The sequence below is a fragment of the Cetorhinus maximus genome, chromosome 22 (genome assembly GCF_964194155.1).
Source record: "Cetorhinus maximus chromosome 22, sCetMax3.hap1.1, whole genome shotgun sequence".
Classification (NCBI taxonomy): Eukaryota; Metazoa; Chordata; class Chondrichthyes; order Lamniformes; family Cetorhinidae; genus Cetorhinus; species Cetorhinus maximus.
This window is the reverse complement of record NC_135900.1, coordinates 9,530,030-9,602,118: the sequence shown is the minus strand read 5'-3', so window position 1 is coordinate 9,602,118 and position 72,089 is coordinate 9,530,030. Positions and strand designations below refer to the sequence as shown.

At 42.7% G+C, this 72,089-nt stretch overlaps 1 protein-coding gene across 1 annotated transcript; it reads right to left on the bottom strand.

The window, feature by feature from the left end:
- Nucleotides 1-26,198: 26,198 nt before the first annotated feature.
- Nucleotides 26,199-64,560, bottom strand: LOC144696344 (epiphycan-like). The gene is made up of 6 exons (XM_078567564.1): nt 64,354-64,560; nt 43,090-43,237; nt 38,871-39,029; nt 35,123-35,325; nt 30,471-30,566; nt 26,199-26,367 (listed from the first exon to the last, which is right to left on the bottom strand). Exons 1-6 carry the CDS (start codon nt 64,558-64,560, stop codon nt 26,200-26,202), a joined length of 981 nt encoding a protein of 326 aa, XP_078423690.1. The 3' UTR covers nt 26,199.
- Between the last annotated feature and the right edge of the window lie 7,529 nt (nt 64,561-72,089).

Genomic DNA, 72,089 nt, shown 5'->3' with positions numbered 1-72,089 from the left:
CACAGTCATGAGGTCTTGAAGGAAAATTGGAGGACAGTTTAGCCAAAAGCTAATGGATGGATCCCCATGAAATTTCATACTTTAGAAAATGGCTGGACGACGAAGGAGAAATCAAAGTGAATTCTGGAAGGCTCTGGCATACCTTTGGATTGGTCCCAGGAAAAGTGACTGAACCTTCAAGATTTCATAAGGTAAGGGAACACTGTGGGGTGATGGGGAGTGAAAGTAAAACCGGATTCATAGCATACATAGTAATAAACTATAGTATTAAGTCAGTTGATTTAATTTTTTATATATACAATAAAGTTTATTTTTGTTTAAAAATGTAAAGTCTTGTGGTACAATTTATTTCAGTTAATCATTGGGCCTTTGAATTTCTCTTTAAACATTAAAGGTCTCTCCAGGGATTGTAACACCATCCTAAAACTGAGATTAGCAGGCACCAGATATCAGATTAAATCTTGCTGCTACCTCTGATTGAACTATTCATTCCCTACCTAACATACCTCAGCTTTGTATTTTCCACATCTTAATTGAGAGATCATTAAGCTGTGATTTACAGGCATAAGAGCATCTCTGAAAAATTAAGGTAAAGCACAATTCAACTTTAGCACTTTAGCTACCAATTTATTTAACGATTCCTGTGATTTAAAATGCGTATGTGATTAGTAATTATTAGTTGCTCTAATTAACATGCACTGTCTCAACTTACTGGTGATAGTGCACTGCAATATCAAGACCCACTGCTCCCTGACCCGCGACAAATGTGAAAAAGTCTGATCAACCCACCTAATTGTTTAATTTAGGTTAACAGAATGCGAGCACCAATTTTGTAAATTTAATAAGTAAATAACTGTTTATTGAGCAAATTGTCTTTAACCAGTGGCAAAAGAAAGAAATATGAACTGCTAATTTCTAACTCTATAACCTAAACTCTACCCCTTTTTACATCCCTCTACATACACATACAAGACACATGAGACACACAAAAACATGGATTTTAAGGGTGGGATTAAATAGTTCAATAGCACCAATTCCAGAGTACAGGATTCGATGGGTTGATTTTGATTGATGTCTTCCAAATTCCTTTCAGTTAATTACACGAGGTGGTCTTCCAACTCTTTCAGTCTTTAGTTCACTGGTTGAGCACTTGCCTTTCAGTGTCTAATTTTTCCCTTTGCCTCTTGACAGGAGTTTTCAGAGAGAGAACAGGTTATAGAGATATGAGGAGAAAGAACCAGCTAGCTATTATTGTAGAATTACCGGATTCTTACACAAACAGGAGAGAGAGGTTTTAGGTCTTTTTCCTTTCAGGTTCAGAGCTATTCTGCTGCACTGCTCTCACACACACCCCGGTCACCTGGACAGGAGCTAATTAAAACTTTGTTGCTAGGCAGTCTGTCATTAGACCAGACTCCTCCTTGGCACCATCCTGTCTTTCATGGCACACTCTGTTCCAGGACAGCAACATTGTATATATCCCTTGCACTGTTCCAGTAGACATGTCCTTCAAACTGCAGTCATTGTAATTTTAATCCACCGTCCAACAGAAATAAAAAGGTATGTTCTTTACAGAGCTAATAATTTTTATAACTTGATAAGTACATTTTTCCAATACTGGCTATACATTAGCCATACTGATAAAGATTTTTTGACTTCACTCTACAGAATGGGACAATCAAAGTTCTCAGTTAACTCTGAAGAATCATTTGTAGGCAATTGTTGAACAGCAGACATGCTGTGCCACAATAATAGACCCAGGTCTGTGCTAAAACCCCTTCACATCACCACGTCTTCACCATGGTGCTGTGGAGGTCAGGCAAACCCCTCAGCAGCTGGGGAAAAGGAAAAATAGGTGAACTCTCAAAGATGCTTTTCGGGTAATTTTCCGGCTCTGGAGGGAAGCTTTTGTGCTGAAAGTACACACTGGAACTCTGGGGGCACCCCATTTTTCCATCATCATTTTAAATGATCAGAAAATTATGATTACTGCATGCTGGAATTTCTGACATGTAGGGTGAGATTTTGACTCATTCATAATCCACCCATCTACACAGAATTAAAATTGGGTTCACGATCTCTGTTAGCAAGTCACCCCCTTAAGGTGCAAAGTTTGATTACCCCTTATTTATACAGGGCAATGGACAGGAAAATCAAGCAGGGAGTACAGTATAATAGCTGGCTGATCTGTTTACTGTTATTTTCCCACCATCGTCCAAAGTGAAAATCTACCCTATAATTGTCATGTCGCATATGATTACCTTCCTCCAAAGGGTTCTTTTATAGATTAGTGTCATAATTTTTCATCCCAGGCATCCTCTTGGACATTGTTAGATACTAGAATCAGTATGCACTTCTGCCAGGAAATAAAATGACAAAATATACATAATACAAAGTTAGATATCATCCTTCCATTGTCCAAATTGCCGGCAGTAATATTTCTTCACAAACCTGATTGCTTCTGTTGACCGGATACCCAAGTTACTTAGGAAAATGCCTCTCTACTCTCATGTTTCTATGCTTTGAAGTGTACATTCCTATTGAAGCTCACACCTCAGAATGATATCTCTCCTAATAACCACCTACCTGTATTATGAGACCATAAGAACAGCATTGATGTTCTCGATAGCTTTTTACTCCAACCTCTTATTAGCCAAGTGACACACCATCTGGAATTTACAGCTTTGATTCTGGTTTCAAAAATTTCAGCAATTAGATATATTTTTTAAATTGCATACCCACGTCTTGTACATCAGCAAGACACAAAACAAAAGCCCTTGAATGTGATCACATAATAATCCACCACAATAACAATTATGCATTTATTTTCAATGTGCGTTAAAATTACTTTTATTTTCAGTTTGAACGCTTGAATAACATATTAAGATTTGATGATTTAATTCCTGCGATTTCTGGAACTTGTTTACAGTCACTTACAAGAATCACTGCAGTTTAGATAAGTTACCTGCAGGTGGGGCTGTTGAAATAAATCAAATCACTGAAAGGGTTGGGGGACAATTTTCCATCTTTTTGCTGTCATTGGTGAGCTCCTGACCTGAGAGCACTTATCCAAAGTTTAGACACACTTTCCTCAACTTTTACTGCACTTTAAAAGGTTGCAAAATCCGGTGCAGCATGGTGGCTGAGACTTGCTACTTGTTATATTGTCATATTATTCCTAATGATTTAGGAACTATATTGCCATGCATATATATATATTCTAGAGTGCCACATCACTCATTTATGCAGCCATTGTATCAAAGCAACAGTGTCTCGTTTCGCAGCACATAGTAAGATCCAGAGAAATACACTCCAGATCTTACTATGTGCTGGCTGGAATTTTCCCTTGGGGGTGGGCACGTAAAATAGGTTGGGCACCACCCCAGCACATTCCCACCCACCCGTGAGCTCACCCCCATAATATGAAGGGTGGGGGGGTGGGGTGGAGAGCAAAATCGGCAGCCCACTCGCCGTATTTAAATAAATACTTAAAGGTTAATTCGGCTTGTTATCAAGCCAATTGATCCTGATAATATGCTGCCCATGTCATAAAATGGTTGGCATGGGAAGCTAGGTGGGAGTGGACAGCCTGATTTTTTTTTCATGAGATGGTTAAAGGGTGGGAAGGAAGTGGGTGGCAGATGCCGCACTTTGGGGATTGCCCTTTGCCGATGGTGGGGTGACCCCTGTCTAAGGTTGAACCCCCCTTTCCTTCTTACCCACTCCTTTAAACCCACCCCCTCCCCTCCCACCCCTCTTCCTTCCCCCTCCCTAACCTACCTAAAGCCTCCTGGCCCAAGTCCCTGGACTTACTGGCTTCGGGTATCCGTCTTCTCCTTCTGTTGCAGTCCCCGCAGTGGCCGCTGATGCCTTTGTGGCGCTGATGGGACTGATGCAGCTGCCAATTGATCAAATTGGCCTGAGATCCTATTCCCTGGGGAGGCTGCTCACCTTTCCCCAGCAGTGTGGATCCAAGTTCCACTGGTCATGGAGAAGGTGCAGCCATCTACTGACAGCAAGGACAGCGGCAGCATTGAGGAGCCAAGTCCGGGCAATGTGGAGAAATCCAGGAGGGGTGGAGTTGGGAAAAGGAGGAGGGGGTTGAGGGAGCGCGGATGGGTCGGGAGGGAGGGAAGGGCTGAGTGAGTGGCTTTGAGTGGGGAGGGAGAGGAGGGCTATCTGGATTTCTCCACCTTGCCCGGACTTGGCTCCTCTTCGCAGCCACTGCCCCTGCTGTCATCCTTAATGGCCCTTGAGAAAGTGGTGGTGTGTTAAAATGGGGTCACATTGGAAAATAGTTTGCAAAGCACTGCCACAGTCTTTTGCTGCGCTTCACGTACATAATCCAGCAAGTTCATGTTCTGTTGTTAGCATGTACGTTATCCTGTATTACATGCACTAACTCCATTGAATGCTGAGATGCTGAGGTCACTGGTGATTTGACACAAATGCCTTGGTCCACAGTCTTGATGGTTATCAAAGGTAAACAAAGGGAAAACTAATGTTTCTACCCACTTGATGTCTAATAATTCCATTAATATTTGAAGTGGCCGAGAAGCATTTGAATTTCACCAACAGATCATAAAAGGTGTTATAATTACATGATTACAGTCACAAAAAAAATTCAGACTTTTTGAATTCAACCACTCTGACCCCAGAATTAAAGTGCTGGTCATAATTTAAAGGAACGCATTGATGAAATAATTTAAAACAAAACTTCATAAATTGTATTGAAAAATGTAAATTTGGTAATTGCTGAGGAAAGAAAAAAAAAGAAAAAAGAATAAATTCGGTTCACAATTTGTATTTCTATTTAAAATAATTGAAGATTTTTTCAGTGAGGAAGAAATGCTCCATGCTTATAATGTGATCATTCCAGTAATCATTCAAGTTAGATTAATGTAATATCTTGCAGTATTATCTAAATACCTTCAGCATCTACTGTTGAAACAAGAATAAATTTTGTATGGAATAAAACTGATCTTTTTGATTTATTCCACAGTTGTTTTGTAATGTTTGTGTTTAACGTTTATGCTTTTTTGTAAAAGGACATTTTAGTTTAAAAGAAGTGCTATATAAAAAGCATGACAATAGTGTGTGCTAAGTCCCAGATGTATTGCCCTCTGGTATAGAATAAGGAAGAAAGGAACATCCTGTTTATCACACAGGAAGCTGGGCGTTCAGAAGAAGATAGCTCTGTGTGTGTGTGTGTGTGTGTGTGTGTTTTAATCCTCACAACTCTTAATTGTTACGAAGTGACAAAACACTTCAAATGGCGACAAGGATGTGATCATCATTATTAGGGGCTTTAAAGGCTTTTGATCCAACTACTATGGACTTTGTCATTTATGTCGAGCAAATAGAACGGTTTTTCATTGGGAATGAGATTGAAGAGAAAAAGCAGGCCTCAGTGTTTCTTACAATCATCGGAATGAAAAATTTCACTTTACTGAGAGATCTCATTGTTCCTGACAAGCCAGCAGATAAAAGCTTTAAAGAGCTTGTGGACATTTTGAAAAAGCACTTCGATCCCAGACCAGCAATTATTGCCAAGAGATTCAAGTTTCACCGAAGAGAACAGCAGGAGAGTGAATCAGTTTCCCAGTTTTTGGCTGAGTTGAGAAAATTAGTGGAACATTGTGACTTTAAAGGTTACCTGGAAGAAGCATTGCGTGATCACTTGATATGTGGACTAAGAAATGAAAGAATTCAGCGTAGATTGTTAGCGGAGCAAGAGTTGACACTGAAGAAAGTGTTTGATATTGCACAAAACGTAGAAATGGCAGAGAAACAAGCTGGAGATTTGAAAGCGCATTCTAACAATGCCGAAGCTAAAATAGTAAAGTCAGGGTATGCTTGCTTTCAAACATGTTACCGCTGTAATGGAATAGGGCATAATGCAGAAGCCTGTAAGTGGAAAACCGTTGGTTGTTGCTACTGTGGAAAAAAAGGACACATACAGCATGCATGTAGATCAAAGGCTGATCACAGTAAAACAGTACCGCCAAGAAAAGGGGATCATGAGGAGCACACAGACAAGTCGCACTTGAAAATAAACAGACAGTTTAAAAAGACACATTACTTGGAAACAAAATACAAAAGTAATGTGAGTCCAGATGAGACAGAAAATGAAACTAACAGCGACAATGCAGAAAAATGCAAAATGGGATTGGTCACATGTCTGTCAGGAAAGTTTTAAGGAACTCAAACAAGAGCTCACTTCTGCTAAAGTCCTGGCACATTTCAATGAAAAATTACCTGTCCACCTGGCTTGTGATGCATCTGGATATGGTGTTGGAGCTGTCATCTCCCACACATTTCCTGATGGCAGTGAAAGGCCCATTGCATACATCTCACGCACATTGTCCATAGTAGAACAAAATTATTCTCAAATTGAGAAGGAAGCTCTTGGACTAATCTATGAAGTCAAGAAGTTCCACCAATATTTGCATGGGGGTAAATTCACGTTAATTACAGACCACAAGCCTTTGACCTGGTTGCTTAGCCTAAAGTCACAAACCCTGACACTTGCCGCTGCATGCCTACAAAGGTGGGCACAGATCTTATCTGCTTACCAGTACGAAATTACAATTGAGAATCATTGAAATGTGGACACACTTTCCAGACTTCCGTTACGCCAGTGCTCCACAACCCAAAGTGAAGTCACTGCTTTCAATGTGAACCAGATAGACATGTTACCTGTTAAAGCGGATCAAATTCGACAGGAAATGCAGAGGGATGCTGTGCTCTCCAAAGTTTACCTGTATACACAGAAGTGTTAGTACCTCAGGAAGTGACTACTGAGCTTAAACCTTACTACATGCATAGATTTAAGCTGACTCTGCAAGGCGATTGTTTGTTATGGGGAATCAGAGTTGCTATTCCTCCAAAATTCCAAACACGAGCGTTAGTCATATGGGAATCATCAAAATGAAATCATTAGCTCATCTACATGTATGGTGGCCACACCTGGATAAAGACATCGAAGGCATGGTCAGTGATTGCCTTCCATGCCAAGAAATGAAGTCTTCTCCTGCATCTGCCCCATTACATCCATGGCTTGGCCTGACCACCAATGGCAGAGACTTCATGTGGACTTTGCCGGACCACTTCTCGGACATACGTTTCGGATTGAGGTGGATGCCCACATAAAATGCCCTCATGTTATTCCCATGAAGTCGACTACTTCAACAAAGACTATTGATGCTCTTCGGAATATGTTCACTACTTTTGGATTGCCGGAGCAGATTGTGTCTGACAATGGCACAGAGTTCACATCATGTGAATTTGAAACATTCCTGAAAAACAATGGCATCAGGCAGATTCTCATTTCGCCTTACCATCCATCCTCAAATGGTGAAGCAGAGCACTTTGTCCAGACATTCAAAAGAGCAATATTGAAGGGGAGGGTGCAAACAGATTGAAAGTTGAAGCTGAAAAACGTTTTGATGATGTATCATAACACTCCACATTCAACAACAGGCGTATCTCCTGCTGAGTTGATGTTTGGAAGACAACCGCGTACCAGAATGGATTTGATGTGTCCGGATTTGAAAGGAAAGATTGGTTCAAGGCAACATGATCAGAAAAGGTCACATGACACAAATAAACTAGCTTGTGAGTTTATTCTGAATCAGTCAGTTTGGGTCCGAAATTACTGTGGAACACCAAAGTGGCTCCTGGGAAGAATCATCAAGAATCGAGGACTACTGACCTATGACGTTGAATCTTCCTGTGGTATCTGGAAGAGACACACTGACCAAATTAGAGAAGCAAAATCCAAGGAACCAAATTTCTAGGGATCTCCAGTCACAGTGGAAAATTTAGGAAACGTCTGCTCCAGTTGGTGAAACCTGATTTGATGCACCTGACAAACCTGTAGCACCTGCAGCTGCAAACTGTTGAACCTGAACAGAAACAAGTGGAACAGCAGAACCTTCCACTTCGAAGCAAACAAACTGAGATACCGAAACCAACACTCCCCTCTAGACCAAAGTGAATCTGCAAACCACCTGACTGATTTGTCCCTGGCTAAAGGAGGAGGAGATGTGATGTTTGTGTTTAACGTTTATGCTTTTTTGTAAAAGGATGTGGTATGTGTGTGCGCATGTGAGTGTGTGTGTGTGTGGCGCCACACACACAATCTTTTCCACTTTGTATGTTTTCTCTTTCAATTTAATACTTCCTCAACTTCCTCAGTTAACCATAGTTGGTTTAGCCCCTTCCTTGAATCCTTCTTCCTCACTGGGATATATCTTTGTTGAGAGTCATGAACTATTTTCTTAAACGTCTGCCGTTGTTCATCAACCGTCTTTCCTGCTAAACCCCTTTCCCAGTCTACTCCAGCCAACTCTGCCCTCACTCCATTGTAATTACCCATATTTAAGTTTAGCACAGTTGTTTCCAACCCAAGTTTCTCACTATCAAACTGAATGCTAAATTCTACCATATTATGGTCACTGTTTCGTAGGGGATTCTTTACTCTGAGGTCATTTATGAAACCTGCCTCATTACACATTACCAGATCCAAAAAAGCCTGATCCCTGGCTGAATTCACAACATATTGTTCTAAGAAACTGTCCTGAATACACTCTATGAATTCTTGCTCGTACCTACCTCTGCCAATTTGATTTTCCTAATCTACATAAGATTAAGGTCACCCCTGGTAAATGTACGGCCTTTTTACATGCCCCCATTATCTCCTGATTTATTCTCTGTCAGGGGGCCTATAGACTACTCCCACCAGTGTCTTCTTCCCCTTGTTATTTTTCTACATCTTCCGATCCAAAATCCTTTCTTGCTATCAAAGCTACCCTACCATCCTTTCCTTCCTGCCTGTCCTTTTCAAAAGTCACATACCCCTGAATATTTAGTTCCCAGCTTTGATCTCCTTGTAACCACATCTCTGTAATGGCTATAAGATCATACCCATTAACCTCTATTTGTGCCGATAATTCATTTATTTTGTTCCAAATACTACGTGCATTTAAGTAAAGGGCCATTAATTTTGCCTTTTACCATTTTTGATCCTATTGCATATGCTGCTTTTTATGTTTGTACACTCTGTCCTTTCCTGTCACACCCTGGATACCATTACCTAAATAACTGCCCTGCAAGGCTGCCATGTCCTTTTGCTTTGTAAGCCTACATATCCTCTTTCCAGAACCCTCCCCCACTATATTTAGTTTAAAGCCCTCTGAAAGAAGCTTTCTGAAAATCCAAATACACCACATTCACTGGTCCTCCCTTATCTACGCTGCTAGTTGCATCTTCAAAAAAACTCCAGTAGGTTTATCAAACATGATTTCCCTTTTATAAATCTATGCTGACTTTGTCTAATGCCGTTGGTTTTTTTTTTAAGTGTCTGTTTATCACATCCTTTATAATAGACACGAGCATTTTCCCTACCACTGATGTTAGGCTAACCGGTCTGTAATTACCTGTTTTTCCCTCCCTTTTTTTAAATAGTGGGGTTACATTTGCCACCTCCCAATCTCAAAAGGAACAGGAACACCCACTCCAACAGCACAAGCAACAGCAGGAGCAAAACCAGAAGTAGCAGCACTAGCTGCCTTCTCCTCAGCCACATGGCGCTCCACAAGGCAGAGGTGATGGACACAAAAATCGTGCTGGGAGTAGGCCAGATGCCCCAAAACAGGGTCGACAGGCAGAGTCAGCTCTTTCAACATGTGTGAGCACCAGATCCAGGCAATTAAGCTTAATCAGCAGGCTCAGGCTTTCATGGCAGGTCATTGCCGACATCTACAGCCTCTGGGAACAAGACCTCCTTCCCAGTGGACTCGGTAGTAACGTATTGCCAGTGGACCTCAAAGTGCATGTCATTGAAGGGACAGCAGCCCACAGTTTGCTGCCTTCTACTGGAGTTCTGAACTATCTTCTGCAAGGAGAAAAAAATAGAGAATTGAGAGTGAGAGAAATGGATTGTGTGGAGAGGAGGGAAGGACAACATTTAGGGAGGGATTGTGGATTTAAGCACCTGAATGAGTTATGCCAATCACCTTTCCTGCCCTCCTGAAAGTCCTAGAAACCCTTGGGACACTGTTTCCATTCCAGATTCAAGGGACTCCACTCATGCTGATCATTTCCTTGGCCACTTCCATCCACGCCTGCTTGCTGTTATAGGCTGTCCACCTTCACTCGTGCTTGGCAAACATCACCCCATCAAATCCCATTGTCCGAGACCAGGGTCACAGCCTTCACAGTTCTCCTCTCCATTCCTGTTCCTGCTGAAGCGTCAAGATTTGATGTAAAGTTCAGCCATTCTAACCACTGCACGGGTCAGATGTTGTGCAAAAGCTGCCGATGTCAGCAACCACCTACCATGAAAGCTTGAGCCTCCTGCGATATCCTTTATTTCACTAATTTAGCAGGTCATCCCGCCAGCCCAAATGATTGGCTGGCAAAAGTAGAAGCAGGATGCCAATGCCATGGCTGAGTTAAAGAACCATGGCAAAATCTGCTCCTGAATCAAATGGATTACCAACATGCTACTGACCTCCCCGCTGTGTGCTGGTCCCTTAGGATAAGATTCCACCCATTGCTACCCATTGATTCTTGAACCATGAAGTGAGATTCCTGGGGTTACATGCAATTGTGTGGAAATACAGCAGTCAGGATAATCAGCTGCTCTGTAATCTCCCCTGACCACTGAGGTTGTCCAGATGTTACAGAATATCACCTCAGGAGCTGGTTCTAGTTAATCAGTTACTGGCCTCACAAACAGTGCTTCTCAGACACCTGTGCCGTTGGATGCTGCCAGCCTGATCTCTGACTTGGGAATGCCAAGTAATTTGAAGAGTAAAGCTGACAATCCTTTTATTTAGGAAACCTTAATTTTCTCTAACAGTGTACAGCTGTTACTCAGGATGACAGGGGCTTGTCCTGCTGGAAACTCTTTCGAGTTATCAACAGTCACAGATTGCCTTGTCCTGCTGGAAAGTCAAGCCTATCATTAGTGTGTTATTCACAGGTGCTAAATCCAAACAGTTAAACTGAATTGCTGCGATCTGGATCTTGCCAGTATCTGATTGATAGACAGGCTGTTTAAGGGGAGTGTGAATCAGATTATTGTATACCAACAATGCAATAATGGCCATGATGTACTAGTTTCTTGTTCAATTTTTTTTTCTTTTTAAGCCTCTGTGACATGTACCTCGAGGCCCACGGGCATTGCATCACAACCAAGTCCCACTGGGAAGGAGGTCTCGATCCAGGAGGCTGCAGATGTCAGCAAAAATCTGCCATGAAAGCCTGAGCCTCCTGGTTCAGCTTAATTACTTGGATCTGGTGCTCACACACTCATGTTGAAAGACCTGACTCTGCCTGTAAACTCAGTTTTAACGGGGTCTCACCTCCTCCCAGCAAGATTCTGTGTGCATCACCTCTACCCTGTGAAGCACCATGTGGCTGAGGAGAAGGCAGCTGGTGCTTTTGCTGCTGCCCATGCTGTTGCCTCCTCCTCTTGTTCCTCAACAGAGGCTCAAGGTGGAGTTGCATAAGCAGCTCCTGTGTTGCAGTGAAGGCTGACAGCAGGGAAATGTAGGTGAAGGTGACTGAAGACCCAGGGAGGGAAACGGACTTCCAAAAATTTGGAAGTCACTTCTGAGCAGGGAAAGCACATTTTCTGAAGAAGTGCCATGAGCATCCACCACTCTCATGGACAGCATTGCAGCTCTTCAGTCTTCAGACTGGCTGCTAGGAGTTGACTGTAGATCTCATCATCAAAATGCATCTGGACAACTTGATGGGCTGAATAGCCTCTTTCTGCGCCATAACTTTTCTATGGTTATATGGACATTACGTGTCCCAAACACACCTACAACATAGAGATTGCATTATTCAGACTGTTAGTTTGATTTTTAAAAATTTTAATAAAGAAAAAAAAATTTTTTAAGACAGGTCCCCTCATGTGACAGTGTCACATGAGCTGGGCCATGTTGATGGACTTTAATAAAAACTTTCATTCAATTTATAAGCACTTCATGAAACCTCATCCCGCCTTAAGGTTGGACAGTTAATTCCTTTAAATGATATTTAAATGGCCTTAATAGGCGTTTGACAGTTGGGCGGGCGTGCAGCCGACTCCTGTGCGTGCCCACCAAACTGAAGATCTAAATGACGCGTGGTGACATTGGGACGCACGCCTGACATCACCATACGTCATTTTATGCGTCGGTGAGTGGGCCCCGCCCCCACTCACCGACCCAAAAATTCTGGCCCAAGAAAAGATTTTCACGCAAGTCTTTCCTGACAGCTTAGCTTGTTTGGTAGTACTCTCACCTTTCATCATTTCATTGCTGTTAGTGGGAGCTTGCTGTGTGTCAATTGGTTACCTTGGTCACCTTTCATTATATTGCAGCAATGACTCAATTTCAGAAGAACTTTATTGATTGTAAAGCACTTTGCAACATTCTGATGTTGTGAAAAGTGCACAGTGTCAGAAATTGCTGTCTAACAGCCTTATAAAATCTTAAGAAATTTATTGAACATTGCAGAAATTTTGGCCAGAATTTTCTGGTCCCTCCCTCTGGCAGGAGCTTCTGGTCCCGCTGAAGGGAATGGACATTTGAATGGTTGGCCGCATCCGCTACAGGGGAAGCTGCCGTGGCAGGGCCAGAAAATTCTGGCCTTTATGAAGAAAGTGTCCAGTTGGAACAACACAGGACAGGCTTGCTATCTCTGCCAAGGACATGCCTCCAGCACACAAATTCCTGATAAAGTTGGATCTCATGACCCATAAGAAAACCAGTTGTCTGAGTAAAAGACCAAAACAGGGGGTTCTTAAGAGAAAAAACACTTTGGACAGTAAACAGTTTTTTCAAAGTGATCCATGCTGGTTCTGTTGTAATAAAGGTTCTTTTGATGTCTCAATTATGAGATCTTGAGACTTGTATATTTAAACATGAACCATTTATTGTTAACCTTTAACTATTTACAGATCCCAGGTTACTGTCATGCATGGCGCTGTTACCTCCATGCAGGCTGGTTCCAGAGTTTTCTCTCTAGACTGTTCTCTCAGTTTATTACCAGGTGACTCTATACATTATACCATGGGCAGTGCTATTTTCCAGTCACATATTGACCCTTGCTCTGCCGAGTACCTTTATATTACAATGCCATGCAAGCACATACAAAACCCCCCTTTCTTCACCAAAGAAAACATTCCTTTCTTCCAATGGAATATTACAATACAATCTTTACTTGCTATCCCTTCTCCCCCCACCTGAAGTCTCTGACTTTACAAATTCGGATGGTCTTGAGGCTTGACCGTTCTTCTACATCTTGGTCTGTCATGTTTGGAGGAATGGTAGTAGCATTCTGTGTTTCCAGTACTTGGCTATCTCTATTTGATTCACTTTTCATGTTCCTTCAAGTTGCATTTCTCTTTATTAACAACCTGTCTGCTTTTTTTGGACACTGTGGGTTTGTTCTGTTCCTTCCGTAGGAAATGTACACTCCGTTCATTCCTAGAGTGGACTCGGATTTTCGTTTTCCGTGGTTGTCCACCTTGTTCTTGCTGGACATATACATTTTGAAAATGGAACCTTCATTTCCACTTGTTTCACAATTCAGCCAAGTTTATTTGCTCCTTTATTTTCAAACCGTTTTGCAAGCTTATGAATCTTTCCATTCAGCTCAATGGCTCTCAGTACTTCTGAGACATCCAGTGCTCTTTCTTCTTCTAGTTTCTTGCATTTCAGTGTCAGATTTACATTTTCTGACTTTATTTCTTTATGTCTTTTCATTCTCTGTCTGCAACAGAACTTTGTCCTTGTCCCTCATTTTGGTTTCACTGTTGGCCAGGTCTGTCTCCGGCGAAGTCTTAACTTGTTTTAGTTCTGTAATTGTGCAATTCATGGCTTTATTATCTGCTCACAGTTTGAAAAATTCTATGGCTTTTCCTTTCAACGCCTTCTCATTTCCATTCAGCTGCCTCTTCAGCTCTTCAGTCTTGTAGCTTTCAGCTTCCTCCTGAGTCTTCTCTGTCAACTGCTTCTTCAGTTTGTTCAGAGTGACGTTAAATTGATTTTCCTTCTCTTCCTAATTTTCCAAAGGAATGAACTTTGTCCTGGGGGATTCTTATAGTGTGTGAAGATTCTACAGTAGGTTTTCCTCTTTTTTGCTAAGCTCATTTGTTTCATCTTGAACTTTCCTGTAATTCAGTAGAGTCTCTTTGAGTTTATTCTGTCGTGCTTCATTTTGCTGCTTAAGACAGTCTTCATTTCTTTATGTTGCTGAAGGGTTACGCATTGCTTTTGCATTTGATCTTGAAGGACAATCAACTGTTTGTTTATTTTATTGTTGACCTCTTGCTGACTCACTCTTGGCTTCAGCGCATTGTTTTGTTGCTACAGATAGTTCCAATGCAGCTTTTTCTGAGGTAACATTCAATGTTCTTTTTAGCTCATGTTTTTCCATGGCTATGTATTGATTCTTAAAGGAGTCTTTCAGGGTTGCAACTTCTTTGTGTGCCTTTTCTGCCTGCTGTTTTGATTGGCTGCAAATCTGGTTGAGTTTTCCCAACTCCTGCTTTGATTTGCCAACTGTGCAATTGAGGGTTGTTATTTCCCTCGGATGCCTTTGTGTCGCCTCTGAAATGTTTTTGTTCAGATCTTGAACAGCTTGGTTCATTGAAGACTTCAGTTCATTGTGCATTTTCAAAAGTATATACTCAGCTTGAATCTTGCACTTCAAATCTTCCGAATGTCCAAATTCAGAAATTGGTTTCACAGATAACCTGCACCTCTACAGGGTGCACAGTCGCAGTCTTTGCAGATGGAATCCAAACAGAAATCATTGATTTGCCATGAACTTCAACTAATGACCCACTGTTCTTGCTGTAAAGATTGATGAAGCTAAGCCTTGTCCGATCAGAAGTAACTGAGTTTTTAATTGGCGTATCAAGTCATAATTATTGTTGAACAACCTCTCTGGTCTCGAAAACAAATGCGGAGTTTATCTTGCACATAAACATCATACAACAGACTCCATTCCTCGTTGACGGAATCAGCCCCGGAAGGAATTTTTTACCACGAGCCCCTCCCCCCCACCCTGTCCATCGGCTTGAAAGCCAGAGAACAAAAGAAAGGAAGGCTGCAAACAAAACAGACGAGACTGCCACTGATAAAGCTGTAGGCCTTTCCTGCTTTATATATCATACTTAAAGTGTTGCTTCTTAATTCCTAAACTACTTCAAAATCACTTATAATCTCGACCCCCTTCTTTAAGCAATCTGTGACTCCTGAATCTGAAAACTTACGACACTGATTCAAGCTGGTTTTTCTTAATACTAAAAACCTGCAGTGAATCATTTGTAAGTGTACCTTTTAGATAGTAGCATCTCCGAATATAAAAATTGGGGGGGGGGGGGCGGGGTGGGGGGGCGTGGTTGGTGGTGGTGGTGGGGACAGTCATTTTGGTTTGCTCCAATATAAGCAATGTGAATCTGATCTTCCATTTCCCTGTTCATGCTGTTAATGACCTGAGCTATGCAATTGTATTATCGGTAAGGCTGGCAGTGCTCCCTGTTATTACTGGATAAAACTCTCAGCATCTTCTGCTGGTGCACATGCGCCATAAAATGTGGAAATTCGGAAGTTGGTTTCAGAGATAACCTGCTCCACTACAGGGTGTACAGTTGCAGTCTTTGCAGATGGAATCCAAACCAAAATCATTAATTTGTCATGAACTTCAACTAATGACCCACTGTTCTTGCTGTAAAGATTGATGGAGCTAAACCTTATCTGATCAGAAGTAACTGAGTTTTTAATTGGCATATCAAGTCATAATTATTGTTGAACAACCTCTCTGGCCTTGAAAACAAATGCGGAGTTTCGCTCCCTCAGAAGAAAATATAAAAAATGTAGGTTTAATAAAAATATACTTTAAGGTTTGTTTTTTATTTATTGCATTTAATTTAGTATATTTAAGTTTTTCCCTTAATCACATGTATATCGAAGTGAATAGTATAGATACGTTTAAGGGAGGCTAGACAAGCAAATGAAGGAGAAGGGAATAGAGGGTTATAATGATAGATTTAGATGAGGAAAGATGGGAGGACGTTCAAATGGAGTATAAAGTTGGGCCAAGTGGCTTGTTTCTGTGCTGTATATCATTTGTGTAATATATTTCGATTTCTTACTTCCTGCTTTTCCATCCGTGAGAATTCTTCAAGGTAATTGGCTAGTTAGCTACCTGCTGCTTGCCATGTTGCTAGACACCACAGATTCCCTGCAGAAGGTAGAATAGTATTCTGTAGCCTGCTAAATCCTTGTAGGCTGTGTTTTGAGGTCAAAGGTGAGCATTGTTCCTTTGTTGCTGAGTGCAAAATCCGAGCCATTGTCTCATAAGAACATAAGAAATAGGAGCAGGAGTAGGCCATTCAGCCCCGCAAGAATGCCCCGCCATTCAGTAAGATCATGGCTGATCTGCCTCAGGCCTCAATTCCTCTTTTGTGCCAGCTCCTCATAACCCTCAACTCCCCAATATTTCAAAAATCTATCTACCTCCTTTTTAAACACCTTCAGTGGTCTAGCCTCCACAATTCTCTGGGGTAGAGAATTCCAGACATTCACTACCCTCTGAGAGAAATTCTTTCGCATCTCAGTTTTAAATGAGTGTCCTCTTATTCTGTAACTATGTCCCTTAGTTCGAGATTCCCCCACAAGTGGAAACATCTTCTCAGCATCTACCCTGTCAAGCCCCCTCAGAATCTTGTACGTCTCAATAAAATCACCCCTCATTCTTCTAAATTCTAATGAATAAAGGCCTAACCTGTTTAGCTGTTCTTGATAAGTCAACCCCTTCATCCCAGGAATCAGCTTAGTGAATCACTTTTGAACTGCCTCCAATGCGAGTATATCCTTTCTTAAATACGAGGACCAAAACTATACACAGTATTCTAGGTGTGGCTTCACCAACACCCTGTACAGTTGTAACAAGACTTCCCTATTTTTAAACTCCAAACCCCCAGCAATACAGGCCAAAATTCCATTTGCCCTCTCAATTACTTGCTGCACCTGCATGCTAACCTTTTGTGTTTCATGCACAAGAACACTCAGACACCTCTGCGCTCCACATTTTTGGAGTCTCTCTCCATTTAAATAGTAGTCTGCCTTTTGATTTTTCCTACCAAAGTGCATGACCTCACATTTTCCTGCATTAAACTCCATCTGCCAAGTTTTTGCCCACTCACTCAACCTGTCTATATCCCCTTGCAGATTCCTTATGCCCTCATCACAACATGCCCTCCCACCTATTTTTGTATCGTCAGCAAATTTGGATACATTACACTCTGCCCCCTCCTCCAAATCATTAACATAGATGGTAAATAATTGAGGCTTTAGGACTGATCCTTGTGGCACTCCATTAGTTATGTCTTTCCAACCTGAAAAAGACCCACTAATCCCGATTCTCTGTCATCTGTGTGTTAACCAATCCTCAATCCATGCTAATACATTATCCCAATACCATGAGCTCCTAACTTGTGCTTTTATACCTCACATTTTATGTGGCACCTTATCGAAAGCTTTCTGGAAATCCAAATACACTACATTTACTAGTTCCCCTTTATCAACTCCGCTTGTTATATCCTCAAAGAATTCTAGCAAATTTGTCAAATGTGATTTCCCTTTCACGAAACTATGTTGACTCTGTTTGATTGCATTAAGCTTTTCTAAATGTCCTGCAATTTTTTTTATTCATTCACGGGATGTGGGCTTCGCTGGCTGGGCCAGCATTTATTGCCCATCCCTAGTTGCCCTTGAGAAGAGGGAGGTGAGCTGCCTTCTTGAACCACTGCAGTCCATGTGGTGTAGGTGCACCCACAGTGTTGTTAGGAAGGGAGTTCCAGGATTTTGATCCAGCAACAGTGATGGAACGATAATATATTTCCAAATCAGGATGGTGAGTGACTTGGAGGGGAATTTCCAGGTGGTGGTGTTCCCATCTATCTGCTGTCCTTGTACTTCTAGGTGGTAGTGGTCGTGGATTTGGAAACTGCTGTTGAAGAAGCCTTGGTGAATTCCTGCAGTGCGTCTTGTAAATGGTACACAATGCTGCTACTGTGTACCGGTGGTGGAGGGAGTGAATGTTTGTGGATGTCATGCCAATCAAGCAGGCTGCTTTGTTCTGGATGGTGTCAAGCTTCTTGAGTGTTGCACTCATCCAGGCAAGTAGGGAGTATTCCATCACCCTCCTGACTTGTGCCTTATAGATGGTGGACAGGCTTTGGGGAGTCAGGAGGTGAGTTACCCATCGCAGGATTCCTAGCCTCTGACCTGTTCTTGCAGCCACAATAATTATATGGCTAGTCCAGTTCAGTTTCTGGTTAATGGTAACCCCCAGAATGTTGATAGTAGGGAACTCAGTGATGGTAATGCCATTGAACATCAAGGGGCGATGGTTGGATTCTCTCTTGTTGGAGATGGTTATTGCCTGAAACTTGTGTGGCATGAATGTTACTTGCCACTTTTCAGCCCAAGCCTGGATATTGTCCAGGTCTTGCTGAATTTGGACATGGACTGCTTCAGTATCTGAGGAGTTGTGAATGGTGCTGAACATTGTGCAATCATCAGCAAACATCACCACTTCTGACCTTATGATAGAAGGAAGGTCATTGATGAAACAGCTGAAGATGGCTGGGCCGAGGACACTACTCTGAGGAACTCCTGCACTGATGCCCTGGAGCTGAGATGACTGACCTCCAACAACCACAACCATCTTCCTTTGTGCTAGGTATGACCCCAATCAGCAGAGAGTTTTGCCCCTGATTCCCATTGACTCCAGTTTTGCTAGGGCTCCTTGATGCCACACTCGTAAAAAGGTTGCCTTGATGTCACGGGCGGTCACTCTCATCTCACCTTGGGAGTTCAGCTCTTTCAGGAGCTGAGTAGCTCTGGCAGAACCCAAAATGGGCATCAGTGAGCAGGTTATTGCTAAGCAAGTGCCACTTGATAGCACTGTTGATGACCCCTTCCATTACTTTACTGATGATCCAAGAGCAGACTGCTGGGGCAGATATTGGCCGGAGATTTGTCCTGCTTTTTGTGTACAGGACATATCTGGGCAGTTTTCCACATTTTCCGGGTAGATGCCAGTGTTGTAGCTGTACTGGAACAGCTTGGCTAAGGGCATGGCAAGTTCTGGAGCACAAGTCTTCAGTACTATTGCCAGAATATTGTCAGGGCCCATAGACTTTGAACTACCCAGTGCGTTCAGCCATTTCTACATATCACGTGGAATGAATCGAATTGGCTGAAGACTGGCATCTGTGATGGTGATGATGGATCATCCATTCTGCACTTCTGGCTGAAGATCATTGTGAATGCTTCAGCCATATCTTTTGCACTGATGTGCTGGGCTCCCCATCATTGAGGATGGGGATATCTGGAGCCTCTTCCTCCAGTGAGTTGCTTAATTGTCCACCACCATTCATGACTGGATGTGGCAGGACTGCAAAGCTCAGATCTGTTCCATTGGTTGTGGGATCACTTAGCTCTGTCTATCACTTGCTGTTTATGCTGTTTGACACGCAAGTAGTCCTGTGTTATAGCTTCACCAGGTTGACGCCTCAATTTTAGGTATGCCTGGTGCTGCTCCTGACATTCCCTCCTGCACTCTTCATTGAACCAGGGTTGATCCCCTGGCTTGATGGTAATGGTAGAGTGGTGTATATGCTGGGCCATGAGGTTACAGATTGCATTCGAGTACAATGCTGCTGCTGATGGCCCACAGCGCCTCATGGACGTCCAGTCTTGAGTTCCTAGGTCTGTTTGAAATCTATCCCATTTAGCTCAGTGGTAGTGCCACAGAACACGATGGAGGGTATCCTCAATATGAAGGCAAGATTTTGTCTCCACAAGGGCTGTACGGTGGTCACTCCTACCGATATTGCCATGGACAGATGCATCTGCAGCAGGCAGGTTGGTGTGGATGAGGCCAAGTATGTTTTTCCCTCTTGTTGGTTCCCTCACCACTTGCTGCAGATCCAGTCTAGCAGCTATGTCCTTTAGGACTCGGCCAGCTCGCTCAGTAGTGGTGCTACCGAGCCACTCTTGGTGATGGGCATTGAAGTCCCCCAACTAGGGCACATTCTGCGCAATTGCCATCCTCAGCACTTCCTCCAAGTGATGTTCAAAATGGAGGAGCACTGATTCATCAGCTGAGGGAAGGGGGCATGTGGTAATCAGCAGGAGGTTTCCTTGCCCATGGTTGACTTGATGCCATGAGACTTCATGGGGTCCAGAGTCGATACTGAGGACTCCCAGGGCAACTCCCTCCTGACTGTATACCACTGTGCCACCACCTCTGCTGGATCTGTCCTGCTGGTGGGACAGGACATACCCAGGGATGGTGATGGTGGTGTCTGCGACATTATCTGTAAGGTTTGATTCCATGAGTATGATGATGTCAGGCTTGACTCGTCTGTGAGACAGCTGTCCCAATTTTGGCACTAGCCCCCAAATGTTAATAAGGAGGACTCTGCAGGGTCGACAGGGCTGTGATTGCCATTGTCATTTCCAGTGCCTAGGTCGATAACAGGTGGTTCGTCCATTTCATTCCTTTTTTGTGAATTTGTAGCGGTTTGTTACAACTGAGTGTACAGCTATCAACCACATTGCTGTGGGTCTGGAGTCACATGTAGGCTAGACCAGGTAAGGATGACAGATTTCCTTCCCTAAAGGACATTAGTGAACCAGATCGGTTTTTACAACAACCGACGATGGTTCCATGGTCATTTTAGACTTTTAATTCCAGATTTTTACTGAATTCAAATTCCACCATCTGCCGTGGCAGGATTCAAACCCTGGATCTCTGGATTACTAGTCCAGCAACAATACCACGGTGCCATTGCCTCCTTTCTTCCTTAATAATGAACTCCAGCATTTTCCCAGCGACAGATGTTAGGCTGACTGGCCTATAGCTTCCTGCTTTTTGTTTCCCTCCCTTCTTGAACAGGGGTGTCACATTAGTGATTTTCCAATCCGCTGGGACCGTTTCTGGATCCAGTGAGTTTTGGAATATTTTGACTAATGCCTCCACTATCTCTGCAGCCACTTCCTTTAAAACCCTTGGATGCAGGCCATTAGGTCCTGGTGACTTGTCTGCCTTTAGTCCCATTGGTTTGTTAAATACTTTGTCCCTTGTGATAGAGATTGTTTCAAGATCTTTCTTCCCATTAGCTCCTTGCTAATCTGATATCTTTGGAAAGTCTATAGTGTCCTCCACCGTGAAGGCCGATGCAAAACATTGGTTTAAATTATGTGCCATTTCTCTGCTCCCCATTATCAATTCTCCGGTTGCATCTTCTGAGGGGCCCACACTCACTTTAGCTACTCTCTTACTTTTTATATACCCGTAGAAGCTCTTGCTGTTTGTTTTTATTTTTCTTGCCAATTTACTTTCATGATCAATTTTCTCCCTTTTTATTAGCTTTTCAGTGATCCACTGCTGGCCCCTAAAAAATAATCCCAATCCTCTGGCCTACCACTAGTTTCCGCCGCTTTGTATGCCTTAGTATTTGACTGGATACTCTCCTTGACCGCCTTTGTTAACCGCGGGTGGTTCATCCGTCTCATCGAGTCCTCCTTCTTGACCGGGATAAATTTTTTTTGAGCATTATGAAATATCTGCTTAAATGTCTGCCGCTGCTCATCCATTGGTCTTCCTATTTTCCGAGCTCGCTTTATACAACTCTTTCTTCATTCCTCTGTAATTGCCCTTATTTAAGTTGAGGACACTGGTTTGAGATCCGAGTTGCTTACCCTCAAACTGAATTTGAAATTCTACCATGTTGTGATTGCTACCCCCTTGAGGATCCTTGACTACAGGATCTCTTATTAATCCTACCTCATTACACATTACTAGGTCTAAAAGCCTGTTCCCGGGTAGGTTCTGCAACATATTGCTCTAAGAAACAATCCCTGATGCACTCTACAAATTCGTCTTCCATGTTCCCCTTGCCAACCTGATTTGTCCAGTCAATATGCATATTAAGATCACCCATGACAATTGTAGCACCCTCCTTGCACGCCTCCATTACGTCCCGATTTATACTTTGTCCTACAGTGAGGCAATTCTTTGGGGGCCTGTAGACGACTGTCACCTGTGACTTCTTCCTCTTGATATTCCTTATTTCCACCAAAACTGATTCCACATCATGATCTATTGCACCTATATCACTACTCACCACCGCACTGACACCTTCCTTTATTAACAAAGCTACCCAACCTCCTTTTCCTTTTTGCCTAATTTTCCGGAACATTGAATACCCTTGAATATTGAGTTCCCAGTCTTGGTCACTCTGCAACCATGTCTCTGTAGTAGCTACCAAGTCATATCCATTTATTTCTATGTGTGCCATCAACTCATCAACCTTGTTTCAAATGCTGCGTGCATTCAGATAAAGAGCTGTAAGCTTCAACTTTTTACCATTATCACTCATTCTGGTTCTAATTTCTGCTGCACTCTTCTGCATATATTTTCTGCCCCTTCCTGTCACACTTCATTGCTGTTCATTTCTTCACTACCCTGCACCTCTGCTCTCCCGTTTCTTTTTGATTTTTTAAACTTCCCTTCAATTGAATCCTCCCCCATACTAATTAATTTAAAGGCCTATCTACAACCCTAGTTATACAGCTCACCATCATGGTTCAAATGAAGCCTGTCCCAATGGAACAGCTCTGTCCTTTCCCAGCCCTGGTGCCAGTGCTCCATGAATCAGAACTAATTTCTACCACACCAATATTTGAGCCATGCATTTACCTCTCTAATATTATTTACCCTATGCCAATTTGCACGTGGCTCAGGTAGTAATCCGGACATTATTACCTTTGTGGTTCTACTTTTTACTTTAGCCCTGAGCTGCTCGTATTTCCTCAGCAGAACCTCTTTCCTAGTCCTACCTATGTCGTTGGTACCTATGTGGACCACGACAACTTGATCCTTCCCCTCTCACTCCAAGTTCCTCTCCAGCCCAGAAGAGATGTCCTTAACTTTGGCACGAGGTAGGCAACACAGCCTTCGGGAGTCTCTGTCTTTGCTGCAGAGAACAGTATCTATTCCCCTAACTATGCTATCCCATTTTACTACTACATTTCTCTTTGCTTCCCCCACTTGAATGGCACTCTGTACCACGGTGCTGTGGTCAGTTCGCTCATCCTCCCTGCAGTCTGTGCCCTGGTCCACACTGGAAGCAAGAACCTCATACCTATTTGACAAGGGCACCGGCTGAGGCTCCTCCAAAGCTAAATTCTGGATCCCATACCTACCTCACCCGTAGTCACACCCTTCTGTCCCTGACCATGGACCAAATTTGATGTAATTAATCTAAGGGATATGACTGCCTCCTGAAACACAGTGTCCAGGTAACCCTTCCCCCTCTCTGATGTGTCGCAGTGTCTGCAGCTCGGACTCCAGCTCATCAACTCTGAGCTGAAGTTCCTCGAGCAGCCAACACTTGCTGCAGATGTGGTCACCGTGGATCACACCGGCGTGCACCAGTTCCCACATGCTACAGCTGCAACACCTCATCTGCCCAGCCATCTCTATTTAATTAATTAATTTAGATGTTAAATATTTTAAAAGTGAATTTCTTAGCTGTGCTCTTCAGCTGTAATAACATCTCCTGTTTTTAACCACTTGGCCAATCAGAAGAGAGAGACACGGAAGAGATACCCACCAATCACCTACCTGTTTCTCTTGATGTCACACTTTGGCCCTGACAGGTAGAGACAGGTTGAAGGGACTCTCTGCTGCCAGTTTTTATCTCCCGCCGCCGCTGCCTTTCTCACGCAGGTCCAGTCTCCATGCCTCAGTCTCACATCAAGCTTAATTGATATTTTTCAAAATCTTAACAGCACCATTGGTTCCATATTTTTTTTGTGCACTGTAAAATTCAATTGCCTTTCTGTGAATGCCTTCCCAGAACACTAGATAGAAAATTTATTTCTTTGAAAATTGTTTTCCCATTGCAGAAATTGTGATTTTTTTTTGGTGGTGAAATTGCCTGCTAGATATTGACACACAACCAATTGGTATCTTAATGGGTGTTTGTGTGAAAATTCTCTTGGCTGTTTGAAGAAAAACAGACATTTGGGATTTAATATTTAGGATTATGCCTGAAGGCTTATATTACACCGCACAATTTCTCTCAAAGGAAGAGCAACAGAATTGGAGACACAGTTTTGTTGTCTGTCTACAATCCATATTCCTATTGGGTACAGCTCTCCGCCTGGGAGTGCAAACATCAATAAATTTACTATTTTAGTTCAGGTTACGACTTGAACACATAATCACGACTGATACTCCAGTGCAAAGACAGTGCAACATTGTTGGCGGCTCCGTCTTTTGGATTAGACACTTAAACCAAGGTACCATATATCCAACAGCACATTAACTGGCTATTCATCTCATTGCTGTTTTTGGGACATTGCTGTGCACAAAATGCTGTATTGCTTGCAAAGCAACATTGTCTACATAGGAAAAGGAGTAGGCCATTCAGTCCCTCAAGCCTGTTCCACAGTTCCATGAGATCATGGCTAATCTGTATCTCAACGACTAAATTTCAAGATCATTTACACTTCAAATTCATTTATTTTGTATGAATGATTGAATATTTTGAAATACTTAAGCAGCTGTATAAATACAAGAATTTCCTCCTCTCTTTATTTGTGAAATGAAGGGGCCAAAAAAAATCCTTCCAGCACATTCCTAGTGTGAATCCTAGGGGAGTGCACCAGAATAGTCATAAATCAGTCTGGGCCAGGAATATTCTCTGTCTGGCCTTATGGCAAAAATTCCATGAGGCTTTGAAAGGGAGAAGAGCTCAACCAAACATGACCAGTCACACAGGAGTAGGTGGAGCCAGATGGTCATAGATGGGGTCTCCCAATATTAGGAGTTCTTCATTCCCTGGCCTTTAAACGATGAAAACAGACATACCAGGTGCTTATACGGTGGGTATGGGCTCCATCAGAACTCTGCCCTCCTCCACGCACCCATTGCAAGAAAATATTCATATATATCTATCCTGGGGACTGGTGAACCTCAGTAAAACAATGTAGCAGCCCCTCTGGACCGAGCAGCATTGCTCAGATTTCCTGGCAGATATTGAGGCAGGTAGGCATCTGCCACTGGACTGCAAAATCGGAAAATTTCCTTTGACCCCAGAAAGTCTTGTCAGGGTCAGCAGTGGAGGTCTTCAGCAGGTACATCCTGGCACTTAAGCTGTGATATTTCCCCATGTGCATACCTGCCTCAAAACACTATTTGTCCATTGCAGATTTGCCACTCTGGCTCCAAGCAGTCTATTCCAGAGATCAAGAAAGCAGTTAAGTGAGACCTAAAAGGTTAAACAAAATGTTTTAAACTTTAATTTACATAAATAAATGAATGCACTGTACTTAACATTGTAAGCCAGGTTCCACATTGATGATACTTTTAAAAAAATGCAATTCAAAGAAATGGTTGTTGCAAACAAATTTTACTTGGTTCAGCTTGCTTGTCCCTCCTCAATCAGCATCAAAAAACGTTAATCCTGCGGCATCAACATCTAGTTTTAAGTAACTTTTAAAATTCGTCCTGACAGTTTGCATATAACAAGATTCAATATTTTCTCATATTAAGAGGCTTTTAAAATAAAATATTAATGAGACATTTATTCATGCTGCAAATACAATTAAGAACAACAGTTACAAGGCAGACTGAGTTCATTAAACTCTAACAAAATAAAATGCTTCAAAGGAATGAAAGGCAAGAGAAATTGTTCTGTGTATAGACTTAGGTTTAAAACATGGAATAAATTGAATATGTGTTGATGGAGCATATATATTGCTTAACAAATAACAAAAATTTATTAACCATTATATTTATTTATTTGGGAAAGTCAATATAGATTGGATTCCAAAGTACTTTTTTAAATTAAACATTTACAACTTTTTCTTTATCTTAATTTATTACCTAGCATTTCAAATAATTATTTTGAATAGTGATCATCCTTTACTTAGATAATTCAATTGTTCATTAGAGTGTGGGAAGTACCGCAGGAGTAGCATTGAAGCAGAATCCTTGAAAAAAACAGTATTTGCCTTTGAAAATCCTAAGCACGATAATAAAAGGCTTTGGCCTGCTGTCATATGTTTTTTTGTGTGTGTGCACTGTAAACAGGATTACAGATCTTTAATAATTGCCATAGGGCACATGGGGGAGACAGATATAAGCATGAGGTGTTTTGCTTAGATTAATAGGATTTCCATCCAGTCGAATGAGCTCCAAGGCCTTGCGAACATAGTGGATGTCCTTTGAATTACAGAAAGTGTCATCATCAATCTGCTGAACATTATTGTTCTGAAAACATGAAAAAAACATAAATCAACACATTAGCTTAATAGGATACAGGTAGTCGCTTGGTAGTACAGAACTTGAATATTGCTGAAAAGAGAGACATGTTGTTGAACCTTTTTGTCTCGCACTCATCAGGACAAACGCAAGAATGCCAAATTTCAAACGATCACAGCAATTTATACTACAGGAGAAAAGGGTGCTGATTAGTTGGTAAGTCAACTCCGATTGGCCGAGGCATTGCTATGGAGAAAGCAACAGGGAACTATAGGCTCCCCAAACTGCCGAGTAATTCAAAAAATGAACAAGGCATGGACATATGTCTTTTGTTTGTAAAGCACGGGTCCCAATGTATAAATGTATGTCATTTTTTACAAGCATAAATGAGCCAGGTTATGAGTTTGACTGATTATCTTAAATTAGTTGTTAGAGTAGTTATTAGCACACTCAGGCCTGTACTTAAATACTTTTGTGTCCTTGCCCTCCCCTACCTCTGCAGCTTCCGCCAGCTCTATAACCCTTAGCCTCAATGCTGTCCCCAACCATTCTCTCTGTTCTTCTAACTCCGGTTTCTTGTTGGGCCTCCCCACCATTTCTTTGTCCCACAATTGGCAGCCATGCCGAGGGCCCACTCTCTGAAATTCCCTTCCTAAACATACAACAAAATACAGGAGAAGGCTAGCTGGTGCATCATGTGCATCCCAGACTGTCATGGTGCAACTGATGCATACCATGACCCCCATCCACACTCGCTGCCGGCCCCACAGTCCTATCCCCAGCCATCACCAACCAGCTGCACAGACTCCTGGGAGATGCAAAACAGAACTTTAGGTCAATTTAGAGAAAGAATCTTGTGAAATTATTCTCTGACCCCCACCTCTCCAAAGGGATTGAATTGTTGAATGTAAGATAAATTGAAACGTCTGCTGAAAGGCTCATAAATACACCAAAAGTAATTGTGATCCAAAGGGTGGCCTGTGTTTATCTAATAAGGTCAGATTTAGAAGTGGGAAATAATGGAAGGCTCCTTTCTGAGTTCCTTGGTGGAGATGAGATGTCTTTGGTCGTCTTCATGAGGGGTTTAAATTGTTTGTGTAATTGTCCGGATCCAAGAAAGGTTGGAAAGCATTGAGTAAACAAGGGAAGATCTTAAAGAATCCAAATATTTTTCAGATCAAAGGACGTGTTTTAAATTTAAGTCAATTAGTTGAAATCTCTATCTGGGACATCCCAGGTGCGCCATGTTGCCATGGGGATAGATTGCAGGGATGTACCCTTTTATGTTGGGTTTATCTGTGTGTTTTCTCACAGAAACCGTTAGACAGCTTGGAAACCTGCAGTTTCCAAGTGAAACTGGAAAGGTTTGGAAACAGACAAAGAGAGAGAACGCTGCCATGAGCTGGAGACCATTAAGCAAAAAGGCAGTAAAACCCATGCTTGAGCTGATGTGTCCACAATTATGAGGTACTTCCGGAGAGTTAGAGTGCCATTTGGCTGAATGCTAGTTGAAGGACCCTAAAAAATCTCATAGCTCAGAGAATAGCAGGAACACTGAGGAAAATTAAAGTGAGTAGCTGAGAACTGTGGCACGCTTTAGTTTGGTCCCAAGAGAAGTGAAGGAACCCTCAAGATCTTGTAACATATAGGGGAACTCTTTGGTGGAAATAACAGTAGAACAGGGAGCAACCCATTGAGATTTTAGGGATTATATGTGTTTACAAAACATAGTGTAAAATTAGTAGCTCTTGCTTTGTTTAATTATCATGCAGTAGAAGTTTTTGTTTAAAACATGAAACCTTGGGGAGTAATTCTTTCAGTTAATAACTGGGAGTTTGATTTTCTTTTTAAAAATTACTGGTCTCCCTCGAGATTATAACAAAGGGTAGACACTGAGAGGTTGTTTCTCCTGGTTGGTGAATCTAGAACATGGGGGCACAGTCATTTAAGACTGAGATAAAGGACATTTCTTCACTTTAATGGTTGTGAATCTTTGGAATTCTCTACCCCAGAGAGCTTTGGATGCTCCATCAGTGAATATATTTAAGGCTGGGAGAGGCAGATTTTTGTACTCTTAGGGAATCAAGAGGTATGGGGAGCAGTCTGGAAAGTGAAGTTGAGGCAGAAGATCAGTCATGATCATATTGAATGGTGGAGCAAGTTAGATGGGCCGTATAAAACATTGCACTGGGAGAGTAGTTGGTTGCTAAGATCTACCATAAGGGAGGGAAATTGAACAGTATTGAGCGGAGCAGCATTTTCTCTCTCTCTTTGTTTGTTCACTATGGTCTACTCCAACCCAAGCCTCCTCAACCCACCAGCAGTATGTTTTCCTTCACGCCACCCCATATGGTTAAACCGACCATGCTGAGGAGTAACAGCTGAGGAACTATAGCAGGAGGATTGTCAGGAAAAAACATTCACCAGAAATTACTCTGTCATCGTAGACCCCACTGTTCGTCCACCTGGCTTTGAACTCCCACAGCAACAGTGGGTCCTTCTAAACTATTTCTGGACTGTGCAGCCACCCAACATCAGTGGGGTCGCCAAGATCATCCAGGCTGCAGCTGTGGAGTGTTCACTGACTAAACTTGAAGTTGGCCTTAAAAAACTGCATCTAGCCATTAACAAGGCTATGGCTTGGCTCTGTTATTATGCACATGCTATATAGAAGAATTAAATACATACTACCATCTTCATATTGAGCAATATATTTTGCAAAAATAATAGAAACCTGCCCAATTATTGGCGGAATTTTCCATCCCCATAGGCGTCAGGTAGGCGTGAGCAGACAATATAGCGGGAAGGCCAAAAATCAGTTTCGCGCCGTCGTGAAACCAGGTTGCGATCATCCGATCCACTCGTCAATGGGGGGGCCACATTTCCTGCCACCGCACATTGGGAACATCATTTTAATACATCTGCATCTAATTTTAAGCCCTGCTCGCTGGAATCATCCCCCCATGTCAGATCATCTGGGCACGTCGGCATGCTTGCACACCGATGTGTTTCATAACTGAACATAAGCGACGTGCACCTGGCGGGCTGCACTTTGCTCAGGACTTGGAGGCTTGTTTTCCTACCTTCCTTCGGGCAGCACTTGTGGTCATCAGTGCCAGGCTTCGCAAGCAGCATATTAGTTTTAGTGGGGGGCTCATGGGAAGATCTCTACCTACCAGACCAGCTGTAAGGTCGGGGTGGCTTTTCAACAGCTGCAGGGCTAGGGCTTCTTTGGGGAAGGGGGAGAAGTGGCCTCAGGCAAGGGACGAGGCTGCAGGGCGAGGGATGTACTGGGGAAGGGGGTTATCCCAGGGTGTGTATGGGGGTACATGTTGATCTGTGTAAATGGCCTCAAGATGGTGAGGAGGCCAGATGGAGATGTGAGGGTGTGTGTGAGAGAGTGAGTGGTGATGTCCCTTGAGCTGTCATTGAGTGAGATGCCAGTGAATGTGTGATGGGCTTGTGAGTGTGTGAGTTTAGAGTGATTAGATGGTTGCCTTATCCTGGCAGCATGGATGAGATCATTAATCCATTTTTTGCACTGGATGGCCGACCTCTTATGTGCAGCATTGGCACTGACCATCTCTGCCACTGGCTCCAAGCCAGTGTGGTGAGAATAATGGAGGTAGAGGACATCACGGCAGGCCTCTACAGTGTCCAGAAGGCGTCCCAGGGTTGCATCACTAAATCATGGGACTGAACTCTTCTTGGCTTTTGGGGCCATGTCTTCACTGGAGCAGTCCTAGGCTGTAAGCATTGAGAAGTGTGCACGCTGCTGCAGTTTAAATATGACGCCCTGCATGAGGAAGTGGCAAGGTAACGGCATGGCATGCAAATCGGAGGCCGCCCGACAGTGAGATGGCGTATTTCCTGTAGCTGCGTAATTAATGAGGTGGGAATGGGACAATATGGTGCGAAAAGCTGCCATTGCAGCCAGCAAGTAAAACGACATTTTTCCCACCAGCTACCGCACTTTGTGCAAACCTGGGACGATTCCACCCTATCTTTAGATTTGGCACCTGCACCTAGTTATGTTATTTTTGAGGGAGTTGTGACAGCAGGTTATCAGATTTATCATAATGAATGTGCAATTTGGATGATGCATATTATACCTGTAGGTTAATGGAACGGAGACTCTCAGGCAGAGGAAGTGGGACGTAATTCAGCACATTGCCAGCCAGGTATAGGTACTCAAGGTGGCTCATATCCTATCAATTAAAAGGAAAAACAAACAATGAGAAAACAATGCATCACCAATTACCAGTCAATATCAATTTGCACAATGCAATGGCAAAGTGGCTGTGATTGTCTTCTAAGTTTAGAGTTGGTATAGAGAGTAGAGGACATTGAGCTCATCCCTAAGTACAAGATTATTAATGCTTATTGCTTTTACCTGAATGGAGTTTTCACCAAACAGCAATCTTGCTTTAAAAATGCATGGGGAAGAATTTTCAGGGGCAGGGCCCGCTCGCCGAGGCGCAAAATGACGTGCGGTGACGTTGGGTATGCATCCCGACGTCAAAGCGCATCACTTAGATTGTCATTTCACGGCTGCGTGCCCGCCAAACTGTCAAAGGCCTATTAAGGCCATTAAGAAAGTAATTAAAGTTGTTAAGAATGTTGCCCGTCCAACCTTAAGGTTGGCGGGCAGACAAAGAGCCCAGGCGGCCTTCACATTTTTCATGAAACCTCATCCACGGGTGTGAAAGAGCGCAGGCCCCAACTCAAGGAATCTCTCCCCCCCTCGCCCCGCACAGGGAGTGCACATAAAATGGCAGCGTGGCCCCAATTGGGGGCGCCAATCGGGTTTGCGCCCACCCCCGCACAACCCCCCCGACAAGGGGAAATTTCTGCCCATGAAGTTGAAGGACAACATTATTTGAGTTTTTTTTAAAAATATGCCCTGAAGCGGACTTGCAGCCACCTATAGTATAGTAGTGCAGGCAGGAGCCAGCAGAAATATTAAGGCTCCCTTTAGCTTTTTAAAATGGGTGATAGTGAATCGGTAGCCTGTTTACATCAGTCTCATTATTATTTTCACTGACTTGAAATCGGAGCGTGGGGTTGGGGGTGGCCCGTGGGGGGAATGGAGGATGAAAACCTGTGGGCTGTGTTGGGCCCCTTCAATGAGCTTAAGGAGGAGGTCACTCTATTTGCATAATTCAGGTGAGCGCTAATGTCATTAAGGGCACTGAGGTCATGGTTTACTGGGTAGCAGTGATCCCTGCACTCCTGTATGCTTCGGAGACTTGGACAACCTAAAGCAGGCAGCTCAAAACAATGGAGAAGTATCACCAGCAGAGCCTTCGCAAGATCCTCCAAACCTGGTGACAAGAAAGGTAGGTAAAGGTAGAAAGGTAGGCCAACATAAGTGTCCTCTCCCAAGGTAACATGCCCCGCATGAAAGTGCTATTCACTCAAAAGCAGCGCTGCTGGGCAGGGCATGTTGTTGGTATGCCTGACACTAGACTCCCAAAGCAACTGTTCCACTCAGAACTCAGTCATGGCAGGGGACTCCCAAGAGGATAGCGGAAATGCTTTCGGGATGTGCTCAAAGCAACCCTGAAGAGGTCAAACATCCCCGCTGACTCATCGGAGTCCCTGGCTTGTGACGGACCAAAATGGAGAAGGTTCATTTGGGAAGGTGCTGAAAACATCGAGAGACATCGCAGGAACACACAGAGGTGAAGTCGCGGCATTGGAGGGAGGGCACAAACCTCCAAACAACACATCTACCCAACCCTTCAAGCACCGCACATGGCAGAGTTCAGTGGAATTATCAGCCATCTCTGAACCCATCGAACTGGAGTGGAAGCGAGTCGTCCTCGATCCTGAGGGACCGCCTGAGAAGAAGAAGGGCATGGAGGTAGGAAAATTGCAAAAAAGCAGCGCCTGTTTCAGGAGGAGCTGCCTGACTCCCAAGATGTCCTACATGTCCTATCAAATTATCAGGAGGTCTGAAGAAACTGCAAACACGTCTTAGATATTTTAGCAGTCAGATCATGACCACTAGCTTGGTCCCACTTTCGCTGGATGGCAGATAGGGTATAAGGAAATACCTGACCTGGGAGGCTCCCGCTCTCTGTGACACAGGGAACAAACAGAGGCTGTGTCCCATACAAGACACATAGAAGCACATGGAAAGATGATGGGATGTGGCAAATTCAGGTCCTGGCTCAATTTATGGTTCTTTTTGTCCCACTTTCAACAGATATATGTCATCGGGACTGTAGACTTTCAACCCTGAGAGTTAGTGAACTTTAAAATAACTTTGTTTGGGTTTTTAAAAGAAATATCCAACTTCGGTAAAACAACAACAGACAAACCCTACAACGCTTTGCTTTCTGTAAATTTTATTTACGAGACAGCCATTTTCAAAAGCTGCCATTGCTAAACAATATGAAAAACAGAAGAGAAATCAAGATAATCCTTTAACCAACACTACAAAAACAGATGAACTGGTCATTTATCTCATTGCTGTTTGTGGAACATTGATTTATGCAACCTAGCTGCTACATCTTCCCACAAAGCACCAATGAACAATGAAGAAGAGTCATAGAGACTCGAAACGTTAACTCTGTTTCCCTTGCTAAAGATGCTGTCAGACTTGCTGAGTTTTTCCAGCACTTTCTGTTTTTATTTCAGATTTCCAGCATCCGCAGCATTTTGCTTTTATTTTAATGAATACACGTTGTTGGCTGAGAACGACCTTGGGGCATTCTGAGGTTGGAAATGGAGTCATATCAATGCGAGTTATTCCTTTCATCGGATGAAGGTTCAGCTGGCTCAAACAGTGAAGCATTTTTAACATTTCCCGTCCGACCAATTGATTAAGATGTTTATTTTTATTTAAATGATCGTCATGATTGAGCGGCGAAGTAATAATCAGCAAGCTGCTCTTAAGCAAAGTGTGAATGTTGTAGGATAAACTCATTCACCCCATAGCCAAGCTGGGAGACTGTAGGCAGGAGAATCAGTGCCATTCCCTCTCATGCCCACTTCATGCTTAGGATCATTGGTTATTTGACTTTTGAAACTTTTGTTTCAAGCTACAGTGTTCCTGATAAAAACAAAATACTGCGGATGCTGGAAATCTGAAATAAAACAGAAAATGCTGGAAAAGCTCAGCAGGTCTGGCAGCATCTGTGGAGAGAGAAACAGAGTTAATGTTTCGAGCCCATATGGCTCTTCGTCAGGGCCAGGATTTTATGACCCTTGCCACCTGGCGGGATATTATGGTCCCGCCAAACTGATTGGAGATTTAAATGGCTCACCACATCTGCCGGGGGGGAGACACGCCGTGGCAGGGCCATAAAATCCTGGCCCTGAGGAAGGGTCATGCGGAGTCGAAATATTAACCCTGTTTCTCTCTCTACAGATGCTGCCAGACCTGCTGACTTTTTCCAGCATTTCCTGTTTTTATTTCCGTGTTCCTGATGCAAGGGTGATTTTGACTTTGGCGCTGGTGTCAATCGGGTAATTATAGCCCATTATGCATCATTCCGGAATTTCGTTTCTGTTGGGTTCAATCGGGAGAGGTGTGCAACAGGCAGCTAAATAGATACCACCCGCTTTATGCTAATACCTAGGACAGAATTTTCTGCCTGCCAAGCAGGCAGGCCCGACCCAATCTCCGGCGGGCGGGGAGCCGATCCCTGCCGGAGAAGTGGGCCCCGCCGCCATTTTACTATGCGCTTCCTGTGCGGGCAGGGGGGGGGGGATCCCCCAAAAGTGAGAGTGCGCTCTTTCGCGCATGCACACGAAAGAGCGCATATCTCCCTGAGGCTAAGTGCTGCCTCAGGGAGATCGCTGACTCTTCTAAAAAATATGAAAATTAGAAAAAAAAATTTCCCTAACATGTCCCCCTCATGTGACAGTGAGAAGGAACATGTTCATAATTTACATTATAAGTTTATTAAACATTTTAAATCCCTACATGAAACCTCATCCCACCGGTGGATGAGGTTTCATGTTTTTTCTATTGCCTGCTGGGGCTCCTGGCCTGCCCGCCAGCCTTAAAGTTGGACGGGCAGGTCCTTTAATTGTTTAAATGATCCTGTCAATGGCCTCGAATGGCCATTGAAAGGTCGGCGGGCCCGCAATTGATCTGGCTGCTCCCCTGCCTTACTGAAAATTTAAATGGGGCGGGATGAGGTTGGGGGTTCCCCCCGATGTCATCCCGCATCATTTTACGCGTCGGCGAGCGGGCCTTGCCCCTCCCCACTCGCCGACGTCAAAATTCTGCCACTAGAGTCAGAATTACACTAATTAATATTAAATGAAGAGGATTTTGAGAGTAAATATTGATTATGAAGTTAAAAAAAATAAAGAAAACATTGAAGAAAATTCCTTAATACATAATGGTTTCGATGTAAGAAAGAAAGCAAGATGGCTGCTGAGCTGGCACAGACTCTTTGAAAGCTACTCCAGAGTTATCTGTGAGTGGACAATAATTGTGACATTGGCATTTGCCATTTTCACTGCAAATCACATTATAAGTGTGGAATTCCTAAATGGAAAAACTGACAAATAGCATGACAAGTACGTGACCACATGACTTTGTGGTGTAAGCAAGAAGTGTGTATAGACAAAAAAGAGTTTTAAAGATACATAGATGAGATATTTAAGGAGCAAAGATCTGCTGCACTGAGGAAATTCACTCAACTTTCATATTAATTGGACTTTGCATTGATATTTGAAAGTTAACCTCATGCAAGACACTTAACAAAAAAGATGTACTAAGGTGTATAATAATGGGTCTTACTTTGAATGCCTCTTTCTTTATCCCATTGCTGTGCAGTTTGTTGTAACTTGCATCAATGCTGATCAAAGTTTTGGGAAGCTCGGGGAGCTGCTCAAGTTCATTTGAAGCAACCATCAGATCCACGAGTTCAGGCAGCTGCCTTAAAGCATCTTCGTCAATTGAAGAAATTCTATTACCTGTCACATCAATCCTCTTTAGGTGATCTAAAAAAAAAATCACGATTAATATACTTGGGAAAATAAGCCTTAACTATTTATTCATGGAGCAAGTAATAAATGCAATGGTCCCTACTCAATTTCTATATGGTTTTACCAATTGCCTGACCAAAATTAGCAGTTTGAAATGTGTTAATTTTAACTCATGTAACACTAAGATAATGTGGCTTCCATATAAGGAATGGACTAACCATTTGCAATATTACATGCAATCAGTATTACCATGCAAGTAAGGGTATTTACATGGCTTCTTCTCCATTTTATAGGGCTCCTGACCTCTGCCTTTGCTTCCTGGTTGTATCTCCGCCCTTGCCACCTCCAACCCTGCTTCATTGCCCCACATTCCGATCCTGTTTCCTTCTCTTGTGCTGGCGGCTCTGTGAGCCTCAGGAAAGTGACAAGGAGCCTCTGTAGCACCACCTCCAGCAGTGATACACAAAGGAATTTTACATCATTCCAACCTTAGTTTTGAAATTTTAAATTGATGCTCCTCCCACATCCTCAACAACTTTTTGGGAGAGAGAGTTTGAGATTTTCACTTCACTTTGTCTGGAGAAGTGTTTTCAGATGTCACCCATGATTGGCTTAGCTCTATTTTTAAGGTCATGCCGCCTTTTTCCAAATCTTCCACCAAAGGAAATAGTTTATCTCTCTCTACCCTATCAAGTCCCCATTGAAGCATTATCTGTTGGAGGCTATCACAAAAGGAGGGTATTTAAGTAAGGTGACCCATCAACAAGGCGGTGCAGCCCCAGAGCGCTGTCAAGTTTTGAAAATGGCCTCCATAAGAACTAGGAGCAGGAGTAGGCAATTCAGTCCCTCGAGCCTGCCCTGCCATTCAATACAATCATGGCTGATCTAATTTTGGCCTCAACTCCAATTTCCCACCCTGTCCCCATAACCTTTCAATCCGTTACTAATTAAAAATCTGTCTATCTCCTCCTTAAATTTATTCAGCGTCCCAGCATCCACTGCGCTCTGAGGTAATGAATTCCATAGATTCACGACCCTTTGAGAAAAGTAATTCCTCCTCATCTCTGATTTAAATCTACCACCCCTTAGCCTAAAACTACGGACTCTCGTTCTAGAATGCCCCACAAGAGGAAACATCCGCTCCACGTCTACTTTGTCTATCTCCTTTAGCATCTATATACCTCAATTAGATCTCCTCTCATCCTTCTAAACTCTAGCGAGTATAGGCCTAAACTGCTCAATCTCTACTCACAAGACAAGCCCTGCATCTCTGGAATCAATCTAGTGAACCTCCTCTGAACTGCCTCCAATGCAACTACATCCTTCCTCAAGTAAGGGGACCAGAACTGTGCACAGTACTCCAGGTGTGGTCTCACCAATGCCTTGTACAGTTGCAACAACACTTCCCTATTTTTATACTCTATTCCTTTAGCAATAAATGCCAAAATTCCATTTACCTTCCTTATTACCTGTTGTACCTGCATACTAGCTTTCAGCGATTCATGTATGAGGACACCCAGATCCCTCTGCACTGAAGCATTCTGAAGTTTCTCTCCATTTAAATAATAAGTCGCCTTTTTATTCTTCCAACCAAAATGGATAATCTCACACTTATCCATGTTAAACTCCATCTGCCAAATTTCGGCCCATTCACCTAACCTGTCCATATCCATTTGTAAATTTCTTATTTCTTCATTGCAACTTATTTTCCCACCTATTTTGGTGTCATCTGCAAATTTAGCTATAGTACCTTCTATCCCTGAATCCAAGTCATTAATATAGATTGTAAATAGTTCAGGCCCAAGGACTGAACCCTGTGGCACCCCACTAGTTACAGCTTGCCATCCAGAAAAAGAACCATTTATCCCAACTCTCTACTTTCTGTTGGTTAGCCAATCCTCTATCCAAGCTAATATATTACCCCTAACTCCGTGTGATCTTGTGTATTAATCTTTTGTGCGGCACCTTATCAAAGGCCTTCTGGAAGTCCAGATATACTACATCTACAGGATCCCCATTATCCACTTTGCTTGTCACATCTTCAAAGAATCTAGCAAATTAGTCAAACATGATTTACTCTTCATAAAACCATGCTGACTCTGATGGATTGCATTTTGATTTTCCAAATGTCCCATCACTACTTCCTTAATAATGGATTCCAACAATTTCCCAATGACACACGTTAAATTAACTGGTCTATAGTTTCCTACTTTCTGCCTCCCCGCCTTTTTGAATAAAGGCGTTATGTTAGCATTTTTACAATCTACTGGAATCTTTCCAGAATTCAGGGAATTTTGGAATATTATAGTCAATGCATCCGCTATCTCCGCTGCCACTTCCTTTAAGACCCTGGGATGTAGGCCATCAGGTCCTGGGGACTTGTCACCCTTTAATCCCAATAGTTTGCTCATTACTTTTTCTCTAGTGATGGTGATTGTTCTAAGTTCCTCCTTCTCTATACCGTCTGCACTAGCTGTTACTATTGGGGTAGTACTAGTGTCCTCCACTGTGAAAACTGAGGCAAAATATTGATTAAGCGTGTCTGCCATTTCTGCATTCCCCACTATTAACTCCCCAGTCTCATCCTCCAAGGGACCAACATTCAATTTAGCTACTCTCTTTCCTTTTATATACTTGTAGAAGCTTTTGCTATCAGTTTTTACATTTTGCGCTAATTTTCTTTCATAATTTACCTTTGCTCTTTTTACTATTTTTTTAGTAACCCTTTGTTGATCTTTAAAAAGTTTCCCAATCTTCCATTCTGCCACTGACCTTTGCAATTTTGTATGCCTTAGTTTTTGCCTTTATGTTATCTCTAACTTCCTTGCTTAGCCATGGATGCTTTTTCCCTCTCTTACCATCTTTCTTCCTCTTTGGAATATATTTTACTTGGGAGGAATTGATTACCTCCTTAAATATTTGCCACTGTTCATCAACTGTCCTACCTTGTAGTCTTCCTGCCCAGTCCACTAGGGCCAAATCTGCCCTCATGCCTATGGGTCCCATAGGATCATAGGAACAGGAGTCAGCCACTTGCCCTCTCAAGCACCTGCTTCACCATTCAATTAGGTCATGGCTAAGCTGGGGGTCGGGGGGGGGGGGGGCAGTTAGCTCAGTTGGCTAGATGGCTAGGGTGTGGCGTAGAATGATGCCAATGGTGTGGGTTGAATCACTGTACTGGCTATGGGAGTTCATGGAGGGGTGCCCCAAAGTTTGCCCCAAGCCTAATGTAGAGTGGTGCCCCTCAAGCTATATAACCACTTGTATTTCTCTAACAGAGAGAGATGCCTCTGACTCCTTGTGGACAATGGATATCATCACCTGATCTGCATCCTAACTCCATTTACATCAGTCATGGCCAATGCTATGAGCCCCTTCACTCAAAACTTAAAAGCACTTTGGCTGTTTACCATCTCATTATTACTCTCATTATATTGTAACCCAAGCAAAGCATGCTTGTAAGCGCCCAACAATTTTAAAACAGAATAAGAACACACATTACATAATCAGGTATTAACATTGTCTTTTCTTCCTTAATAATATATTTGAGATTGTCATACTTAGCCCATTAAAATCTCCTTTCTTTATGTCGGTGAGTTTGTTAAACCGTGCGTAGAAGTGAGTGGTCTCCTTAGGAAGAGGGGGTATGCTTTTGATATCTGTATCATCACAGTAGACAGACCCACTCAGGCAGGTACACAAAAGGCAGGTTGAAAGCCCTGAGGGATAAGACCAAAAGATAAAAATTATCTTATTGAAATTGTTCTCTGACGATTCAACTATAACATTTAAACAGGTTTCACCAGGCTTATTTTGCCATTATCCTCATAGGAACTGTAGAGGCCAGGTAGCTCCTCAAGCCTGTTCTGCCATTCAGTTAGATCATGGCTGATCTATATTTTAACTCTATCCAACTGCCCTGGCTCCATATCCTTTATACTCTTGTCTATCAAAAATTTATCAGTCTCAGATCTAAAATGATTAATTGATCTAGCATCTACTGCTTTTTGTGGAAAGGAGTTCCATACTTCTACCGCCCTTTGTGTGAAGAAATGCTTCCTAATTTCTCTCTTGAATTGCCTGGCTCTGATTTTAAGGTTATGTCCCTTTCTTCTAAGCTTCCCCACCAGCAGAACAAGTTCCTCTGTACTTACCCTAACAATTCTTTTCAAAATCCTAAAACTTTGAATCAAATGGCTCTTTGACTGTCCCTATTCCAGGAATACGAACCTAGTTTATGTAATCTGTCTTTATAATCTAACGTTAGGCCCACCTTTGAGAATGTCTGTATAATTGACATTTAGGCCTCTGTGGTAAAGTGGAGTGCTGTGTACCTTTAAGGGAATGTAGTTAACTGACCATGTGACTGTATCGACTAATCACTATACAGCGCAGGATACTTGGGTAACAGGAAGTTTAGAGCTGGAGGTGATTGAAGAAGCATGCATTGTGTTAGTGTTCTGTTTTTAGTTTCAATAAACCACCAGTGTTTGTTCAGCTAATCGGTCTCTCTGGCTATATTGTTTCAAGCACCAACTAATGTGTTAATATCAAGGGTGCAGCTCATGTTTGCTGGACAAAACGAACCTGATAACCAAAAACATAAAAGCCTCTGAATTTCTTTGGTAACGAATGTGGAGGTTACGCAGTTACACTGGGTTCATGTGAATGGTTAATGACATGCTAAATGCCTGCCAAACAATCTTTCTCTTGAAGTAGAACTTGATACACATATAGGGAAAGCAGCTACCGACTTTGGCTGACTCATGAAACACATAGAAAAACATCAAGCTGACCCTTAGGACTAAGCTGATGGTTTATGAGGCCTGTGTTCTCAGCACCTTGCTATATGGCTGTGAAATATGGATGACTTACAGTTATCAAGAAAAGAAGCTCAACAATTCCCACCTTCACTTTCTGCCACACTCTCTGGGTATATCCTGGCAGGATAAAATCATACATGGGCAGTCCTCTCAAAGGCAGAGCTCCCAAGTTTGTTCGTACCCATCCGAGATGTCGTCATTGGCTTGAGCTTGTCCACAGGATGCAAGACAGTTGCATACCCAAGGACTTTCTATATGGTGAGATAACCAGAGCTAGATGACCAGTAGGATGCCCAAAGCTCCATTTCAGGGATGCTTGCAAAACTGGCATGAAGGCCCTAAATGACTATCGCACCTGGGAGCCATTAGCTGATGACGGAGGAAAATGGTGACACCTTTTTGACTAGTGGCTACAGCAGCTTGGCAACAGGTCCCAATGCCAAAAACAACAACCCACAATGATATATGGTAGCTTCATGTGCAACACTTGTGGCAGCTAACCTGCCTTTCAAGGATTGGTCTCCTCAGCTATCAGCAAGCTACACCATATGAAGACAGCTCATCTGAAATGGATTTGTTTGCTGCGTGTCCATCATCTTTTGTATATGGAAGGATGCCGACGATGCATCACTAGACAGGTTGCTATAAAGTCATCTGTTGGGCATATCAAGAGGTTTCCTTAACTTTCCTCAAAATTTTTTTTCACAATAATGCATTTGTATTATACACTGACAAATCACAAATACTGAGTGTGTACAGGATGAAAATATATCTTTGCATTTCACAGTAGAGTTTACAGCATTTTGGAAAAGTACTAGATGTTTCAAGGTATAATATTTATGACACATCTTTTAGTATATTTCACTTTTCTTTATTTAGAATTATTCTTTTTTATTAAAGACTTTTTAAAAAAACCATTCATGGGATGTGGGCATCACTAGCAAGGCCATATTTATTGTCCATCCCTAATCTCTAAACCTGAGAAAATCTTGAATGCAATTCAGTGGCTTGCTGGGCCATTTCAGAGCAAACCACATTGCTATGGGTCCGGATTCATAAGGGTTAGGCCTGATAAGGACAGCAGATTTCCTTCCCTAAAGGGCATTAGATGGGTTCTGGCAGTTTCATGGACACCATTGTTTCTTTTTTTCATGAGATGTGGGTGTCACTGGCTAGGCCAGCATTTATTGCCCAACCCTAATCGCCTTTGTCCAGGGGGCATTTAAGAGCCAACCACATTGCTATGGGTCTGGAGTCACATGTAGGCCAGACCAGGTAAGGATGGCAGATTTCCTTCCCTAAAGGGGCATTAGTGAGCCAGATGGGTTTTTATGACAATGGTTTCATGATCGTCATTTTCACCAGTTTTTTAATTCCAGATTTTTCTTGGATTCAAATTTCACCATCTGCCGTAGTGGGATTTGATCCCTGGTCCCCGGAGCATTACCCCGGGTCTCTGGATTACTAGTCCAGTGACAATATCACTATGTCACCACCTCCCACACTAGCTACGAGCTTCATATTCCAAATGTATCCAACTCACTGAATTTAATTCCGCAGCTGCCGTGATGGGATTATTGAACTCATGGGCAGTATGTTGAGCTCAGCAGGCGGGCGCATGCACGACCTGGCCGAGCGTAAAATGACACGCGATGACGTTGGGCGAGCCTCCCGACTTCATTGAGTAGTCCCGCGATATTTCATTCGGCGGGCGTGCACCAGAGTTGGCAGTGCGCTCGCTGACAATTAAAAGGCCTATTAAGGCCATTGAAAAGGTAATTAAATTCAAATTTACATTGCCTGTTCAACTTTACGGTTGACAGGCAGGCAAAAGCATCAAGTGGCCTTTGCACTTTTTAGGAAACCTCATCAATGGGCAGGATGAGGTTTCCTAAATTAATCAATATAAAATAAAAATTTTACACTTGAATTAAAAACATGTTCCTGCTCATGTGACAGAGTCACATGAGGGGACATGCTTTGTGACATTTTTATTTTGTTCATTAAGTTTTTCTAAACAGCACTTCATCTCCCTGAGGCACAGAGCTGCCTCAGGGAGATTGAAATGCTCTTTCGCACGCATGCATAATGTTCGCGCTAGGCCCGCTCACCCTCCTCCCCTCGCCCTCACAGGCAGTGCTCAGCACTGCTGCTCGCATTCCACGCTGGGCGGGCCTTAATTGGCCCGTCCGCGTAAAATCACGGTGCGGTGCCGATCGTGGGCGGCGGTCGGCTTCCCGACCACTCCCGCCAAAGGCAAAATCCTGCCCCATGTCTCCAGATCATCAGCCTAGTCCTCTTGAATACCAGTCTAGTAACATAACCATGAAGCTATCACATGATATGCTGCATTAATAAAAAATGATTTGTTTAAAGAAAACAATGAAAGTTTGGAAAATGGTGGAGAATATCAATTGAAACATATTTCAAAATTGGAACAATTTTTAGTGCTGACCTCCAGTTTAAAACACTCATATTGCAGGCTAACAGACTGCAAATCTCCGTGCATTATTTTGCATGCAATGTGGATGTTAGGTTTAGATTTTACTTGATAGGCAATGGCATGAATGTAGCCAGAGTCTGGAATTTTTGATGTAATTTAACGCTTTTGAATAGTGTTTGTCTGCTGTGGTCAGATTATAGACAGCGGAAAGTCACACTCTGTGGTGGAGTATTCAGAGAAAATGTTCCTTTGCACAGCCAACATTACAATGAAAGGCAAATTACAAAAGGGCCTTTGTCACCTCTAACAAGTATGTTGGAAATAACATCATCACTCAGAAATTGCGACGTGAGAAGTGAAAAAAATGTGTAAACCATACTAAGTTTGAAATTATATATTTACTCTTTTTTTTTTAAATACTGAGAATGTAAATTGTGGCAATTAGCCAAAATTCCATTCAGTGCAAATAGACCCAGATTCTGAATAAAATCTCACACTGTTGCTGCTACAAACCTTCCTTCGATTCAGGGCCAAGGAGACCTGGCACACTGGGAGCACCAGGATCCAAAGGTTCAAGGGGCACAAACTCTTCTTCCTCGTAGTCACTATCATAGGTAACAAGTTCTCTGCTCCCAGAAGGTGTCAGACTACCAATCTCGACCTAGGACCAAAAAGGCACCGTGCATCAGTTTTTTTATTTAAAGAAGACATTTCACATTTACATGGATTTTAATATATATGCGTAATTGCAACTGATTCAATCGCAATCCAGTCTGTGTGCCGTGTCCTGCCACATGAGGGCACTGAAGTCTTATCAAGTTCTTGATTACTTTCTAAAACCGAAAAACTTGCATTTATATAGCAGCTTTCACGACCACCAGATGCCTCAAAATGTTTAACAGCCAATGAAGTTATCAAACTGCATCAAACTTACCAATATGTCCAAATTCTATTTCAGCATTAATGGTTCTTAGACTGTATACTTGGAGAAAAATCTGGAATCAAAAGCTATCCTTGGCAATGGTGACCCTCTATCATCAATTGTTGTAAAACCCACCTGCTTCACTCATGTCCTTTTGGGAAGGAAATCTGCCATCCTTATATGGTCTGGCCTACAGGTGACTCCAGACCCACAGCAATATGATTTACTCTTCACTGCCCTCTGAAATGGCCTAGCAAGCCACTTAGTTCAAGGGCAATTAGGGATAGGCAACAGATGCTGATCTTGCCAGTGGCACCCGCATCCCATGAAAGAATATTGGACTACAAATATGAACTTTGTGAATGTAACAAAATGTCTTTTCAAAATGTAATTTCTAAGTGTGTGCCTTTCCCTAGGAATTCAAACTATTGTAATTCTATTTCTAAAGCTACATTTTAGGATACCTACAGCTCCTTGTACTTCCTCTCATTGAAACATGGCACCCAACCTGTAGAGGGATGTATGGAGGGATATTTCCCAGAGTAAAGGGTTACTCACGTGGAGCGCACATTTGGATATGGGCGTCAGAGATTAAATAGGATTTCATAATGGGAGGTGCTGTGGAAATTCCCCTAACCTTTGCTCCCAATTCCCAATATCCATTCTATGCTAGGAGCATTAAAATGTTTCTTAAAGTGTATCTTGTAAGCTCCAAAAATTTTGTGTTCCCATCCTCCTTCCCTTCTCTAAACTCATTTCTTAAGGTTGCTTACTTAGGTTTGGTCCATGTGTAGATCCAAGAGGATCAGCATCTCTCTTAGGTCCATACCCATCCGGTCATCCCTCATGAGTAAACCTAGATAATGGCCCAAACCTTCTGGAATATCATCAAAATTGGAACTTAAGTTGGGAGATGTGAGTTAGGACCCAGTGAAAGCCCTGACACACACACACACACAGGTATAATTGCCCAGGAGTTTAAACTTCCAATGGGCTGAATTCCGTTGCCCGGACCCTCCATGAATGACTCCAACCCTGAGCTCAATGTCAGGGACTTGGGCCAGATACGTAGGATTTCCCTGCAATAATTACACTGGAAATGTTATGCTGGTTAATGCCTGGTCTAACTTAGTGATTATTCAAAGTAACGGAACTGAGCACCACAACCCCAAACACCCCCCAACCCGACCCAACCATTCCCCTGACTCGACTACCCCCAACTCAACCCAACCATACCCCCACCCAACTACCTGCCTGACTACACCCCTGACCTTACTCGACTATCCCCAACCTGACCCGACTACCCTCCCACCCGACAACCCAACCCGACCCGACTAGTCCCCTACCTGACTACCCGCTCAACCACTCATTCACCCACCAGCTCACTCATCCACTCACTCATTCATCCACTCACTCACCTGCCCACTCACTCACTCACCACCCACTCTCACTCACTCACTCACCCACCCACCCACTCACACTCACCCACCTACTCACCCTGCACCTGGGTACACACTGGTAACACACACACCTCCTGACTTCCCAAACCTGTCCACCATCTTTAAGGCACAGGTCAGGAGTGTGCTGGAATACTCTCCACTTGCCTAGATGAGTGCAGCTCCAACACTCAAGAAATTTGACACCATCCAGGACAAAAGAGTACACTTGATTGCACCCCATCCACCACCTTCATCATTCACTCCCTTTACTACCGATGCACAGTGGCAGCAGTGTGTACCATTTACAAGATGCACTGCAGCAACTCACCAAGGCTTCTTCAACATTATCTTACAAACCTACAACCTCTGCCACCTAGAAGAACAAGGGCAGCAGATGCATGGGAACACCATCACCTGCAAGTGCCCCTCCAAGCCACACACCACCTGACTTGGAACCATATTGCAATTCCTTCACTGTCGCTGGGTCAAAATCCTGGAACTCCCTTCCTAACAGCACTGTGGGTGTACCTACACCAGATTGGCTGCGGTGTTTCAAATAGGCAGTTCACCACCACCTTCTCAAGGGCAATTAGGGATGGGCAATAAATGCTGGTCTTGCCAGTGACACTCACACCCAATGAACGAATAAAAAAAAAATCCTACTTCAATCTTCTACACGTAAGGACTCCTACATGACGAGCCAAGTTATGCAACCTGTCCCTATAAACTAGCCATTCACTCTGCCTCAATGTTGCTTTTATCATTTTGGTTATATACTTGAAAAGGAAAGATTTTCATTGCTATTGGGAAAGGACATTGGATTGGGGCTAACCTGATAGCTCTACCAAAGAGCCAACATAGGTCCAACGGACTGAATGGCCTCCTTCGGTGCTGTAAAATTCTTTGCATTTTGACGAGTTGTGTGATGTCTATTTCTATTTTTCAAGGGCTCTATTTCTCATTTTACAGGCAGAAAAGGGTTAATGGTCCTCATTTTTTTACAGTTAGTTATGTCCAATCAAAATGGCAACTGCATCTCACATCCCTTGTAGGTGATTGTATGGAATCTGATTTGGTTGGTGAATGGAGAAGGAATTGACTAATCATTGGCAAACTTCTAAATATCGTTCCTTTCTTATTTCTTAATTAGTGACAAAATGTGGCTAAATGGTATAACAGGCAGAGTTTCGAGATCCAAGTAGGAAATGTTTGATAGCGCATTAAATTGGATTAATTTTCTGATTGATCACAAGGGCCAAAAGTGCAAGGTGCTTATCTTAAATATTCCCAGTAAAATGTTTTGCTGCTATTTAATTTTGAATTACATTTTGGCTACTGCGTTCGTTGAAGAACCAGCGGGAAAAAAAATAGATTTTCCAACCAGGCATCTTCTAACTTGTTTCATTGTTGGTAAAATGCCTGTGATTACTGAACTGTGAAATGTCTCCCTTCATCTCAGAACCACAAAGCTGAATTGGATATTCCTTGGTTGCTGCTGTCTGGGTGATTTCCTGTTCAGTGCAGAACTTGATTACCTCATGGATTATCTCCATGTTCCAGGATGTGAAGAGAGCCACTGTGTGTGCCCACAAAGGATATTAGAAAAGATTCTTGGGATCCTGCTCATTCCCCATTGTGAGATTTGAAAATTGCAATTTCAGCAGCTGTTGGGAGCATTTTCTTAAATTATACTTTTACAATTTATTTGCTCCTTAATCTAGTTTTTCAAGCCTCTGCTCAGACATGGACAGGTTGTTGGAATGGATGGACAAGTGGCAGGTAAACTTTAATGCAGAAAAGTGTGAAGTGATTAATTTTGGTGGCAAGAATGAGGAGAGGCAATATAAAATAAAAGGTACAATTTAAAGGAGTTACAGGAGCAGAAGGATCTGGACATATGTGCACAAATCATTGAATGTGGCAGGACAGGTTGAGAATGTTGTGTTATCATAATGATATAAAAGCACCAGCTACTCAAGGGATTGTGTAAATATATTGTGGGTTCATTTATTGAGACTAGGAACATGAGAACATTTATACATGTGTAGGAAGCTTAAAGACAGCAGCAGCAGAGTTGTGTGTGTGTGCTCTGCACACAGGCAAAATTGAAACTAAGACTTGATCGTATCACAAACTTCCCTTCTAGTGATGCTACGCTGCTATCCCTTAAAGGTACGTTACAACATGGCCCTTTCTCTTTAAAGATACTTCCTCCCTGCTTCCAAAGAAGTATAACTATTTACAATACATGTTCATGTTTAGCTACCATTTCATGAGTGTATAGAACTGATGAATCTGTAAGTCTCAAAAGCATAGAGGTAATCTGCTAGTATGCCCAGATCTTGTGATGGTAACCTTATCTGGAGGTGTCTTTAATTGCACACAGTGACCTGTCAGATTGTCATTCTTGGATATTGTTCCTGGTTGCAGCTGCAGAGCTGTGTGTACTCTGCTCACAGGTAAAAGTGAAGCTAAGGCTGGATTGCATGACACACTTCCCTTCTAGTGATGTCATGCGGCTACCCCTTAAAGGCATATTACAACAGAGAAAGCGTTTAATAAAGTATACGGAATCCTGGGCTTTATAAGTGTGGGCATAGAGTACAAAAACAAGTAAGTTATGTTAAACCTGTATAAAATACTAATTTAGCCTCAACTGGAGTATTGTGTCTAGCTCTGGGCACTATACTTTAAGGAGGTTGTGAAGGCATGAGGGAGAGTGCAGAAAAGATTCATAAGAATGGTTCCAGGGATGAGGAACTTCAGATCGGAGAAGCTGGGGCTGTTCTCCTTGGAGAAGAGAAGGTTGAGAGGGGATTTAAAAATTCAAAGTCATGAGGGGTCTGGACAGAATAAATAGGGATAAACTGTTCCCACTAGTGAAAGGATTGAGAACCAGAGGACACAGATTTAAGGTGATTTGCCAAAGAACCGATGGCGACATGAGAAAAAACTCTTTTTATGCAGCGAATGGTTAGGATCTGGAATGCAGTACCTGAACATGTGATGGAGGCAGTTTCAATCACAGCTTTCATAAGAGAATTGGACAATTACCTGAAGGGAAAACATTTGCTGGGTTATGGGTTACAGGCGGAGGAGTGGGACTAGCTGAGTTGTCCTCACAGAGAGCTAGCACGGACATGGTGAGCTGAATGGCCTCCTTCAGTGCTGTAACCATACTATGATTCTGTGATTCTAGTCAATCAGTGTGGATCTTTCCCCTTTTTTCTTGACCTAGTGAATCATTTAAAGATCTGCCCCACAAACAAACATAGCCTACTCAGAAAGTCTGTTTTTGAAAGGAAGGAATCTTTTAATTTTTTTTTAAGATCTCATACGTATATTTTGCACAGGTAATAACCACTAGATTCATCTAATAATTATTTTGAAATAGATGTACCTGTGTGAAAATACCCCATGGTTAATGTGTGCTTATTTCAAGGTTATCCTGTTCATTAACATTATACCCAAGTCTTAGCTCAATTCTAATTTAAAGCTTGTTCATTGTGATTACAATTACTAGTAATTAAAATTCAGAAGTACTTAATTCATTGCAATTCATTAGCATTTTGGGATGTCTAGGTGTCATGAAAGATGCTGCACAAGTACAATCTTTTTTTACTATTAGTTTTTAATAAGGTTTAGCACTACGCACCAAGCAATATTTTTGTTGATTTTCATTAACACCATTTTAAGTTGGAAACAATATTCGGTTTAACAATACAAACTGATAAAAAGTTTTCCATGAATTTTGCTCCATTTTTATTCCCATTTTTTATTAAACTAAAAACAGAGAAAACTGTTCTCCTTAGTTCTTTAGGCAGCTTTCTAAGTGCAGAAACCAATGATGCAAATAACCACCTGTAGGATAAACTTTGGGCTGGATTTCACTGGGCACCATGGCCTTTGCCAGAGTAACCAACTCTCGGGGAATGAATTAAGCAACACTTTGATATTTGAGCAGGGGAGTGGGAGGAGGGTGGGGGCGCTGTCAAATATCTACAAGCAGTGTTGGGTGGGGTGGGGAGGGAGGATGTGGAGTTGCTAGTGAACCTGCTAGTGGGCTGATGGGATGAGAGTACAGTGCACATGTGCAGGTAGTACTGTGCATACAAGAATATCAAAGATCACAAAAACAGGGCAAAATGGTTCCCAGACAGGCCTGACCCGGGAAACGGGACAAGTGCGTCAAATAAGGGATAGTCCCAGAAATCCAGGATAGTTGGTCACCCTGCTCCTCTTCCCCTGACTAAATATTTGTGGGGGTGCCCAACCACGATCCAGATGGCTGCCCAGCAGCAATTTAACACTCTGTTTGCCATATTATAAAAAAGATATAGAGACACTGGAGATGGTGCAGAAAATTTACAAGGCTGATATGAGAAATGCATGGGTATACATATTAGGAAAGGATTGACAGGCTGGCTCTCTTTTCTCGGAAAAAAAGAAGGCTGAGACGTGACTTCATTGAGGTCTTTGAAATTGTGAAATGTTTTGATAAAGTGGATACAGAGAGAAGGTTCCTTCTTGTGGGGAAGAGCATAACTAGAGGCTGTCAATATAAGATAGTTACCAAGAAATCCAACGGGGAATTGAGAAGTAACTTCTTTACCCAAAGAGTGATGAGAATGTGCCACTCACTACCACAGGGAATGGTTGAGGTGAATAGTATATGCATTTAGGGGGAAACTAAACAAGGATATGAGGTTAGAAGGGAATAGAGGGTTATAATGACAGATTTAGATGATGAAAGATGGGAGGAGGCTCAAGTGGAGCATAAACACCAGCATGGACTGGTTGGGCCAAATGGCCTGTTTCTGTGTGGCATTATCTTATGTAATCTTACGCAGCTTTTCACAGCCAGAATTTTACGTCCCGCGGGTGGACGCATGCTCGACCCGTACAAACGTGAAATAGTGCAAGATTACATCGGGTGAGCGTCCCGACGTCACCGCGTACTCACACGATATTTCGCTCAGCGGGCGCGTGTGGCAGTTGGAAGCGCGCCTGCCAACAATTAAGCCCATTAATGATGCAATTAACAGCAATTTTATGTGGCCCGTCCACATTTACGGTTGGCAGATGGACCATTCTCACAGGCGGCATTCATATTTTTGCTCAAACCTTGATCCAGGGCGGGATGAAATGTCCATGGGGAAACAAAATAAAGAGATGTCTCATTAGAGTCTGGCTTTTTCATGAGGTGTGCTTTGAAGTGCTTGATTATGCTGCATGGACAGATTTTGCAGTATTTTTGTCATGTCCTATAGTCTATGGAGGTCGCACGTCGGGAATGTCATTTTAATATATCTGCATCTAATTATAAGCCCTGCTCACTGGAATCATCCCCGCATGTCAAATTTACCACCTACGTTGGTGGGAAAACACGCTGGCCCAGAACAAATCTTGACAAGTGTGACGTGCAGAAGTCAGGTCTTATTGTTAAGGCCTTGTTCAGATCACGGACATCCAAGGAGCAGAAGATGCTGGAGCCCTACAGCTACCGGACGCATCAGGAACACGTGCATCGCATGCTGGGTGGATTCTGATTGACATGGCTCTGCCACGAAGCAAATTGCAGAAGGTGGAAGGTCACCGTTGATGTCTAGGGTCTGCTTGGGGACATCAGTGTCTAGGGTCTGCTATGGACAATCGTCAAGGGGTTGGGGAGGAAGGTCCAGCTGTGTGTGGGCGAGGAAGATGTATTGCGGGGGTGGAAGAGGAAGATCCAGGTTTGACTGCGTGGTAAAGTGGATTACCATGTACCTTTAAGAGAATGCCAGTGGACTAACCATGTGACAGCACTGACCAATCACTGTATAGCGTGGGCTACTGGTTAACTGGGAGTCTAGAGCTGGAGGTGGTTGTGGGAGCACGCATGGATTTAGTGCTTTGCCTTCTGTTGCAATAAACAATCACAGTTTGTCCTTATGTCAGTCTCTCTCCTTTATTGTTAGCGAGCGTCAACTAACAAGTGTATATGAAGGCGTGCAATTCAAATTTACTCGACTAGTAAACTCATAGACTCAAGACATAAAAGACTCGGAGAGGAAAGTGTACTGGAGGGTGGGGGGGAGGTGGTGTGGGGTGATGTTGGGAGGGGGGTGGAGCAATGGTGCCGGGGAGGTGGGGTTGGGACGGGGTGAAACAATGGTGTCAGGGGAAGATGAGGGGAGGGACTACAGGGAGAGGAAGGTGTAATGGGGGAGAATGCAGCAACTGAGGAGGTAGGTATAAGGTAGGTGTAAGATGTAAAGGAAGGAGTTTTGGGGGAGGAAAGAGTCCAGGGGAAGGAAGGAGTTTGGAGAGGGGAAGGAAGGAGTTTGGAGAGGGGAAGGAGCCCAGGGGGAGTGTTAAGGGGCGGGGAGTTGGGAGGAGTAAGGGTGGAGGAAGGAGTAAGGAAGGAGGGAGAATGTGAATGTGCAAGAGAGGAATCTTTGGAGCCAATGACTGCCTCCTGGAGAGCGAAATGAGGGTGGGCATGGTAGGAGGGAATGGTGAGAATGAGAGACATCAGAGCGATCCAGTAGGGTGGGAGGGTAAGGGAGTGACGGTAGAAGGCATGGTGAGGGTGGTTGGTGGGGACTTGAAGGCAGACACGGACTCTGGGGGTGGGAAGGAAGAGGTCAGGGAGGTTGATATGGATGTGGGTGGGATTCTCAGGAAGATAGGGAATGTACACATTCACCTGGACATCCCAGAAAGAAAAGGGTTCTTGCTGGTAGGTGATGGTGGGGAGGTGGAAGGTGATGCCAGAGGGGTCAACAGTGATGGGGGAAAGGACATGGGTGACTGGGGGAGGGGAAAGGACAGGAGAGCTGAAGACATACTTAACAACCACCATGCTTCTAAGATTGAAAGTGAAAGGAGCCTTGTGTTGCGCGAGCATGGGAGTGTGATCAGTAGGTGGGCGGAGATGCAGGTCAACTCAGATGGACAACTGAAAGAGAAACCCAACAGGCAGCATTAAAAATGCTCGGGATATTGAGATGAGTGTGATAGAGGAAGGCTCTGCATGTGTAGGAAAATGATTGCATAAGGCTCCTAAAGGCCCTGCCACACAGACACTTCTGCCTCCAGAATCATTCGTGGGCTGGCTTTATGCAGCTGAACTGCTAGCCGATGGGATGCAGTGGGCGGACTCGTGAAGCCTCTAAGTGAACCTGAAAGACACCATTACACATTATGCAGTGAAAGAGAATATAATTTCAGATTATAAAGTGACAAAATGTGTTCACCCGTGCAACCACTTGTGATCAGAAATTCTTAACTTTTCTAGTCCTACCACTAGGTGCTGCCCTGACATCTGAAGCAGGGGTGGAGACAGCCTGTGTAATGGCTGGTCATGTTGTCTCTGATGACTTAGGCATGGGTCCTCTGGAGAACCAAGGTCTTCAGGGCCCCGGCTTGCTTTGGCTGTCCTCCTGTGGGCCAGCTGCTCCCTCGGCGGTGACAAAAGATGAGGTTGAGGGGGGTCACAGGCAAAGAGGATTCAGAAGGAGATGAGTTTCTGAGACTCCTGAGTGGATGACCCACAGGTGTCCAGCTGCCGCTCCTCTTCCCTTTGGGTGTCCAAGGGCCCCAGCCTAACTCCTTGAGGGGAAGGAACACCTGAAGGGACGTCGAGGTGCCCCGTGTCCCTCTCACGTTGCCAGTGCAGGAACTCACCCATGGCTAACGCGATGGAGTGCAGGTCTGTGTGCGTCTCCAATGTTTTGGCTGGACCAGGACCTCCATGGCATCTGCCATCCTTCCCATAAAGACCTCCATACGCGCATATGTGGGCACCACTTCATCAGAGAGCACGCGGACGCACTCCTCTGACTTGCGTGCCACTCTGTTGAAGGCTTCCAACAGGTTTGTGTGTGTTCCCCCACTTTCTGCTGACTCTCCACAATGAGTTGGAAGGCCAAATCCAGATGTTCGTCACCTGACTCGACCTCACAGGTGCCTCTTCCCCAGCAGCACTCGGAGGACTGCTGGGGAGCTCGGCTAAACCTGCCTCCTCCTGCTTCGGACATGTCTCCATGTGGTGACCAGCAGATTGTGAACCCAAGCCTGCTCTAGATCTAGGTCCCACTGAGGTGTGTGTCTCTGTGCTGGTGGAGGGCGCTGTAATGGGTCTTATTTCCAGCTCTTCATTGGAGGAGGTGTTCTCTTCACTGGAGGTGAGGACCTGAATGAAGCTGAGGGACTGGCTGGCTGATAGCGTCAGTCACTTGGCAGAGCTCCCTGTTAACCCCAGTAGAAATAATTAGTGCATGGCAGCAGAGTCAAAAGCAGTAGAGAGAGCACTCACAGTTGCGTTGAGAGAGGGGTGATGTGGTGCAGGATCCTCACATGGGCGTGAGCCGCCGACTTCACCATCACCGCAGGCACGGTCCACATCCTCGCCAGTCAGCGCGATGGCAGCTCCTCAAAGTGGGTGGGGGGTCTAATGAGGACTAAAACTCTACACAGTGGGGAGAGTTTTCCGGCTGGCGAGTAGGGGCGGGGCCCGCTCGTCAATGCGTAAAATGATGCGCGGTGACGTTGGGCGGGCGTCCCAACATCATCGCGCATCATTTAGATTTTCTGTTTGGCGGCGCGTAGCCGACTAAGCTGTGCGCCTGCCGAACTGTCAAAGGTCTAATAGGGCCTGTTTAAAACTAATTAAATCAATTAAATGAGCTGCCCGTCCAACTTTAAGGTTGGTGGGCAGGCGAAGAGCCCAGGCTGCCTTTGCATTTTTCATGGAACCTCATCCACAGGCGGGATGAAGTTTCATCATGTGTTTATAAATTAAATAAATTTTTTAATTAATGTTCCTTGACAAGTCCCAGCTCATGTGACACTGTCACATTAGGGGACATGTCTTAAAATATTTTCAATTCTTTATTTAAATGTTTGAACCTTAAACAAATCTCCATGAGGCAAAGAGGTGCCTCAGGGAGATTTCTGCGCTCTTTTGCGCACATGCGCGAAAGAGCCCAGGCCTGGACTCAGGGAATTCCCCTTGCCCGCACAGGGAGCGCTCAGCGCTTCCAGGCGAGCATCAGGCTGAGCGGGCCTTAATTGGCCCACCGATGTAAAATGGCGGTACACACCCAATTGGGGCACCAATCGGATTTACGCTTGCTCCCGCCTGCCCCCGCACAACCCCCCCCCCCCCAACAGGGGGAAAATTCAGCCCAGTATTCCAGATGTGGTCTCACCAAGGCCCTGTACATCTGCAGCAAAACTTACCTACTTTTATATTCCATTTCCCTTGCAATAAATGCCAACATTCTATTTGCCTTCCTAATCACATAAATCTGAGGGGACATCCCAGGAGATTACTCAGAACTACTAAGGACCAAGGACGCAGTTTTAAACCCAATTCCTTAGAGACAGACATCCTTAAAAACCCAGAGAAATATATTTTCAAATACATTGTGGGGAACTATGGGTAAGCTGTGGATAACTCCCATGCTTAGGTAGCCAATTCCTGTTTGTTTAGATAATACAACAAGTAATCAATAAAATAAACTGGGATGCTGCTTGCCAAAGCATATAGTACCAAATGATTGCGAGCCAAGTCACATGATTTGATCTCAAGAGTCCACAGTCTATTGCTATTTGCTCATAGTAGCCCCACAGCAAAAATTAAACAGCAACAACAATTATTTATTTAGCACCTTCTACATGGTAAAATGTCCCAAAGCACTTTGTAAGTATGTTACCAATCAAAGTTAGGCATGGAGCTTCATAAGGAGGTATTGGGACAGACGAACAAAAACTTGGCCAAAGAGTTAGGATTTAAGTAGCATACTTAAAGGAATAAAAGAGAGGTGGAGTGGTTTCGGGTGGGAATTCCAGAGCTTAGGCCCCAATCAGCTGAAGGCACAGCCTCCAATGGTAGGCGATTAAAATTGGGGACGTGCAAGAAGACAGAAATAGAGGAGCGCAGATATTTTGGAGGGTTGAAAGGTTGTAGGGCTGAAGGAGCTCATGGAGATCGGGCAGCAGAGACTGAGAAGGGATTTGAAAACAAGGACGGAAATTTTAAAAACAAGGCGTGGTCAACCATAAGTTACCCAAAACTCCCCCGTCCACAACAGCAGTATGTTTCCCACCAGACCCAGACTAATTTCTCCAACGTAATTAGATCTGCTTGTTTTTCTCATCTAACATCCGCTCAAATCTTTGCATCATCTGAAAATCCATGCCTTCATCCAGATCATCCAAAAACGTCGATCCCTGAGAAACTCCACTAATAATTGGTGCCCATGTAAAACCGTTAACAACCTTCAATTACGAGAATGCAACCAATTCCTTATCCAACCCCAAAATCCGCTCACCAATCCCACAAAGCCCTATCTTACTAAATAACCTATCGCATGGTACATTGTCCAAAGCTTTTTTGCAGATGAAATATAGATTATCAGCCAGCCTGTCTACTACATCCACCAACCTAGGAATTTCCTCAAAAAATTCGACTAAATTGATGAGTGGTGACCTTTTCTTGTAGCCATGCTGAAAGCCTCCGAAAAGCCTCTTCTCTGTCCAGTTGGCCGTAATGATCCCTTCAACAACATAACAAAACTGAAATCAAGCTAATGGGTCTGTAATTTCCTGGCTGTGACCTGTTGCCCTTTTATGACTATTGACACCATTAAGATCATAAGAAATAGGAGCAGATATAGCCCATTCAGCCCATCGAGTCTGCTCCGCTGTTCAATAAGATCATGGCTAATCTGACTGTGGCCTTAACACCACTTTCTTGCCTGTTCCCCATAACCCTTAACTCCCTTGTCAATCAAAAATCTAACTCAGCCTTGAGTATATTCAATGACCCAATGACTACCACTACTCTTTGGGGAAGAGAATTCCAAAGATTAACCACCCTCTGAGAGAAGAAATCCCTCCTCAGCTCCGTCTTAAATGGGAGAACCCTTGGAATTTTCCCCTGTCGGGGGGGGAAGTTGAAGAGCGGGCGCGCAAAGGCGCACCTCCGATCGGCGTCCCCAATTGGGGGCACGCCTCCATTTTACGTGACATCTTCAGGGAAGCACTGTGCACTCCCTGTGCGGGAGGGGGTAAATCCCTAAACCCGAGAGTGTGCTCTTTCGTGCATGTGCACGAAAGAGCGCAATCATCTCCCTGAGGCTAAGTACTGCCTCAGGGAGATCGTCTCCACTGTAAAAAATATTAAAAATAGAAAACAAAAAAATCCCTGACATATCCCCTCATGTGATAGTGTCACATGAGTTGGGACATGTCCATAACTTTTAACAACAGTTTAATTAAATTTTTAAAAACCTACATGAAACCTCATCCCGCCCGTGGATGAGGTTTCAAGCTTTTTCTAATGCCCGCCAGAGCTCCTGGCCTGTTCGCCAACCTTAAAGTTGGACGGCCATGTCCATTAATTACTTAAATGACTCTGTCAATGGCCTTAATTGGCCATTGACAGGTTGGTGGGTGCACAGCTGATTTTGCTGAGCCCCTGCCTACCTGAAAATTTAAATGGGGCGCAGTGATGTCGGGATTTCCGCCCGACATCACTGTGCATCATTTTACGCGTTGGTGAGCAGGCCCCAGCCCCCACTTGCCAATGGGAAAACCCTGGCCCTTATTTTTAAACTGTGCCCCCTAGTGCTAGATTCCCTCACGAGAGGAAACATCCTCTCAGTATCTATCCTGCTAAGTCCCCTCAGGATCTTATATGTTTCAATAAGATCACCTCTCATTCTTCTAAACTCCAATGAATATAGGCCCAACCTGCTCCACCTTTCCTCATAAAGATAATTAACACTTTCATCCCAGAAATCAAAATTGTCTCTGAGTTATCCTATTTCACGAATTATTCAGCCTGTAATTTTTTTTTTCTCTCATGGGCACATTTTACAATGGAAGCAGTTGTCTTCATCCAGCATCAGTCTAAGGCAAGGGATGTCTTTTTTTGTGGCTTTCTGTTCTGAGTAAAATAAATTTAATGCCTGCACTCCGCATGGCAAGCTGATGGCACGCTGTTCATCAGCTCTTTTTAAAAGAAAGCATTCTGAGATCGTGATGTTATTGCTGGAAAATTACTTCAGCTGTAATCCAACAGAATGGTGAGGCACACAAAACACAACTGTTAAAGTAGTCACACGTGGGCAGCACAGAACGCAGGATATTGGGCCAAAATTTGCCAGAGCACCGTATCTTGAGGTATTTCCCCATTAGTTAGACTCTCATGTCTTTTGCCCAGAAGTTGCTGGAAATGCAAGCTGAACATCCACCTGGGGAGGACAGCAGGATATCGGAGATCTTGGTCATCAATGGGACCAAGAGCATATCTGCTCAACCAATGAGATCAAAGAATTGAAAAATAAACAGAACAGATTGAGATGGAGGGTGATTTTGAACGAGTGAGTGTAATAATCAGGTATGGAAAGACAAATAAAGAAAGGGAGTGAAAGATTAGGAGAAAAGAAGGAGGCAGAAAGTAAAGTAAGGCAAAAGCCGAAATTTTCTGGCCCCTCAGAGGCAGATGCCAGTCAAACTTCCATTCACTTCAACGGGACTGGAATATCCTGCTGGCGGGAGGGGCTGGAAAATACCACCTAGAAACTTTTAATTTAAAATTTGATGTTTTCATAATTTCCTAAAACAATGCACAACCTTAAGGAATGGGGTATCACACTTTCTGGGCTAGAGAGGCTGATTGGCATTGCATTAACAATTATCATGTCGTTACAAAGCAGCTTGCTTGACTGGCACCCAATCCACCACTTTAAACATTTACTCACTCCATGGTTGATGAACAGTAGCAGCAGTGTGTACCATCTACAAGATGCACTGCAGCAATTCACCAAGGCTCCTTCAACAACACCTTCCAAACCCGTGACATCTACGACCTAGAAGGCCAAGGGCAGCAGACATATGGGAACACCACTATCTGCATATTCCCCTCCAATCCACACACCATCCTGACTTGGAACTATATTGCCATTCCTTCACTGTCACTGGGCCAAAATCCTGGAACTCCTTTCCTGTGTTTGTACCGACAGTAGATAGACCACAGAGGATCAAGAAGGCGCCTCCTTTAAGGAAGCAAATTTGAAGTCCTTATCTGGTCTTCTCTATAGGTGACTCTATGGACCCACTATAGTTCACTCAGCTTTTCTCTGAAATGGCCCAGCACAAGTTGTATTCAAGAAGGTGACTCACCACCACCTTCTTAAGTTATGGATGGGCAATCAAAGCTGGCCTTGCCAACAATGCTCCCATCCTATAAATAAAAAAAAACAAATTGCCTGCTGATGTTCCTGATTCCACTGAATCCACATACACACTCATGACCAGCAGATGACTGTGAATGTGATCAGGAGCAAGAAAGCCTGACCAATTTTCGCACCCATAGCCCAGGGCACTGATACCAATTTGTGCCCTGACAATCACTTTGGCTGAGATCTGCCACCACAGGACAGATTTGGATTGAGCCAGCCTTCCCTTAACAATGTGATTCTGATCATTTCAAAAACTGCAGTGCCCAGGTTTCATGTAAACATCTGTAAATATAGACATTGAACAGCAGTCAAAAAGTAACTATGGGAAGAATTTTCCCCCCCGTTGGGGGGGAAATGCAGGAGCGGGCACGGACGAGAGTGCCTCTGATCGGCGCCCCCGATCGGGGGTGCGCAGCCATTTTACATGGGCAGGCCAATTAAGGTCCGCCCAGCGTGATGTCCACCAGGAAACGCTATGCACTCCCCATGCGGGCAGAAGGAGGGGATTCCCTCAGCCGGCAGTGTGCTCTTTTACGCATGCATGCGAAAGTGTGCACTGATCTCCCTGAGGCTAAGAGCTCCCTCAGGGAGATCGGCTCAGAATTAAAACTTTTAACGTAAATGTGTAAAAAATTTCCCTGACATGTCCCCTCATGTGACACTGTCACATGAGTTGGGACATGTCCATCACTTAAACTCAAACCTTTATTAAACATTTAAAAACCCTCATGAAACCTCAACCCACCTGTGGATGAGGTTTCTTGCTTTTTCTGAAGCCCGCCAGGGCTCCCGGCCTGCCCGCCAACCCAAAGGTTGGAGGACAGGTCCATTAATTAAGTTAATGACTTTTTAAATGGCCTCAATAAGCCGTTGACAGATCGGCAGGTGCACAGCTGATTCGGCTGCGCCCCCACCAACCTGAAAATGGAAATGACGCGGGGTGACGTCGGGAGTTCCGCCCAACGTCATCCCGCGTCATTTTATGCGTTGGCGAGCTGGCCCTGCCCCCCGCTCGCCGACCTAAAGTTCCTGCCCTATATGTTGTCGTTATTAATGGAAAATTCAAATTGTTTACTGCTTATAGTACTTGTGCAGTAAGTCCCTAACCTTATCCTTCCTCTGGAAGAGAATGCTGCTTCATTTGCTTTAGTCCCTCTTGGATGATTCTTTACCCATAAACTTCCCAAATCCCTAGCAGTACTAAAAAAAAGTATTTTGCTACTTGAGATTAATTTCCCATAGTCAGAGTTTAGGCTACTATTTGAGATCGGTAAAATGCGACAGCTGGGGAAAGGAGAACATTGTCCTTGCTAAGGTCATGTAACTTCAATAACAAGATAAAATTGGTCTTGACTTAGATACTTAAACAAGACTATATTATTTAAGAAAACCAAACTATAAACTTCTAAAGTTTCTAAACTATAAAGTATAAATTTCTAAAACTGTAGTCAAGTATTTTAAGTATGTGGTTCATGATGCTACTACATCAAGCCACGCTGTGTGTTCTCACAAACTGCAACGAAATTAATGACCACATAAAGTAGTTTAGTAATGATAGGGCAGGGATAAATATTGACCAGGACCCCCTAATAGGGATTTTATACATCCACCTGAGAGGATAGATGGAGCATTAGTTTATCAGCTAAATGATTCTCTTGGTAGTGCACTGAAGTGTCAGCCTACATTCTACACTTAAAACTGGAGAGTGGGACTTGAACCATTGATCTTCTGAGTCAGAGCTGTGGGTGGGAGTGGTGGGGGCGCTAGCACTGAGTTAAGGCATGCTTCTTGTTGATAAGAATACAAGTTAATTTAATTTCAGCAATTCCAAGCACTATAAGAATCGTACTCGGAAGCTTCCCACATCTATTGATGCATGAAGCAGACAAAACACACACTGTTCCCATGGCTAGTTTTTCCTGGAGTAAGTTGCCAAAGGCTATAGCTTGAGGGGCACCACTCCACATCAAGTCCAGTGGACTAGGAGACTCTCCTGCTCTTACTGCCTGCCCTAGGCATATTGTAAGGATTTGCAGGTTGATAATCAACCTGTTTAACCAGGTTATGAACACACCTTCCTTGGCCATCAAATCCTGGGTTAGGACTCAAACCTAGAGCTTCTGACTTACAGGCAGGGACTCAACACACAAGACCAGCTTCCTCACCATTACAGGTAAATAATGAATGAATGAAAGTGATTGTTGCTGAAATGCAGTGTGGTGCATTTGCGTGTACTGGAAGCTACATATATTAATACACGTGGCCCTGTTTTTTGCAGACAGAAAGAACATGCACACACAATTCGCCTGGTTCAGCTAAACAACACAAGTGAAAGCCATTCACTGGTTCATTCCACAAGGCAATGTCTTGACTAATCGGAGTCAAGCTGCCTGGTTTAAATTTGAAACAATGCTTGACAGTTAACTGTCAGTCACTATCAACTGGTGCATTCTCCATGGCAATGGCTCTATCAATCAGAGTCCACTTGCCAACCAATCAGCACTCTCTTCTCATTACAGTATAAATTTGCTGTCTCCCCTGACATTGGCATTTTCTTACGAATTGTCCTGATGAGGCAAGACAAAAAGTTTCAACAAAAAAATGTCTCTTTTTTCAACAATACTCAAGTTCTGTACTAGCAAGCGACTATAAGTGATTGTATCACTCTTCAATTATACAATGAATGCTTGTTGGAAGGCATTGGTTTATGAGAAAAAGCACACCGAGTGGTGTCAGTCACACAGTTCACCAGCATTGCAGGACCATATTTTTTATATTATACAGATCTGTTTTTATTTTAAAAATCACACTTGTTCCCAACCCTTTGCAAAACTGGTACATACAATAAATATTGATTTATTTTTAATTTAATTGAATGATTTTCTATTAGTTTGCCATCAGTTTTGAGGAGCACCTAGCATTGTTAGCGGGTGATACATTTGGTATGGGCTGAGATGATTTAGTTCTGCTCATTGTTACAGTGTCAGTTTGAGACTGGAGCTTGGAGTGTGAAGTTGCACGAGGGGGAGTGGTGCCATTGTGGGTGTGGATATTTTTGAGGAAGCGTTTTTGAAATTTCAACACACTTTCATTGAAAGGTGAGTTATCAAGTAAGAAAGAAAACACTTTCAAAACTTTTTATCCCCCTATTTTCAAACTATGTCAAAATTAATAATAAATTGGTGTGGACTTTTGTATTAATCTTCAGTCGGTTTCACTTCAGCTTTGCAACGTGAATTAATATTGGTTAAAGCATTGATATTAAATTCCCATTTGTGCTATTTTAATAGAATTGTTAATCTGTTTTAAGAAGTTAAACAACTGTTGTGACAATAATACAGGCAGCAAAATGAAACCAACATGTTAACCAGTGTACTAAAAGTAGAACAGAGAGAAATTCAGAATGTATTTGTGCCATTAGACTGCTTTGGTAGGTGTTTATGTTAAATGTCCCACCTGTGTCTGCAGGGTTAAAAATAATAATATAAAAGCAAAATACTGTGGATGCTGGAAATCTGAAACAAAAACAAAAAATGCTGGAAAAACTCAGCAGGTCTGACAGCATCTGTGGAGAGAAAGACAGAGTTAACGTTTCGAGTCCATATGACTTCTTCAGTTGTGTTAAAAATAATAATGTTTCATTTGGATCAGTGGTTTCTATGTTTGAAACATTTTGTGGCATTTTCTATGTCTTATATAAGGTGTGTCAGCCTCGGCAAACGTGCAGTAAATTCTTGTCTATACATCAAAAAGTTGTAAGTTCAGATTCCACTTCAGTACAAAAATCTAGACTGACATTCCAGAGCCGTATGGAGGAAGTGCTGCCCAGTTGGAGGTGTTGCTTTTTATATGGAAAGCTAAACTGAGGCTCTGTTTGCCTTCTCAGGTGAGCGGAAAAGGTCCCATTGGGCTATTTCAAAGAGCACAAGAGTTGTCTCTGGTGTCCTGATCAATGCTTACCCCACAATCAACACCCAAAGCAAATTACCTGGTCATTATTATGTTGCTAGTTTTATGCAAATTCGCTGCCACATTTTCTACATTGCAACAGCGACTGCACTTCAAAAGTATTTTACAATTGTACTGTTGCAGAGGGCCAGCATGGACATAATGGGCCAATTGGCCTCTTTCTGTGCTGTAACCATTTTATGATTCTGCTTAATTGGTTGTTAAGTGCTTTGGAACATCCTGAGATCACAAAAGGCACTATGAAAATGCAAATCCTTTTTGTTATTAGTCATGCGCTTGGTCAGGTTTACAAACTTTATAATTTATAATGTTTTTGCTCTAGAAAGTTATTGTGTTTCTCAACATACAAGATTAGCAAAAAGGGGATTGTCACTGTCATTTAGTTTGTTGAATGTGATGTTTGAGGCCCAATGGTTTATCATTTTGTTGGTTTGTTTTCAAAGTTTATAATTTCCCACTACATTGGTGACTTTGTTCTGTCTCATAGATTGTGTCTTAGCCCAGGTTTTGGATTTGGACTGCTTACAGTGATGTTAAAAAGGAATGTCAGTATGATTTATGGTCATCTTGTTATATAGGAAGAAACTTGGACCCTATAATTCATTGATTAGTAAAATATGACTTAATATCATGCCATATTTTGGTATGGAATGTGTTGCAGAGCAAGCCTCAAATGATGGAAGACTGGTATAGTGATTTGTTGATTCTCTGATGTATGTATGTTTGTTTGAGTAGCTGAATTGTTCCTAGAAATAGTGTTTTCCTTGATAGCCAGAGAATCTTCCTGCCATTTCTCGTTATTTAATCCCATTCCTCATTGATTCAGGATTTCAAATATTTGCAAATTTGGAAGTTTACGTGTTTTTTTTACATCGTAATAGTGGTACACAGCATTTTAATGCCTTGGAGTTTTACGTATTGTGTGAAGAGCATAATAAGAGACAGAATCATTTAAATTTATCAGTCATTTTGTTCTGAGTGTACTCAGCATCACTATGTTCTGGCTACAATGGCGTAAATATCTTTGCAAACGAATATTGCCACCTAATGTTGATCCATGTCAACAGAAGTTGCAGTGCTTGCCAATGAGAGTGTAATCATGGCCATGTTTATTGCACAAGTTAGAGTATTTTATAATTGAGTTTCAAAAATAATACACAAACACTTCTTTTGATATAATTTTGTTTTGCTTGGAACAACCTACATCATGGAAGCACCAAGCACTCTATTTCTCCACCCCAAGATGACATTTCTAAGCTATAATCTATAGTTTATCAAACATCCCATGCAGCCACCTGTCAGAAGTGAAAGGCTCATTTTAACTTTTTTCTCTGATACATACGCATGATAAACTTTCACTATTTTCCAGTGTGTTCGTAACTGTAGGAGTTTGGGTTGGGCATGGTTAATTGACAGCCTGTGAGGCAGGGACGTCTGACTGTCTGTAATTCCTGGACTCTACATGGGCTGTGAACTGAACTCTGCCGCCTTTGGCTCATTAGCATTGAGTCCCATCATGCTGGTCATAAAGGTCGCATTCCAGAACCAAACTGTTGAAATCAGGCTTGTAGTTAAGGCAAGCACAAGAGTCAGCAATCTGCTCAGCTTGTTAGGAAAAGTTTCTGAAATAACATAACAGTTAAACTTGACACTAATGGTCTACAATTATTTGTACAGTGTATTATATAATTGTTCAAAAGTGCCATTGGTCCCCCCTTGCTATCTAAATGGACCAAAATAGTTGCTGGGCAGTAGTACCGTCACATGTTGTAGTATTTACTTTTCTATGACATCATGGCTATTTGTTTATCGTGAATGAAAAAAATAATTCCATCATTCCCACACAATATATTCACAGGAGTTAGTAAGACACAGTTCTACATGACATTCTAAAAGAAATGTGATTCATTAGTTGAGACTAGCCTTTAACACTGAATGGCTCATCTTGTCTAACCATCTATCCCTTAGGGGATGCGTAACCACTGGAACCGAGGCAAGCTTATAAACAACACCAACACAAGACAATTTATAAAATATTTCCTACAAGTTATTGCCAATATCAGTCTCAAGAAAAGGTATATTTATTAGATACAGTGACAAAGCCCTCTTATTGCATAATATATTCTAGTTAAAATTGTTGAACTTAATGTTTTTCAAAGTTAAAAAGAGCATGCAACAGATCATTTGGCCTTGGAAAAGTTAAAACCATTACCAGTGGGTCGTTAATAATCAGCTCATCCTCATTGTTATAGAAATTCCCTGGATCCTGATTCACATAATCATGTTCTTCAAAATGATCATCAGGTAATAATTGTATCTGTTTCAATTTCTTTGCTTTCTCCTCATTCTTCGTAGGGGCAGCAAAAACAGCCTCCAAGATTAAAAGTCCCAACAATACTCCAGAAGCAAAGGTCTTCATTCTTCAATTCTTGGAGAGATAAAGAAACAGTTCCGTTAATTCTTCTGAGAATGGCACTGCTCTTTTTGCATTAAGTTACAGGAATAATGGATCTGTTCTTAATTTGTGCAGCCAAAAATAATCTTCTCAGTTCCTCCTGGGATATCTAGATTATGATCTTGTGATAATAAAATGGTTAATCTTCACAATTATATAAAACAAAGATATAAGTTTGCCTAATATATAGAACCCATCTAATACAGAGCAAATATAATTCAAGGGCTTGTTTCTTCAATAAAGCTACTTCCATCTCAAATAACACCTTCTTGTATATATGCATAACAAATTATATTCAGCTAATGCAGGCTGGCAATTCTTTCATTGCATTTCTGTTTACAGACAGGGTTTCCCATATGAAAGCAGGTCTGTGTATGGCGTTCCTCTCATCACAACCATATGAAATTCCTCTGGGAGCAGAGGATTGCCGTGCAACCCATGGCTTTCACACTGGTTTCCTTTTCAGGCTTCTTCACATAAACTCTTCAGCCAAAAGGGTAAAATATTGAGACAGACGAGCTACAAGTGAAGCCTTGTGACTCTTATTAGCCAAAATACTTAATGTGGCTCAAAGGCTGTAGACGGAATCAAGCTAACACCTCAACGACTGCCATCAAGTCGACTCTTATTTTAATGAACACTTTAGGCTAAGCTCAGATTCAGAAATAGCTTCTCTTTTTGGATGTGAATAAAATAGGAGGAGATGATCAGTGATTTCAAAACCTTTACCATTTTTCACGGAAGCATTGGTTTGTCTCACGTTACAGATTTTGCAAATTAAGAGTTGTGATAATTAATGTTTCGAAGGCAAGCTTACTTTCAATCTTACTTTGTATGACTGTCAGTATCTATCTGGGTCTTATTTAACTTGGCTGAATGAAGCTCCTGGCATTCTCCCTTTAGCTCAAAAGGTAGAACAGTTTGGTCTTTGTTATCCTCTTTGTCACTGCGTAGAATTTAGTAAAAGATTTTCAACTGCAGCAAGCACGATCTACTGGAAATTAAAACAGTTGTTTTTTTTTTGACAAACAGTTGTTTTCAAGTATCAGTTTTGCATTTGCCATATAGAAGAATGGTCTTAACTGGTTCACCACTACATAGTCATTCTCACAGGATGGTGAAGAATTTTACACCAAGAATAGTTACATAAAACTGGCACTTGAGCACTTAATATGTGTATGGTTGGCCTGTAATTTTACATTGATGAAAATCAAAAAATGAAAGCATTTATATGCTTTAAATTGATCCAAAAGTCCAAATACTCACCCTCAGCTGCTACCCTCTGAAATGGTCCAAAGTAGCAAGATGTAGACCAGTGATGATGGAATTCAGCACTCCAAGAGGGAGGTAACTTTATGTGATGCAGGAGCTGCCCTTGAATGAAGTGGAGCTGGCTCTTTACCTAGTGTGTGCTGCTGCTGCTGCTACTGAATGGTCTTTGGAACAAAGTGTTTACTCTCACGAAACCTAATACTACTACCTCTGCAAGTGTCTCGGCAAGAAAGCCACACAGCATCGTAAGATTTCCAAATGGGTTGTGTTCTATACGAATAAAAGCTTTCCCAGAATCCGTAACACAGGCATGCCCTTTTGCGGTAAAACTGGATCTGTGCAACAGGAACTTTATCTATTATTGACTCTTCAATCCAAAACTGATGGGTTCTGCTGATAACTGCTCATTTGCACTGCGATGTGTAAAGCCTTCAGTCCGACACCATTCGGTATCTGAAGGCCACTTTTATTCAGATATTTATGCAAATGTTATTGTGGTATATTATTTTTCATAAACCACTACTGCATTCTGAAATTGTTTTGATGTTAACCATGCCTTATGTCAAATTAATTTACATGCAGGCAGGAAAATTCCTGTCATTCAGATGTTGCTTTGTAGCTGGTATTTATTTTCATGCATTACTTTGTGATGATTTTAAAATTTCTGGATAAATGCTAGATATTGGGAAGGAATGAGGGTGCAGAGAAGATTTACCAGAATGGTTCCAGGGATGAGGGATTTTAGCAACAAGGTTAGGTTGGAGAAGCTGGGGTTGTTCTTCCAACAAAGGAGATTGAAGGGAGATTTGATAGAGGTGTACAAGGTGATGAGAGATTTAGATAAACTAGACAAAGAAAAGCTGTTCCCATTAGCCGGTCATACAACTGGTTGCATAGTGGTAATGTCACTGGACGAGTAATCCAGAGGCCCAGGCTAATGCTCTGGGGACTTGGGTTCAAATCCCACTATGACAGCTGGTGAAATTCAATTAATAGATCTGGAATTGAAAAGGTAGTCTCAGTAATGGTCACCATGACAGTGATTGTTGTAAAACCCCATCTGGTTTTCTTATATCCTTTAGGGAAGGAAACCTGTTGTCTTTACCTAGTCTGGCCCACATGTGATTCCAGACCCACCGCAATGTGGTTAACACTTAACTGCCCTCTGAAATGGCCTAGCAAGCTATTCATCTCAAGGGAAATTAGGGATAGGCAACAAATGCTGACCTTGCCAATGACACCCATGCCCCATAAAAACAAAATACAGGGGCTATGGCTTTAGACAAGAGGGGGATGTGAGGGAGAACTTTTTTTCGCAGTGAGTGGTAATGACCTGAAACTCTCAGCCTGTGAGGGTGGTCGAAGAGGAGACGATGAATAATTTCAAAAAGAAATTGGAAGAGTAGTTGAGGGAAATAAACTTACAAGGCTATGGGATTGAGTGGGGGAATGGGGCTGATTGGATTGCTCTAAAGAGAGCCTTCATTGACTCGATGGGCTGAATGGCCTCCTTTTGTGCTGTAATCACTAAATGACTCATATGTTTTGATAACTTCTTTTATGGCAGTCAGTGAGACCAAGTAATTCTGAGAAGTCAGTGCAGATGTCACAATACCTTTATTTTCGATATCCTTCATAGACTTTTGATGTGTAAATGACCAAACATTGTTCTGAATGGACGATTTAGAATCTAAATTAATTTCTAAAGATGACTTTGGATTATCATCGTTTCACTTCACAATTTATTTCATTAAGGAACAGAATAATTTTGTTTCAGCTCTAGCTGCTGAGGCTTCCGCACATTAGGATTTAGAGTTAGGATATATTCGATTTTTAAAAAAGAAATTGCTGTTGGGATGTAGGTGGTACTGGTAGGGCTGCAGTAACTCTTTCGAGTTATCAACAGATCGCATGTAACTCTTTTGAGTACATTCACAGTTCTTGGTTTCCAGGAGTGGGACATGAACCCACAACCTTCTGACTCAAAGGCGAGGGTGCTATGAACTGAGCCACAGCTGACACTTCAACAAGGCTGCAGTAACTCTTTCGAGTTATCAACAGTTCTCATGTAACTCTTTTGAGTACATTCACAGTTCTTGGTTTCCAGGAGTGGGACATGAACCCACAACCTTCTGATTCAAAGGCGAGGGTGCTATGAACTGAGCCACAGCTGACACCTCTAAGGCTGCAGTATGACCCATCCCTTACTGCCTGGTCTTAATTGTTTATTAATTGGGTGTTTAATTATACTTGTATTGCAATTGTATTCAGGTGCTAGGCATTCACTGGAGATTCACTTGTGCCCCCATATATAAGAGCAGAATGAAGCTGTAGTTTTTGGGCTTGGAGTTGCATGTATGTTATGCATGTCTTCATAAATAAAGGCTTATAAGTGTGTAAAGATTAGACTTCAGTTCTATCCTTTACTTCATGGTTATCTGGAGTAGAGCATGCTGAGAAGGTGGTGTTCTTGGATGATTGAGTTTATAATTGAATGGCTTGTTCAGAGAACATTAAGAGTTGACCACATAGTATAGGTTCTGGAGTCACATGTAGACTGAACAGGCAATGGGATGTTGGCTCTATTTCCTGAAGGTCACTAGTGAACCGATAGGATTTCATTTTGTGCTACCAGTCCACAAATTACCAAATATCACAAGTTACCATCGATGGTGTTTGAACTCATGATTTCCGAATTATAAACCTGGTATCATAACCACAACATTGTCATCTGCTATTATTTTTGGCAAGTTCCCTTTAACTATACGTCAAATCACGGAATGCCGCTAGCATAGGATTATAGGCATTTGCAGCACAGGAAGAGGCTATTCAGACCGTCGTTCCTGTGCCGGCCATAAATGACCAATACAGCCAAATCTCACTTCCCAACTCTTGCTCTGTAACTCTGTAGGTTTCAGCACTTCAAGTGCATAACCAAGTGTTATTTTAAATGTGAAGAGAGTTTCTGCCTCAACCACCCTTTCAGACTGTGTATTCCAGACTCCCATCACCCTCTGGGTGTAAACATTTCTCCTCATCGCCCTCCAATCCTTCTACCAGTTACTGTAAATCTACGTCCCCTGGTTATTGACCTCTCTCCTAAGGGACATATGTATTTCCTATTGTTACAACTATGAGGTTTATAAGGTTGTTATTTTTTGGGACTGTGACTTTAATTTAAGGTAAAATGAAGGGGGCCATGTGATCTGTTCTAAAGTTTGCCTGACAGCAAGCCTGGGTGATTTTATTGTTAGAGATTAAAGGGGGCCCAGATTGTTTTACTGAGAAGAAGATGCAAGGTGTTTATACTTGGAGACAATGGCAGCCGCCTATGTGCTAACTGAGAGTCTCCAAAGTCCCAGAAAGGTGTTGAGAATGTCAGGTTGTATGTAAACAATTGTCCTTTAAACTGTCTATTTATTTCCAAGATAAAAGAAAGTTGGGGTCTCAAGAATAGCTGATCAGCATTTCTACCTGGATGCAATGTCCGTGTGATAAACATTGCCATAGAGAGATACTTTGAGAAGGGAAGGTTTTCTAATATCCCTGAAACTCAGACAAGTTAGTCTGCCAAGGTCTAGGAGAGAGAGAGAGCAGCTAGACACCAAATGTCTCAATGGTTCACTGCGCCAGAATGCAGGAGGGAGCTCATGCTTCGATTGGAAAAACCAAATTCATGAGGAGTTAAAATGAGGTTGGAAGATTTGCATAGCTTTAGATCCAGGGAGAAGTTTCCAAGAAACTTGCAGCTTTTCAGTCTGGGAAAGGGAATGTTTGGGAGCTAAGAATCATTTTGGACTAGTTCCGGAAGAATTGAATGTCTACTTAAAAGGCAGTGTAACCTGTACCCGGTAGTGGGTTTTTTGGTTGTGTTAAAAATTATTCTTTATAGTATAAATTGCCCACCAAAACAGTGTTTAATCAATATTACTTTTAGTCTGTTTGTTACAGTAAACATCTTAAAAGTGAAATCTTGTTACATCATCTGTTCAGTATTAGCTGCAAGTTCAAATTTCTTTTTAAAAAGTTATTGGTCTTTATGGGGATCATAACATTATCCACCCTACCTAGATATCTCAATTAAATCTCCCCTCAGCCTTCTCCATTCCAAAGATAACAACCCCAGCCTATTTAATCTTTCCTCAAAGTTAAGATTTTCTATTCCTGACAACATCCTCATAAATCTTCTCTGCACCCTCTCCGGTGTGATCATATCCTTCCTGCAATGTGGTAACCAAATTGTACACAGAAACCTAGCTGCAGCCTAACTCATATTTGATGAAGTTCTAGCATAACCTTCCTGTTCTTATATTCCATGCCTCGGTTAATAAAGAACCATATTCCATATGCCTTCTTAACCACCTTATCCACCTGTCTGTTACCCTCAGGGATCTATGGACATGAACACCAAAGTCCCTCTGTTTCTCTACACTTCTCGGTACCTACCTTTTATTGCATATTCCCTTGCCTTGTTAGCCTTCCCCAAATGCATTACATCAGACTTTTCTGGATTGAATTCTATTTGCCAATTTTCCACCCATCTGACCAATCCATTGATATCTTCCTGTGGTGGACAATGTTCTTTTTCACTATCAAACATATGTCTAATTTTCGTAACATCTACAAACTTCTTAATCATGTCATCTACATTTAAGTCTAAATCATTGTTTTATGCCAGAAAAGCAAGGGACCCAGAACTGTGCCCCATGGAACCCCACTGGAAACAGCCTTCTAGTCACCCAAGCACCCGTCAGCCATAATCCTTTACTTATTGCCACTGAGCCAATTCTGGATCCAACTTGTCACGTTTCCTCCAGTTCCATGGACTTTTCTGCCATTTGGAACCTTGTCAAATGCCTTGCAAAATTCAAGTAAACTACATAAAATGCAATACCCTCATCAACCTTCCTTATTACCCCCTCAAGGAATTCAATCCAGTTATTCAGACACAACCTTTTCTTAACAAATTTATACTGACTTTTTCTACAGGTAGCATCCCTGATTATTTGAGGGTCATTGAACAATGGCTTATGCCGTGATTTTACTATGGGACACGGTAAAGAGGCAGATCCTAAGTCTATCTCAGCCAAAATAGGGACCATTCCCCATGTTGTTGGCATTATTCTGAACACAACACTAGCTGTCTAGTCAACCGAGCTAACTAGCCCCACCTTATACAGACTATCTTTAATTAAACAGTGCCTTTCTAAATAATGATTTATACTGTCTCTCAGAATCTTTTCCAATAATTTGCCCACCACCGAGGTTAGGTTGGCTGACCTGTAATTACTCAGTCTATCCCTTTCTCCCTTTTTAAACAAGGGTACAATGTTATAAGTGCTCCAGTTCTCCGGCATCATGCCTGCAGCCAGAAAGTATTGGAAAGGATTGCTTTCTCCACGGCAATGTCTTGGCCAATCAGTGTTGATTTGCCAACCAATCAGCCCCTTTTCTCCCGTAGTTGTTGTGATCGTTTGAAATTTGGCATTCCTGTATTTGTCCTGATGAATGCAAGATGAAAAGTTTTGGCAACACATCTCTATTTTCAGCAATAGTCAAGGATTGGAAAATGATGGTCAGGACCTCTACTACTTCATCCCTTACTTCTCTTAATAGCCTGGGATATGTCAGGCGAGCGTCCCAACGTCATCCCGCGCTCGGGTGATATTTCGGTCGGCGGGCGCTTGCAAAAGTCAGAAGCGCGCCTGCCAACAGTTAAGAGGGCAATTAATGCCATTAAAGTTCCAATTGTCCCTGATTTTTCGTGGTCCGTCCAACCTTACGGTTGACGGACAGGTGAATCTGCTAGGTGGACTTTGTATTTATGATGAAACCTCATCCAAAGGCGGGATGAGATTTCTGTTATTAAACTAAAAAAAATGTTTGGACAGAATTTTCATCATCTGTATGTTCAGGTGATTGCATGGACAATTTTTTCTGGATTTTTAAATCTCAATTGATTGCTTCTAAATTCTTCAGCTCCCTGGGGCAGCTCTCTGCCTTCAGGGAGCTTTCATTCCATGCCCTCGCGCCCACGCTTACATTAGCGCCCACCCTCCTCCTGCCCCCACCCTGGCAGCATTTCAGCGCACTGGCTGACTGTTAATTGGTTAATTGAATGCCTCCCATTGCTCTTTCCCTAATTTACTTTCAAACAGCTGTCTCCAGTCCATTTTTGCTAAACCACGTTTCAGCTTTGTAAAATTGGAACTATTTCACCG

What these genes read in the sequence shown, in the direction of transcription:
- LOC144696344 (XM_078567564.1), bottom strand. Translation starts at nt 64,560, where the DNA reads ATGAAGACCTTTGCTTCTGGAGTATTGTTGGGACTTTTAATCTTGGAG. An exon ending in TGGCCCTGAATCGAAGGAAG is followed by an intron (nt 39,030 to 43,089) that starts GTTTGTAGCAGC and finishes CTTATCCCTCAG; the next exon opens with GGCTTTCAACCTGCCTTTTG. An exon ending in TCCGTTCCATTAACCTACAG is followed by an intron (nt 26,368 to 30,470) that starts GTATAATATGCA and finishes TCATGTTTTCAG; the next exon opens with AACAATAATGTTCAGCAGAT.